The sequence below is a fragment of the Thermobia domestica genome, chromosome 2, assembly GCF_964235325.1.
Source record: "Thermobia domestica chromosome 2, izTheDome1.hap1.1, whole genome shotgun sequence".
Taxonomy (NCBI): Eukaryota; Metazoa; Arthropoda; class Insecta; order Zygentoma; family Lepismatidae; genus Thermobia; species Thermobia domestica.
In genome coordinates, this window is record NC_137455.1 from 68370228 (window position 1) to 68442316 (window position 72089).

Sequence of the window (72089 nt, forward strand, 5' to 3'; positions counted from 1 at the left end):
GATTAAAATGGTAATTTTCAATACATTATTGCTGACTAATAGAAAAATTGAACAAGTATTTAATACAGGGGCGTCATTTAGGGAGGGCAGGAGGGGGCAATTGCCCCCCCCCCAAGACTTTGAGGAATACATATACTTTAATAGATTGTCTATTAATATACTAGTATAAAATGTGAAAGTCTGATGTCGGTGGTGATCTTGCCCCCCTCAAGCGAAGTCTGAAATGACGCCCCTGATTTAATATCTTTACATAATCTTTTCCCAGACTCTTTACTGAAAAGAATCATGTTCAGGACTAACTAGAAATACGAAATTATGCATATTAGTGTAAATAGCATTTACATATCCAGTCAGTGGCGGATCCAAGACTGACTTCTGGGAGGTGACAGTTGGTTGTAATACTGCTAATTCGCCCCTGTTTCAGGTACCAATTCTTGAGGGGAAAGAGCGTCATTAACGTTTCAAAGTATCCCTTTAGTAAAGTTGAAATAGAGGGGAAAGGTACCATTAATTCCCACAAAAAATTCTATCTCAAAGTAAAGCAAATATTCTTACAATCAACTCATTAAAAACATACATAGATGAGCAGCTCGGACGAACATAATGATATGTCACGTTTTCTAACTATCGACTAAAATGGTAAAGAATGTTGACTATTCCTACGCAATTCAATGCAATGACACATACCGAAGAAGCTTTCTCTGCAATCTGCTGCTACATTTTCAAAACTAAAACTACCTACATATTGTTGCATGGTTCGGTCACAACCAATTCCGCCTAATAACTCAAATATATCGAAAGTGGAGCTTACCAGTTTGTTTGCCCGAGCCGCTCAAATATAGTCATGTGAAATATATTTTTCAACTGTCATCTTCAAGAAATGTCCCAAAATTTTAAATATATACAGGGTGTTTCGAAACAACACTGCCAACTTTTGGGAGGTGATTCCTGGTGGCAAGATAAGACAAAAAGTATATATCAACCTGGGTACACAAATGCTTCCTTTCGGAGTTATAGGCTGCCAAAAACATAAAAAAAGAACTTTAGAAGTCCATAGTTTCAATACTATGGGACCTGCAGTAGTCGGGTCAAGACCACTTAGGAACTAGGATGTGCGCTATCCAAAAATACAAGTTTCAGAATCTCGTGGTACTTCCGCAACAATTTGCATAGAGGTAGTAGGTCAGTATTTCAAATTATACGCCGGTAGTCAAACTCCCTCCATAAAAATTGTTGTGTGAGCACCTTAGGATTATCATTAAATTGTTTTCCAATGTCGTCACAGATAATTCTTTTGAACCGAGAAAATTATACTCAGAAAATTCCATGCAAATTGATAGACCTGTGTGGATGTTTAAATACATGCGTTCCCCAAATATATTTCTTTTGTAGGCGTAGTTTTTGGAAAGTCAAAACCTAGTAAATCACTTTTTCCTGCCAGAAATGTATATTTATCAAATTTCATTAAACCTATATCTTTGTTTGAAAGATGAAACTTAGAGACTTTGCTTTTAAAAGTATGTACTAGTCCAGGCGTCACTGAAGTTTTCGAGAAGCCGAAACGTACTCAAATTGCTTCCTCGTATTTAAAGATGCTATGGTGACCCCATCAGTATTGTTTCTTTGTACATACTTAACATATTTGTTTAAAGGCGGGAATCTTACCTAAATCGCATTCCCGTAATAAGAAATGGATATTTATAAAATTTCAAGGTATTCCTTAGGTGTGTTAAAGTTTTACAAATACCTTTAAAGATAAATGTAGAACTTTCCACTAAGAAGGAAAATATTTTTTTTTGTTTTAATTATAGGATATAATGTACAGTGTATACAAAAACTCTCTCTGTGATGGATTACCGAAGAAAACTGGCTACAAGTGGCAGGCGCCGTCCCTATTGTGTAGTATTTATATCTGTTGAGTTGAAGGTTAAAGTCCAGCCAAACACTGGATTATGTGAGGATAGGCGGCTGCAGAACCGCGCCTCTAGGTGGCCAGGGGATACCAGTCTCATCAAAATCTCAATAACTATCTAAAAAGAATCACAAAATACAATCATCATCATAATATAAAACGACCAAAAATATTAAACATATTCTCTTAACTTTGTAACGTTATATTTATATTTTAACTTGTTACATATATGCTCACAGTTCGAATCAATAAATTAATAAACACGATTAAACACCCTAATTGTTACCTGTAATTGCAATATTTATTAAACATTTTGAAAATCAAGCACATTAAATGTTTGAAACAACTAACTTTTATTCTTCTTATTTCATGAATGAATTATTCTGTTGCCATAGCAACAACAGACAAATACCTCTTTTTTTTAACAACTGACATTACATGATTATCTAAATATAAAAATCAACATATATTCTACATTTTTTCTTCTTATCAACAAATTGTGCACTTTTAAGCAATGTTGCCCAAAATAACTACAAGAAAATGGAAGTAATTTACCGAACATATATACAATCTCGTTGTACATATGGCTCCTGACTAGGACTTCTTGAATTGGTTATAATTTAAGAAAGAATCCTGGACCGTTACATATTCTTACATACATGATTACTTCACTTTCCGAATAGCCCTCCTATATATATAAATTACAATACATATGTTAATTTCATTTTATATCAACAATAATCTTACATTTATTTAATAATATATTATACTTAATTCTATAAATTATCGTCGAAGAGGATTTATTCAAAACGCGATTAATTTATTTAATTATTCAGGTCCTAAGGTTTATTCTTTAGTTCAATATCATTAGAGCTCATTGACGAATCAACTCAATATTATTAGTTGACATAGTATAGAAATTATTTCTTCCATTTGGACAAAAGCACAATACTGATAAGTAAAACGAATTACAAGGGAATCAACAATACTCAAAGTGAAACAAAATAATCAATATCGTAAGAAGGATTAATACAAATAAAGAAATTATCATATTAAGAATCAGCAAAGTTTATATGAGTTAGAACACAATATAATATGTTTTATTTATTCGGGGATAATTAGCACAACTTTGATAGGCACTATTCGCTTTCATTTACATTATGAACATTATTTATATTATCTGTATAGAATTCAAACTAAATACGAATGACAAATGAAATCATTACGGTATTTAAAGTGAAATAAAACAATAATCAATTGAATATGTTTTGACGGATGCCACAACTTTAGCTTAAGTTACATTGCCAGAGGGTTGTGTTAAGTTGCATTGTACGCCACAATCTTGTATATAGTTCTGTCTATTATTTGCTTCCACGGTACCTTGGTTTCTATTTTGAGAATTTCTGCCACCTACGAAGTTATTATGAAATCCATTTCGTGGAAAGAAACTTATTGTTCGCTTGATTCCTAAATGTATTATGATTATTGTTCCTGTTTCTCCTAAAATTAGATTCTGTTCTATTACCGGTAAAATTGGGTTCAGTTCTATTCTCGTTATAATGAAATCTATTATTATTTCTCGCAATAAGATCACTTTCTTCCCTGACACTAATGTTGCGAACAGGTACATAACTAACTTGATTACGATTAGTATTCGCTTGATTCCGATTACCATTAGCCTGCAACATAGATTGACTTTCAAAATTTTGCACTATCATAATAAGGTGATTGAGATTAACGCATTGTGCAGAAATCAAAATTTGTTGCAACTTAAAAGGTAACAAGATTCGGTTTGGGTACAAAACCTCGCGGCCAGAACCTCGCGGCGACAACCTCGCGGACCAAAACCTCGCCTGGCCAAAACCTCGCCTCCCAAAACCTCGCGGCCCAAAATCTCGCCGGGCCGAAACATCGCCTGGACAAAACCTCGCCGCCCAAAACCTCGCGGGACAAAATCTCGCCGGGCCAAAACCCCGCCTGGCCGAAACCTCGCCGCCCAAAACGTCGCGGGCCAAAACCTCGCGGGGCGAAAACCTCGCCTGGCCAAAACCTCGCCACCCAAAACCTCGTGGGCCAAAATCTCGCCGGGCCAAAACCTCGCCTTGCCAAAACCACGTCTTCCAAAACCTCGCGCCCCAAAATATCACCATACCCAAAATCTCGCCTGACCAAAATGTAAATGTTCCAACAGATGACAGACGACGGTATAAAAGACGCTGTTTCAGAAGAAGTATCACGGGTATTTGACCAAGTCCCGCGATACCATATGAAAATTCTATTTCTGTATTAGAGGATTTCAATGTGAAGGTAGGGCGTCAGGATGTTTTTAAACTGGTTATAGGGAAAGAAAGTCTGCATAAGGAAAGTAATAACAACTAACGGGGTTAGTTTCGTGAACTTTAGAACATCCAAAAACTTAAAATTTTATCAAAAATCTAATAATATTTATGAAAGTATGAAATAATATATGAGTTTTTACGACGTCCCTTGATTATGTCCTGTAGGTTAAAGGAGACGTAGATGACCAGGATGAAGGAAATGATCGAATAAAGAAAGTGGGAGGAAACGGGAATAACCCGAGAAAGCCCACGCACACGATGTTTTATATCATCATCATCATCATCATCTTCTTCTTCTTCTTCTTCTTCTTCTTCTTCTTATTATTATTATTATTATTATTATTATTATTATTATTATTATTATTATTATTTGTAATGTGGAATTGCATATTAAGAAACTCATTGGGTAGATTTTAAGGAAAAATTTCGTTCGCGGCGATGTTTTGGACACGCGATGTTTTGGGTGGCGAGGTTTTGGCAACGCGAGGTTTTGGCCCGGCGAGATTTTGTCCCGCGAGGTTTTGGGCGGCGAGGTTTTGGCCCGGCGAGATTTTGTCCCGCGAGGTTTTGGGCGGCGAGGTTTTGGCCACGCGAGGTTTTGGGCGGCGAGGTTTTGGCCACGCGAGGTTTTGGCCCGGCGAGATTTTGGCCCGCGAGGTTTTGGCCGGCGAGATTTTGGGTGGCGATGTTTCGGCCGCGAGATTTTGTCCGTATCCCCAAGATTCGGATTGATGCTATTTTGATTCCTGTTGGTATGAATTAATTAACTTCATTATATATGGATATCACAAAATCAGTGAGACTAATCCAATTTTGGGTTATAGGCCTAATGTCTATTTCGAACTAAGGCGTCTCTATTGGCCAACATGAAATCGTTTTCAAAATTAGAAAATAAGGCATTTTTAAAATCTAAATAATTAAATAATCTAAATAATTAAATAATAACTAAATAATCTAAAATTACTTCTGATCGCTTTGAACCATACGGAACACGGTAGTAGTAAAACATGCGGCAGAATTTTCAAGACTTTAGATTTGTCTACTGCAATTAAATCACATTCTTCCTCGAACTTTTCTAAGAATGTGCTGGACGAGATGTCTTCTGATCTTCCGCTAAATTGTGTTAGAGATCTAATTTCACTAAACCTAAAATGATTACTTTTACTGGTATGCTTACTATGTTTGGAATTTACGTGAATGTTTTTCCTGCGGTGAGATGAATGATTTCTTCTCTCATCTCTCACGATACTAGCTTCACTATCGTCCTTCTCTAAATATCCTCCGGATGAATCACTATCTTCCACTACTACTCTGGATTCATATGGTATATGTACAACGTTGACAGCCGGAACTCGGAACTCGATCGCCATTTGCAGTACTAAGCTTCTCTTTGATCGCATTTATTTCTTCTTGCAATTCCCTGATCTGACTAGTATGCTCATTAACTAAAGTTTCTAAAACTTCTACAGAGCTTTGTGCATCCGTAAATCGGTGTAAAATCTGTTCCATCTTATAATTTGTTTTTTTTTTCTAATTTAGAATTATTTGTTGGTTTACTTGCTCCAATTTACTATCCATTTTAGTGTCCATTTGATAAGTTATTTGCTCAAACTTGGCATCCATTTGCTGAAATTGAGTATGCATTTGCTGAAACTTTTGTTGAAATTTAGTATCTATTTGCTGAAAACTAGTGTTCATTTGCTGAAACTTTTATTCAAATTTAGTGTCCATTTGTTGCATTTGCTGTGACAAAGATTGACCTAACTGTTTTATAAGGTCAGTAACATTTGTTGATGTCTCCAAACCTGATGTTCCACCAGCTTCTTCATTATTACTTTCAACATCCATTTTAAGATTGCGATAGATTTTTCTTTTACTTCTGAACAAAGTGTACTCCGTTTTGACGTCTTTTCGAGATTATTTACTTTTCTTCATGCAACTCCCAACGTATGTCCTGGGCGAGATAACACCATCTAATAATTTAAGGTTATATTTATATTTTAACTTGTTACATATATGTCCACAGTTCGAATTAATAAATTGGTAAACACTATTAAACACCTTAAGTGTTACCTGTAATTGCAATATTTCTTAAATATCTTGAAAATCAAGCACATTAAATGTTTGAAACAACTAACTTTTATTCTTCTTATTTCATGAACGAATTATTCTGTTGCCATAGCAACAACAGACAAATACCTATCTTTTTTTTTTAACAACTGACATTACATGATTATCTAAATATAAAAATCAACATATATTCTACATTTTTCTTCTTCTTATCAACAAATTGTGCACTTTTAAGCACCGTTGCCCTAAATAACTACAAGAAAGTGGAAGTAAATTACCGAACATATATACAATCTCTTTGTAAGTTATTGTGGTTCGGATTCCACGTTAATCAGTAGGTCCACGTCTCATATAGCCTCGCTGCTGAAAGGGACGCTAAACTAAAATCAACTCAACTCTTTGTAAGTTACCTACTGTACTTTCACAGAAACTTATTAGGCGAAGTCAGCAGGTCCTACATATTTTCCTAACCCCGGGCCTCCAAAGGGTTAATCCGGCCCTGGAGATCTGTTTAGGTCTTTGTGTACCGCCGTGTATTCTCGACTACAGCCCTGCATATACATAACAACAGTAGTAATTCCCTACGTCCCCTTCGGGGATACTTCTTGAACATACGTTATTTCCTTTATTATTATACGATTTTATTTGCTTCATGTGGCTCAGTACAGAAGCAACATTATGTCGCTATGGATTATATATATATATGTGTGTGTGTGTGTGTGTCTCGGGTTGTCAGAAGTTTCTTCAAAGTTGTTAAAGTAATTAAAGTTACAGGTTTTCAACCTGATTGTTCAACTTAAGGTAATACTTGGCAGAATAATAATTTCATAACACATTCAATCTACTGTTAATTTTTCAACGACATTAATTTCAGCTTCTGCTTCTAGGAAAGCTTCCGTTCTACTTGGAGAAGTTTATCTTTTTACCTTTAAAAACTCCGTATTTAAGGACAACTCAAAATCCGATGTACGTGAGAAGAGAATACAATTATTACTCGTTCATTCTCTACCCTTCACCCCTTTGTATACTGCTCGTGGTTCCGAACTGAGAAGAAGCGGGAACTTGGGGATGGATGGAGTATGGGTTGAATTGTTGTGCCTGCAAGGAGTAGGTTTCAGAGCAGAAGGAGGCTTTGAAGAAGGGCGTACGGAAACGGAATGAAGAAGAATGGTGCACAAGAGATGTGGAAAAGGGAAGATTTCGATGGGCGAGTTATTGAATCCGCATCGATGCTTGTCACGTGCCATCTTCTTGAGGTGATGAAGTTTCTCAGCTGGAGAAGAAACCCAACAGTGCGTTTCCTATATATATATATATATATATATATATATATATATATATATATATACATCTACTACGGTAGATTCATAGCTTCATCCTCACATTTGCAGAAAAAAATTCCCAACGAATTGAGATGCCATGATGAGATTCCTTGTATGCAGAACTACATTACAGAATCTCCCTTCCCTCGCTTCCGTCTCCTACATAGAGAGGAGAAAACAAGAATATCTGAGCAGATATCATCAACAATCAATATCGTTCTGTCTCTTCGCTATCGCTATCATCTCTTTTGCCTTGCTTTCATCTTCTTTTCTCCTTCTCTTCTTTTTAGGTTTATTTTCCTTTCATTGCACTTGGAGCTGTGCTATTCATCGCTGCTCCGAGATTGGTGGTTTTGGTTGCTCATATTGGATTCGTAACACGGTGAAGGGTTTGTACGAGTCTCTTAAACCGTGAATACTTGTATTTCTTGAAGTTGTTATCTATTACTGTAATTGGTTTTTCGATCTGCGTTCCGTGGAACCTCCATTCAAGTGAGAACATTTTATGAGCATAATGTTATGTTTAGATACACTCTATCTCAAGTCCCATAGTTTAATAGTCCAAAAAGCAAAATAAATTTCAATTCTCGCCAACGAGGTAATCCGAATATACAATATAATGGGAATAATAAGCAAAACCAAGATTAACCTAATTATATTGAATCCATTTTATGTGCGAAGAAGGTAACGATTCCCTTGTATTAAACATCAATCAACGACACCATATTATATATATATATATATAAATATATAACATTTGAAGACCTAACTTTGCTCTCAGACTTCGTCTCGTTACCTACTATTCTATACTTAATTGAGAACTAATACTTTGGGCCTAGAACTAAATGTTATTGAGTTTTCAATTCAATAGTCGTTACAGAGGGGAAAAAAATACTATATACGTGTCTCTTGTCTTCTTTCTCAATACATTTATGACATAGGGGAAGTGAGTTTAATATGAGCAGTCCGAAAATATGAGCAGCACGAAGCTTAAACTCACACAGCACACACATATATTGCGCAAGAGGAAAACAACGAAGTTCGTAGCATTGTTTGGAGTATCATGAATTTGCAGAGAGTAGCCCAGGTTCGTTCGCTGCAGTTGTTGCGAAACAAAAAATAAGTTTGGAGGTACATAGAATTAAAAATTGTAGCTTTTTGGAGCTATAGTTAAATCAGGGTAATAGATAATAAGCTAAAACTTGATATCTATGCTTTGTATATAATTTGTCACTGGATTTATAGTCAGTTGTTTAGGAACTCAACGCCAGTCTTTCGTTCACTTCTTTTCTATAAACAGAGTGGCCAACTACAACACGTTAAAATATCATTAGCAGTCAGTGAAATATGAGCTTTTGAATTCAGTTCAATATGGGCACACATATTTTTTTGAAAGTAATGAGAGAAATGAACATGAGGAGATTTTGCATATGTTAAATAAGGTAGACATTCCATAATAATATAATTTATAATAGTATCTGGTGATCAAGTTCATAATCTTCAATCACATCTACAATCTTCAATTGAAGCCACAATCTTCAAGTTCAGAATCAACTTGGATACATTTCGTCCATTTCCAGTCTATCACCCCAGCTCTGTATAGGAGGGGGGTGTTGTCAAAGTCTATGTGTGTGGAGGTGAACAAGCAGACATCCATAAATAAATCTAAAGCACAAGTGGATAATAATAGTTTCATTGAAGAAAACGCCAGAAATGATACGGCAGAAAAGAAGACAGGCTCATCCACACAGTGTGAGGAGAATGATAGTATTTGCCATATTTGTGAAGGAAAATTTAGTGAAGACCCCAAAGGAAAAAAAATGGATCGAGTGCGATATGTGCCAATACTGGTATCATGCCCTTTGTGTGGCGTTCAGTGCCCTGAGTTCTTTATTGGTGATTATTGTAGCAGATTTAATGCCCAGTTATTTAATGCCACACCAATAGACAGGACTCTTGAAATAAACTGTGTTTTATGTGTATGTGCGACTATCTTTTGCTCGTTATTGTAATCACTTACGTTTTATTTCTTCTTTTGTACATTTTTATGTACCTGCCTTATATTTTACGCGAAAATATTAATAAAAGTAACGCTGCTCATATTTGCTCTATGAAGTGCTCATATTACCCTTGTACTACGGGAAATATGAGCACTGCAAACCTACCTTACTAACTTGTTTATTACTCACGAACAAAAATATGTATAACCTTGTACTTTTTATTGGTCAAATAAACAGTCAGAATGGTTCTCTGTTTTGTAATAATTTAAAACATCATTTCTATCTCCTTGTACGTTATTAGACTTACTGGAATTTGGATCTTTGAGCATGCAGGTGAAAAATCGTTATATACAATTGACTTGGTCAATAGGAAGCAACACTTTAATCATATTCATTACAGACAAAATAATTTCAGAAAATTTTTACGAGGGGACTTTCAACTTACAGGGTTGAGAAATTGTACTGATTATGCTGGTTAAGTCATATTGAGCGTAAACGGCGATATGGCTCGGCAATGAGATTTCGTAGCTCGGGAAGGGAGGATTTTCCCAGGGCCACTTCTGAAATAATCACTGATTACAAGTATTTAAAAATTTGAATCAGTTACAAAGAGAATCATTAGTGGTAAAGTATGAAAACTCTCAAAAGTTTGTAATATGACTGTGTCACTTCTGCATTAGAGAAACTTAATGGTTGATTCTTCATAGATCTTCCAAACAATCTTATTCAGTTTATCATTTAAAATATCTAGCCAAAAAAGTTTCATGTTTTCCTAATGTCACCTAAGCCATCTCCAGATCATTCAATAATCTTCCTTGCTTTTAAAACAATGTTGTAAGGCTGAAATCTCTTGAAAATCTACCGGAATGTATTTTTTATGCGTACTTGGAAGTACCACTCTAAACCTTCAAAGCCATTGATATACAGTAAAACCTCGTTAGTGCGGACTAATTTGGGAATACGTTGACCGAAATAACTAAACTAGAAATTACATGAAATAACTTTAAAAAACATTAGAAAGAGCACTAAAGTTATGTTTGTAGCAATAAAAGATGTTTATTGTGGTGTGTTTAAAGGATATTTACCTAAATACCAAGCAACCAAGAAAGTTCGTGCGGTTTCTACACGTGCCGCTATTTTTGTGGAATAGTAATCATTTCTGCCGCTAGGGGTCACCTGTATGTGACAGTTTCTGAAAGCCGAGTCATTGGCACGTCGGCTAATGTAGATAACAGGTTGCATTCGACAGTTCGAGATCAAGTATTCGCAGTAAACCATGTCTATGTCGAACGCAGTAATCAGAGCTTGTTTACTGTATGAGTTCAAGTTGGGCACAAAAGGTGCGGAAGCAGCAAGAAAAATATGTGCAGCGTTTGGAGAAGGTACAATTAGTGAACGGACAGCTCAAAAGTGGTTTCAGACCTTTTCGACTAGCGATGAGACACTTGAAGACAAACCTCGATCGAGGAGACCAAAACCTCTCGATATGGACCAACTCAAGGCAGCAACTGAAGAGGATTCAAGACAAACGTGTCAAGAACTCGCTCAACGATTTGGGGTAAGCGATGAAACCACTCGTGTGCACTTGCATGAGCTTGAAAAAATCGTGGAAACTGAATAAGTGGGTCCGTCACGTGCTGACTGCTGCGAACCGTCTCCAACTACCGAACATTTGCTCTTCCTTGCTGACTAGGAAAAACAACTGTCAAATTTTGGCGTGTGATGAAAAGTGGGTAATGTACGATAACAAAAACGCTCGTACCATTGGCTATCGTCAAATGACTCCATACCCTTAAGTGCAAAACCTGCTCTTCATCAGCGGAAGTGATGCTGTGTGTATGGTGGACTACTGCTTGGATTGTGCATTATGAGTTTTTGGAAAGTGGTAAAACCATAACCAATTGCAAAAAGTAGCCGAAGAACTTGAAAAAAAAACTACACTAGTGAATAGGAAGGGTGTTCTTGTCCACCAGGACAACGCTGGACCTCATACAGCAAAGATGACCCTGGAGGTGATTTCTTCTCTCGGCTGGCCACATCCAGCGTATTCACTAGACATTGCTCCATCAGACTACCATCTTTTTTGTCTTTGGACAACCATATGCGCAATCGACAATTCAAAACTCGAGAAGAGGTTGAAAACGTTGTGGTGCAGTTTTTTCAGTCGCAACACATAAGATTTCTTCAAAAACGGCATCTTCCATGCTTGTAAAATGATGGAAGAAGGTTGTAGAAGCGGATGGTGGATATTTTGCGGAATAAACTTAAGGTAAACGCATTTTTGGAACTTTTCTTTTTTGTACTGAAACCGGACGAACTTTCTTGGTTAACTGGTACATATATAATATTGTTGAGTGTTTCAATAATATCTACAACAATAGACAAATACAGTATAGTATTTTTAATCATTAAGAAGCTATGTGACAAATTCGATTAATGACTTCTAACCACCTTTAAAATCTTGCATTCTACCTGTTTTGTCCGTCGGAATTAAGCGAAATTCGGTTTATCCGGTCCTGGTTAACGATTCTTTACTGAACTTAATTTTGATTATCGTGTTTATCACCATATTTTGGCAAAGGTTTTCTTCGAATCTATATGGGTTACATTATCCAAAGCTTTGTACACAAACTCAATCGCTTATCATTGACGTAGTAGGATGAAATTCACATAATTTGTTGTACCTCATCCGCAAACAAGAGAAACAAATGCTGAAATCTGATTTTAAACAGGAGGAGTAGAATGTCACCCCTGCAATGCCATTGCGTTCTGTAATCATTTCCAAATAGTCAACGTGTGGTGTGGCATCGCAGTACGACTTAATGTACGATACAGAGAAACAGAAAGAGCTAAGAGTTGGGAAAGAGAGGTGTAGAGAATTGAAGCGCTTGGAGGATAAAGGCGTTACGTTACATTTTTCGAAATGTTGCACTCTGGCTGTTCATGCACGTGCTTATATGCTACTCATGCTACCTAACACATTATTTGGCGAATCCTCGTCCTAGTGCAGATAATTAGAAAAGATGAAGGTGGCATGTTAACGGACAAAGTTGTAAAAGTCAATTTTCCCATCATATTCAATTTGTTACATACCACCTTTATCCTCCAAGCGCTTCAATTATTGATAGTGTCACGCATCTAGAATCATTGTTTGTTTACTGCAAGAGCAACCATATTCTCTACTCTGTATACGCCTTCTAACCTGGACATCTAGCTATCCGGATTGGGTATTGGGGAACGGTTCCTTACCATCAGCTAACTCTTGCAACCACAGTCACCTTGCTAGGCCACAACCTTTACTGAGAACGAGATACCATACTCCAGACATATATTTAGAATCTGTAATACTGGCTACCTGCCCAAATAGGTTCTTGTATGCCAGCTCGGATTGTTATACGCGGTACAGTGAAACCTCTCTGAAGCGGACAGCCGCGGGGAATCAAAAATTGTCCGCTATAGAGAGGTGTCCGCCTTCAAGAGGTTTCAGTATTTTTTATGTAAATTAGTGAGCAAGATAATATACAATTAGAAAAAATATTTTTGCATAAATCACGTATTTACGAATATTACATGCATTATCCTCTGTCACCCAATACTCTATGTTCGAGGCACAACATGGAAATAACATGTTATAGTTCTCTGCACTTTATATTTATCAGTACTTCCTTCGTTTTCAGTATAGCGCTTTAATTTGTGGGGTAATTGCAGTCCTGAAGTGTCCTTTTTGAGACAATATGCATACCTGAGGGCAAAAAGTACTAAACTTGTCTTCTGGTTGGTTAGAGACTCCAACGGGACAGTAGCATAATGTGTCATCCCTAACTGTGGGCAACTGTTAACCACTTTTGTGTCTAAACAGCTTGGGTGGGAGTGGGATGCAAGCAAAGAACATAAGAGTGTTGTTAAACAGAGACGCTTCGCCTGGGTTGCTGAGCAGACAGTTGAGGGGACAAAATGTCACAATGCTTCCTTGGTGATACATGTATGAATTACTAAAAATGTATTTTTACTACACTTTTCAACTTAGTTCTAGAGAAAGTGTCCGTAATACGGAGGTAAATAATACCTATAAAAGACAGAAAAGACTGTCCGTGTCCGTACTAGAGAGTGTCCGCTTTAGAGAGATTTGTCAATATGCTTTTTCCTATTCCAATGTTTGGGGAATACAAAATATGTCCGTTAAGGGAGGTGTCCGCTTTATAGAGGTGTCCGTGAGTAGAGGTTTCACTGTATTAAGGTGAATGCTGTATGTTTTTGACCAGCAATATAATACGTTCAAGCTACCCTACAGGCATATGTGGCAGCACTTTAATCGTACTCTACTTTGTGCTAGATCTGTGAATTCCTAACTGGGTATCTTTTTTTAAATACAAATACATCAGTGTATTAAAACCAACACTCTAGACACAGTGAAATACTGTTCCCGTGAGATCAGCAAAGAAACAGTGCCACGTCTGATCAACGTCTGGTGATAGTTTGTATTTACGAGACAGCATTGCAACGTTAACTCCGCGTCGTGAGGACAATTAGAGTGTTATTTAAAGGAAAGAAGACGCGAACTTCAGTCTAGAAAGCCAGCATTAACAGTGAGGGGAGTTGATGTGCTAAGCATACATTACACAAAAGACATTAGTGTCACAAAACGCCTGATCTGTCCTGGCTCCTAAGGGTTGTTACACCAAAAGTTTAGTTTGTTTGGAACAGAACTGTAGTACTTTCACGTCGTAGTAAAATCGAGGCTCGCATTTTGTTTATTTGTATCATTAGAGGCTTTAACTGGGAGAAGATAATAAAATAAAAACAATGTGTTTATCACTGAGATGGTTGAAATGTTGTTTATCCAACGTTGAATAACACACCGATGAAGCTACGAGGGCTGCTATATATATTTCTGGCCTAATAATGAAAATACGAATATTTATCAACGAAAATGGTTTTATTGTTTTTCAAAATATTCTCCATCAAGATTTATACACTTTTGCATGCGCTCAAACCAATTTTCGAAGCACTTTTTCCACTCCGATTGAGACACCTCCAAAACATGGTTTTTGAATGCTTCAACAGCATTTTCTGGCGACGAAAATCGTTGACCACGCATTTTTTTCTTGATGTGTGGGAATAAAAAGAAGTCATTGGGTGCCAAGTCAGGGCTGTACGGCGGATGACCCATCACTTCGACGTTTTGGCCGGTCAAAAATGCGCTGGTTTGAGCCGATGTGTGAGAGCTCGCATTGTCATGGTGCACAATGATTCGTCTTCTCTTGTTCATTTTTCGAATTTCTCCGAAGACTTCAGGCAAACAAATGGTGGTGTACCACTCAGAATTGACCGTCCTACGTTGCTCAAGCGGAACAGTCGCCACATGACCAGTTATGCCGAAGAAACAGGCGACCATTTGCTTCGAAGTGCTTCTTCCACGAACAACTTTCGTTGGATTTGGCTCGTCTTGGAAGACCCACACGGTCGATTGCTGTTTTGTTTCGGGCTCATACGCATAGATCCATGATTCGTCACCTGTGACGATCTTATAAACGTCTTTTGAAGCACCGCGATCGTATTTTTTCAGCATTTCTTTACACCAATCCACACGAGCTTTCTTTTGAGCGATTGTCAAATTGTGCGGGATCCAACGAGAACAAACCTTTTTTACGGCCAGGTGTTCATGCAATATCGAATGTATGCTGGTGGAAGAAATGCCTAGGCATGCCTCTATCTCACGGTAAGTCACATGACGGTCTTGCATTATCAGTTCACGTACGGCATCGATGTTTTCTGGCACAACGGCTGTTTTTGGACGACCTTCACGGAATTCGTCTTTGAGCGAGCGTCGGCCACGATTGAATTCGTTGTACCAGTTTTTCACAGTGCTATAGGATGGTGCTTCGTCGCCATACAAAGATTTAAGTTCATCGATGCACTCTTGTCGTGATAATCCACGTCGAAAGTTGTGAAAAATGATCGCACGAAAATGTTCACGAGTTAATTCCATTTTTTTGCCAAGTTGATTTCTTCAAGTACCTGTAAAAGAAAAAAAAATTGTCGTAAGTCAAAAAGTTCTGAGTACATTTATGCTACAAAATGTCAAACTTTCCAATGGAAATGTCAGATTGCACCTGGCAACACTTAGTGTTGCCTAGGCCAGAAATATATATAGCAACCCTCGTACTTACCATGGTTCCCTCCCCTATTAAATTTCATTGTCCTATTGCATAAAGGATTGTGATACGTGGGCATATAGGAGCTAAAAATGTTTTTGTGTGCTGCTACAATCAATTGAAACCCTATTCAATAATTCTGAAGAGGGAAAATTAAATAATCTCGTTCCTTTCAGAGTGTGTGTGTGAGAGAGCAAGGATGATAGACATTTATTATAACTTTCACTTTTCTACATGTTACAACCAGCCTTTGAAACAGTCCAAACAAAAGTTATTAATTACCGTGTTTGTTTACCTTAATTGAGTCGCACTGATATTGTTCTCCTTTCTTTCTATTTTTATTTACGCGCTCTCTCTCTCTCATTCTCTTTGTTTTGAGAAAGAGGCAGTTTATGGGCTTCCAAACCATGCTACTCATAAGTATGAGAACTTCCTCGTGGCTGTGTAGTTAACGAAGGTGCCTTCGCCGCTAGAGACACGGGTTCGATTTCCAGTGTGAACTCATGTAATTTGGATACCACGTTAAGCTATAGATCCATGCAGTGGCGGCGGTTGGACGTTAAAAGTGGGGGGGCAAGACATGATCTGAATATTTGCATATAAATGTTAGTTTTCCTGCTTGTTTCTAATATTTTATTTGACAAAAGGTTGTATAACTAATAGGATACTATCTTGTTCAGTTAAAATACCGTATATAATATTACATATTTTATTAAGTAAATTGACAAGAGCAACGCCAGTAGGTAGTAGCCCTTTGTACTCTTAAACAACGAAAGTGTAAGAAGAGATTTGATTCCTTGCTCATGAACATCTTAAAATTCTGTCTGGAAAACTGAGATATCAGATTATTGAATAACAAATTTGCAAAACAAAAAAATGGAAAGGATAATATTAATCATGGTAATAAATAATGATTAGGGGCACGAGTTTTTCGCACTAAGAATTTGAAAATTTCGCGTTTCGTTTTTCTTATTTCGCGTTTTGTCGCATTTTCCAAATAACTTCTGCATTTTTTAGCTCTCGTGAAAAAGATATTCCCCGACATTTTTATAATTGTTCCTTCTATTCATAGATCACTACAGAAATAAACCATTAATAACATAAAAACAAAATACACCGAATATTGCACTTGACATTGTAAATTTCACTTATAGAAAATTATATTTAAAAAAAAAATCAAATGAAAGAAAATCAGTAATTAAACTTACTATGAGTAGGAAAGTTTTGCTGTCTTATGAAACATATAGGGACAAGTTACATTTAAGCATTAAACATAAGCATGTTACACATTTCCACATTTTCCTTCATTGTTGTACGTTTACCACCAGTCCATACTTGATGAAAGAAAACTCACAATTAGCATTGCTTGTTGGAAGCCACACATATGTAAGTGCGTTTACAACAAACTTCAAACAATCATCACTTCAGAACTTTTGTCCATTCAAAATACTCATTACACTGTACTTTCCAGACGAATCACTTGTCAAGAGTTCATAGGGTGCTTTGTAAAACTCCAAATGCGGTACTTTATAATCAGATGCTTTCATTTTTTTTTTTTTTTTTTTTTTAATGAAGGCCAAGCTTTAAAGAAAAGATCTTCCTTAACGTAACAATGTCTGGTTCACTGCCACATGCAATTACAGAAGGATCAAATAGCTTTCCCAAAGCATCATATACTTCTATAGTTTTGGAGTCTTCTCTTTGCGAAGAAAGCTTCAAGGATGATCTTTATGCACATTTTTAAAAAAGTCACATTCAACACTAGCCCCTTTTCACTTCGTAACAAACGTAAGTGTGCTTTAGTTTTTCCACCAAAGAGGCCCTGCAATATGTTCTCTATCTGAATTACCCAAAATGCACCGTTCATACCACGTTCTACCGTTCCAACAGCGGAAAACTGGCGTTTCCAAATTAATCAAAACGTACGTTTAAAATTTCGCGCAAAACTGCCAATTTCGCGTTTTATCACACAGCATAAAACAATGAAAATACACATAGAATATCACAAAACGTCAAGAAACTGAAAATTACTTAATTCTGATGCATTTCATTTTGTCGCGTAATGCGAAAAACTCGTGCCTCTAATAATGATGTTTGTTTTGCAAAAGTCATATTGAAACAGGGATTAATGAACAACTTAATTTTTAATTCCACACATGCTATTAAATGTATATTATTACTCTTAGAAAATGAAAGACAGTAAATACTACAAGCATATGCTACGACATTTAAAGAAATATTTCCTTTTGCAACTTCCCGAAACATGTTCGTTGCCATTAGGTCCAGTTTTAATTTTCTTGGAGCACATCAAAACAACACCAGTTATACAAAATAACACTAAAACCTAGAATTATGTTGAATTCACTAAATTTAATTGTATATACACTCGTACATCTCTAACACACCACTTCATTCATACATTACACTACAAAACAATGAAAAAGGTAGAAGTTATTTCTTATTACGCTTTTTCCCCCTCACTTTAAAAAGAAAAGACATTTTAGAAAATGTCAATTTTTGTGCAATTAAAAAATAACTTGTGAAAGACTTTTTTCTTCTGCGAAATGCTCTCTGAATTAGTTTCAAAGCGACTGACTAATATATCAAGCCCTTGTAAGAAGTGAAAGTATACTGAAATTGTTGTGATCCAACAGGTTAATTTTGGGATTATTTTCTGTGGCAATTAAAACGCAATTCCTGTAGTTTTCTTTACTCCACGGGAAGACAACCAGCATCTACTCACGGAACGGCAAATATATGGCACCATTTTTTCTATGAACCAGTAATACATACAAAAACTTTACATTTCTAAATGAAACTATATACATTAATGGGTTACTTCAAAAAAGTGGGGGGGCAACTGCCCCCCTTTGCCCCCCCTAATCGCCGCCCATGGATCCATGTCTTAAATAGCCTCTATGCTGAAAGGGACGCAAAATTTTCAATCAATCAACCAACCATCTTATCGATTATCGATGATTGAGGTTTATTGATTGAGATTCAGCAATGATACTATATGAGAGGTGGACCTACCACTTAACGTGAGTAGTGTAATAAATAGTGATGTGAGGTGGAAAATTTTCCGTTCAATTTTGTAATGTTCCGACTGTAATGTTCGATTTATGTCTTCTTTAACTTATGTCCAAGGAAGTATTTTACGCTTGCAGTTATTGAAGATTTCCAAATGGAATTTGATACATAATTGCTATATCCAACAGCATTTTTCTAAGTACATTGCAGTCATTTACTCTTACCGTGGGCCAATCCAGAGGGCGCAAAACTTCAAAAGACTAATTTTGTGGGGATTTTTTTCTAAATTCTCCCCAATTTCCTTTTATGTGTTCATCATGTACACACGTGCAAGTTACTACTTGAAAGTGTACTTCGTTCTGAAGAGAAGTGCGTGCGAACCATGATCTTAGGATAACTAGGGTGATCAGGGGCATATCCACGGGGGAGAGCGATTCATCAGGTCCAGAGTCCCCGAAAACTTTCCAACTCAATATACAATTATACACTTTCCCAATATAATTCTTTAACGGAGAAATGATTGAGAAATGATAGAGAAATGATAATATGAAAATTCGATCTTACACTTCATCTGTATACTTTCACTTATAAAACATTCTAGTTCTATAATTTTTTCTGAAAATGTAGCTGGAAGTATTTTACAGTTACGTATAGTCTTTTCGGGTGCAGAATAACAATATTACATAGACCTAGTGGCTTGTGATATTGGGGCCCTCCAACAAAAATTTCTATGTGCGCGCCTTGTGGTGATGCAGTAGCTACTTGAGTCAACGTCTAAAATTTCCTTTAAAAATTGCAAGATTTTAGAAGTTAAACTGCCTACAATTTCTTATCTTCGGTTGTGTTATTGTTAAAACAAGTCATTGTGGGGACACTTGTGGATCCAACAATTGAAAGATCTTGGTTGCAGCAACTTGACCCTCCTCTTTCGAGGGAAGTACGAAAAAGTAATACACATTGATAACTACACTAACAGGATCATACTTGAAATAGAAAGACTCTAGTAATAGTAAGATTCTTAACACAAATTTACGTGAATAGCAGGGGCGGATCCAGGGAAGGAGGCGATTGGGGCGATCGCCCCCGTCCCGGAAGAGGAAACTTTCTTATTTTATATATATAAATAAAACCCGACCCAAAGTTTGGAGCCCTTAAAAGTAGAAGTATGACAACCCATCACTCCCCCAGAAGTTGGTCCTGGATCCGCCCCTGGTGGATAGTATCTGCAACAATATGCAATTAAGAAATGCGAGCCGAGGTGATTAATATCGTATGACTCTTCTCCTATTTCATTTAGACTGAACGCAAGGAGTTTTGTATATCGAAAAGCCCCAATCCTCATATATATCAAGTTTCATTCCCATGCCCTGCAGTTGAAAGAATCAATATTGGTATTGGAATAAGTGGGCGTCCCTAAATAAATTTCCAGACTTCAATCTTTACTTCCGCGTAGGTCTTAGAATCAATATACCACAACTTCCTCGTACGAATGTTAAATTGACCTATCAATGATAAGATTAAGGTAAACAAAGATAAACAAACCTACAACCTACACTCTTTTGCGCAGCCACCTATCAGCTGTCTACGAACTTCTTTTACTGCTAATTTCTTTCCACCAAAGTTTTCCAGGTATTTCATATTTGATGTGATTTGATGATGGAAGGATCTTCAATATTCTAGCTAAAACTTTCGCGTTGACACTTTTTTTCTTTTTTTTTTTTAAAAAAAGGGTGTAATGGACCAGTTTGATCTTGTCTGTGTGCACTCTTTATTTTTTATATTAACCTATTTAAAATGTTATGAAGCATTGTTAATGTTGAATTCGAACAATCAATTATGCCAATCTATGTGCCATAATAGAACATTGTAATTTAATAATTTGTTCCTACGTTGAACTAGATGTGCATATGAAAGTATGAATGCTTTTAGACACGTTGCTGTAGGTTCGCTGCTAAAACTACTGATGGTATCGTCTCGTCTAAATTGGAATATATACAAGTTGTGTTATGAACTTTAATTGCCTGAAATATTAAAATCTTTGGCTGTTCATTTAATTAATAATTATTTTGCTTGATATTTGAAGTTCGAAACTGCTGAGATATCATATTAGTATAATCCGTTTACTTTATCTGCAGTAACTGTACAGGAATCTGGATACCTGATATGTGAGAGATGCGTTAGAAGAGTTCTGGTCCTATCTTACATGGTTGAAGGTTTATTTTGAGAACACAAACTACTAAAACAATTGTTGTTGTGAAGCAACATTGCGACACAAACAAATTTTATAATAATATTAAGAAAATATTTTCATACTCATGCTGATAAACAAACGTAACCCATGAAAAGAGGCGTTGCAAATTGTTGGGAAGATCTTCAATATTCTAGCTAAAAATTTCGCGTTGACACTTCTTTTTCTTAAAAAAAAAAAAAAAAGTGCGGCAGCGTTCACAGTAGGCTATTAAAAACACAGCATCAGGCTTTAACCGTAATTTATTTATTTATTACTTCTTATGTCAATTAATAGTTAAAGGTATGCCATTTACTAATGTGTAAGTCATTGTTCATTGCGTGGATTACTTTTTGAATATGACTCCTGTCAAATGGTGCCCCCTCTGCACAACACATTCATCTAGGCGGCGTTGGAAGCTTTCCATAACTCGGCGTAACGTATTCCCTGGGACATTGCCGATGGCAGTTCTCATGTGATCCTTCAACTCAGGAATGGTGGCACAACATGTTCGGAACACTTTTTGCTTCAGGTAGCTCCAAAGGAAAAAGTCTTCACATGAAAGATCAGGTGAGCGAGGCGGCCAGGAAATGTCATCAAAACGGGAAATTAATCTACCTGGAAATGTTTATCGCAAGAAATCCATGCTAATTCTGGCTGCATGCGAGGTCGCTCTGTCTTGTTGAAACCATAATTGTTCCACATCCACATCGATCATACCTAACTGGGGAAGAACAAAGTCTTGTAGTATCTTTAGGTAGCGTTCACTGGTCACAGTTACAGCCACACCGCTGTCATCCTCAAAGAAGTAAGGGCCAATAATCAAACAGGAAGCAATTCCATACCACACTGTGACACGAGAACTGTGCAAGGGCTTCATGTGCAGTTCATGCGGGTTTACATCACTCCAATAACGCATATTCTGTTTATTCACTGAATCACATAACTCGAAATGAGCTTCATCTGACATCAGGATGGTGTGCAACATTTGTGAATTTTGGCGAAGGAGATCACGCATGGTTAAGCAGAATGTTTCTCGTGAAACCCAATCGCAAGGCCTAATTTCCTGAACAATCTGCAGCTTATATGGGTGAAAATGGTGATCTTCGTGCAATATTCTCCTGAATGAGCGATCGGACATATGCAGTTTCCGAATGATGACGAGTAGATCTTTTTGGGCTACGCAATATTGCAGCACGAACATTTTCCACGGCTTCTGGTGTCCGCACAGTTCTTTCACTTCTTCCCGGTTTGCCATTGCAAACAGAACCTGTTGTTCGAAATGCACATACCCACCTCACAATGGCCCGTCCAGCTGGAACTTTCCCATGACGTCCCAAGTTGAAATGTTGCTGAAATAGACGCTGGGTGCAATAACAGAGTCGTTATTCTTGAAATAACTTTCAACAGCAAAGGCAAGATGTTGTGCACTCCACCGCTCCATATCACTGTCACACTCGAAATGGCAGTTCATTAGTACACGAATGCGGCACGAGCTGGCACGCATTCATGCAGTACGTCATTGTACTACGCAAACCAAATTACGCTATGAACGCTGCCGCACCCTGTGCAAATGTATAACTATATCAAGAATACATTATAGAATTTATTAGTAATTAGAGAACTCAGTTTTTGCTATAAATAGGAGACTGCTATAAATTTAATAGAATTATGTTATAATTAGTATTGAGTAAATATTACTAGTTGAATCTGCGCCCTGTACACAATATATCATTCTAATAACCCCACGAATCCCCTTTCCACTTTCTTACTTTGTCTGTGCATATCCCTTTACAGACACACGTAAAGGACGGGAGAACTCACAAAGGGAGTGAATTGGTGAAGACAAACATATAAACCTAGTATTTTAATATATAGATGTTGAGGGTAGTTCGTGGTAAACTTGGAGAAGTGATTGATGATGTCAAATGAAGTGATTGATATATTTTTTTCCTTATAAATCCATAACCGCTGCTCTACAGGTGTTTGAAGCTGTCAGCATACAATAGGTTTTGCTATTCAGACTAAAGCAAAGCGCCTGAAAGTCCGTCGACCCGTTATACGTAGTTTGTCCACTGGCTGACTAACACAAGGATATCAATTTTAGCAAGTGCCTAGGAATAATGTTAATCTTATGAGCTCGAAACGACCCTTAAAACGTTGATTAGAAAAATAACGGCACGTTATTTTTTAAAACTTTAAAGGAGAACTGGCAAATCTATGCAAAATTTGAAATCGACTAGTGAAAACTTATGGGTTCCGAAGTTTCACTCTGCAATAGAATTGGCTACAAATACACTAAAATGGCATTTAAATATATAGACAGTAGATTCTCTGGATGACGTTACTTCGGCCAGTTCTTATGGTCACAACTGCTCTTACGTCCTTATTACAAGACTTTCAGAAGGATTCCACAAACATGGAAAGACTGGAATTCCTGCCAGGATAGAAAACTCAAGCAACAAACTTTTCATCCTTTACTTTCCAGTATCCTATATTTCCGTGCTCTACTGTTTAGTTCAGGAATATTTTTCGTTGTAGTGTATTCACAAAGGGAAACGCAACATTAGTTTAAATATTTGCCAAGAAATCGACATTGGGAGGAGGAACGCAAAGGGATATATAAGCCTTATGTATATTTGGAGAAAGTTTAACTCTTCCGTCTAGTCGAGTGTTTGCAAAATGCATTTTAACGTTTGAAGCAGAGAACTACCACCGCCATCTGTGAATTCAAATGAGAACCTCAAGCTTCTTACGGTCAATGCGCTTCGAGAAAGGTTAGAAGACTATTTTTTCTCTCTCATAAAGGTTGAATATGTGTGCTGAATACCTAACACTAGGATTTTTTTCTTCTTCTTGAACCTTCTTTCTCGTTCGAGACGCTTTATCGAAATGCTATGTAGCCGGGATTTCGAAGAGATGTGGTGATACGGTTAGACCTTACTTTTTCGTTTTTCCTTTATCTTTTTTGGGGAGGTTCTTTTCTGTATGGCATGAACTTCGTGTCCTCCCACATGGCTTGGACCACTGGTGTTCGTGAGATGAATTATGGTGGACGAAAGAAATGCCGTAATAGTCTTCTTGAAACATAGATGGATTGGTGGTGACAGCAGCTGAAAACCGGCTATTCATGACGGTTAATCGAACAAGAGATGAATATTTAATTAATTACATACTAAAAGACAATTGCCTAAAAAGAACTCTCATATTCTGTATTCCAGAGACGTACTTCCTAATTTCTTATCAGAGAAACTTTTGGAGTAGAGTGCCAGGAAGAGCAAAGTCTACCTTGAAAAAATATTCCAAGTTTTTGCTACAAAATGTAATATTATTATTATTATTATTATTATTATTATTATTATTATTATTATTATTATTATTATTATTATTATTATTATTATTATTTATTTATTTATTTATTTATTTATTTATTTATTTATTTATTTTGGTAAGAGTACAGGAAATTTTCTTTGTTGCAATGCAGTGAAACTAGCCAGCGTTGATAACTTTTTAATTCCATAGAAAATGTCCGTGCCATATTAAGGAATAACAAACATACAAAATTTTACCCTGTTATCAGGGGTGGACTGGCCATAATCAAGTACCGGCCCGATGGCCGCTGCGCCCTCCTCACATCAGTGCCTTTGCGCCCTCCTCGGGAGGGGCTAAGACCCGTCTTAGCCTCGGGAAGGCGCACAGTTTTTTCTCTGAACACAATTTTAAAAAGACAAAACTACATATTTATTTTATAAATTCGCTAGCCTTTGGCCAGCTAGGGCTCCACCCCAGACCCCGGTATTTGCTCGGCCTGCGGCCTCGCTCTTTCTGTTTTTGGCTTTGGGAATCATTACAATGACCTTAGGGACCCTGAAATTTATAGATTTGACTCTAATATTGATCATTTTGGATGATTTTCATATATCAACCCTACCACCGCTCCGCCCCCAGATCCAGTCTTTACTCGGCCTACGGCCTTGCCCTTTGGTCGAGTTTGGGTGTTTATATATCTTTCTTTGGGCTTCTCCAGGAAATTGAGATATTTTTGAAAGAATCCCAGAAACGACTTGAGGTGTACTTGGAACAAAACCCAAGCGTCCGTCTTGAGGCTATTGGGATAACTCGATGGAGAAGTAAAAGCAACGCTGCTGTAAAAAATATTTGGACACTTTCATTACTGGGCACCCGACTCAAAGGATGCCAGACCAAGAAAATCAAAACCAGTATATGTGAAACTCGTAGCAGCTTGCAAGTGTGATTGGCAACTTGCAAGAATTCAATTCCAAAGTCAGACATGATGCAATGTCTCTCATTCAAAAGTTGTGCTCCTTTGAGACTATCATTGTGGCTATGATGTTTTTATTGATTTCTCAGCACACCTTTATCAGACTACTTGCAAACAGAAAACTTAGACTATGTCCAAGCATGGCGCCTGATATCCTCAACTCAAAATAAGTTGAAAGAAGCTAGGGACCAGTTTGACAAAGTCTACAAAGCAGCAGAACACTTTGCAACAGAAATGTCAAATAGTATTGAAGGACTCATTACAGATGTTTCTAGTCTAGAACAAGTTATTATAGAAACAAAATTGCCTGAGGTAAGATGTAGAAAAAGAAAGAAAATGACAGGGGAATCAGCTTCTGATGAAGTAATTGAAGACAGTAAATACGGATTTGAAGTAACAGTTTTCAACTGTGTTCTAGACCAAATTTCTAACAGCATGCAGGAACGATTTGCTGAAAATCAAAGCTTATACTTAGATTTAGAGTGTTTTGATCCTAAAAAAAGTTCAAGAGTTTAAGTCTGGCTTCGTTGTCACTGAAAAGAATCACTGAATTAATTCCTGATTGTGAAGAGGGAAAACTTAAAGAAGAGCGTCTTTCGTTTTCATCAATGAGGGAAGAGTTTTCAAAATCCCCTTATGAGAACCAAGAAAAGAATCAAGAAGCTGTTGAGGTTAGTACAATTGAAGATTTGATTGAAGAGGGCAAGTTTTCTGAATATTTCATGGAGGATGAGGAGGAATATTTGGGGCCAACTGACGATATTTTGGATTTAAGGTCTATAAAATGTGATGGAGTGAAGTGCAATTCTTGCTTTAAGTGCGCCTTCGATGTGATTCTGCAGTACAATATGTATTCAAGACTCTACACAGAATTATTCAAAGTTTATAAGTATCTCCTTACATTACCGGCAATACAAGTGTCCTGTGAGCGAGCATTTTCAAAGCTCAGATACCTAAAAACAAGACTCCGTTCAAGACTTATAGATGAACATCTGGAATCATTGTTCTTGATGAACTCAGAAAGAGACCTTCTGACCAAAATAGACAACAATCTTAGTATTGACAAAATGTGTGAGAAAAGCAAGGAGATGCGAAGGCTCCTTCAAGCATAAAGCAGTGACTTTACTTTCATTTTCCAGTTTTGTTTTTGAATTTCTTTTTTCACTAGGTAGGTATATAATTCTAAATCTACTTTTGTTAATTTGTAGTAAATGTTTCATGTATACTTTTAATCAACGGTTTTAAAAATAGATGAAAAATAAGTTAATGTCATGATGAACATAGCTTTAAAAGGACGGAAGTATGAAAAATAGCATAATCCCCAAACTTAACTCAAATCTTCAGTTATAATTAGGCTGTTAACAAATGTAGCCGAAGAATTTAAACAACTGGTGTGATTTTTGTAGTCTCAGTTAAAGTGTGCAGATTTATATAGGCCTAATATATGTAGTACTCAAAGTCTCTTTGTTTGTTTATGAAAATATTGAATTTGTATAATTCTATCGTGATTAACTGCAATAGATAATCTTTTGTTGTTTTTTATGTACTAATTTTCCGGGGGAAGCCCCCCGGGACTTCCTTTTATTAGGAGGGGGTATTCCATACAAGCGAAAGCCTCGGATGGACGGCGCCCTCTCAGAGTATGTGACCGCGCCCTTTTTACATAGCCAGTCCACCTCTGCCTGTTATTAGCGTATATATACAGGATGTTTCAAAATAACACAAATAATACAAAATAACACAAAACAACACATTCCTGACATCAAGATAAGACCAAATGTTTAGACCAACCTATGTGCACAAATACTTTCACAAGGCTGCCGAAAACATGAGAAAATGAACTATATAGAGACATAGCTCCAAAACTATAGGACCTATCGTAGTCGGGTCAAGACTTCACTTAGGAACTCATATATGCACTATCCAAAGATACATGATTCAGAATCCTGCGGTACTCACGCAACAATTTTTATAGGGGCAGTTTAGCTAAAGGCATATAATTTGAAGTACTCACCAACTCTATACTGTATAAAAATTGTACACGGAAGTACAGCAGGATTCTGAAACATGGATATTTTTATTGGTTTTATACCAGTTCCTAAGTAAAGACTTGATCCGACTACGGTACGTCCCATGATGGAGCTATGGACCTTCAAAGTTCATTGTTTTTTTCACGTCTTCGACAGCCTATAACTCCGAAAGGAAGGATTTCTGCGTCCAGGTTGGTCTATACTTTTAGTCTTGTCTTGGTGTCAGGAATCACCTCCCAAACTTTGTCGGTATTATTTTGAAACACCTTTTATATATGTAATGTCCAAAGATGAGAGATTTACTAATCGGTGTATCTCAATGAACAAAATTTAATAATATTGATGAATCCAGATCCTCAGGCTTAGTTTTCGAGAAAACCAAGGAAAACTTGTAAAGCTAAAACTAAATACTGCGCAATAACCAAGCCATTTATTAAGACAAAACTGGTACATAAATATGCTCTGAGTGCTAACAAGACGACAGTACGCAATGTACTTGAAGAGACAAATGTGATTCAAAGTTATGATTCAATTTTAAACTTTGATTTCTATTTAACTATGATGTCCAAACATGAAACATACCGGTACATCATGTTTTATAGACTATATTTTACACATAACTGAGCAAAATGGCATGCTTTCAGACCACATTCTACTTCGTAGTTTTTTTTTAAAAGATAAATCAGAGAAGAAATACATTCTTATGGCACTAAAAAGTATGCCGTTCGTTGCCATTAATAATCGATTATATTTATTCTGTTAGAACAATTGTTTACTTATTTACGTATTGTATATGTAAAACATCTACTGTTCGGTATCAGATCATACCCATTGTTGCTAATCTTCTTCTAATTGCCACTAACATACTACTAAAAGTTACGAACATACTTCTAATAATAATGCACTTACTTTTAAAAGTAACACACATACCCCAAAAGTGACGCACCCACTCCTAACAGTAACACATACTTCTGTAAGTGACACATACACTCCTAACACTAGCACATTCACGTAGCAGAAAGACATTCACTTCTAACAGACATATATTTTCCTATCAGTGACACACTCAATCCTAACAGTGACACATATATTCGTAGCATTCAAACTTTTCCATCAAATATTGTATCAAACTTTTCTTTCACGATAATTTGGTCAAATGAGATGGGTAAAACTTTCGCACCCATTATAAACGATCAAATATAAAGGTGAATACCATTGCTCAGTTGTTTATATTTCTTGATTCAGTTGTTAGGTCACATGAACGTATATGTGAGTTTTATGGTGGCACCTGCTGGTGTAACTATAATGAATAAGGTTGTAGAAATGAATGGAATGACTATTCACAGTTACTTCTGTCTCATTTCCCTCCTTTATTGCTATTCCCAAATAAATCTTATTTTCATGGTTCCTTTCTTGTTCAGTAAATACGTATGAATCTACATTCTATTTATTAGTCCGATGCTTAAATTTCTTCTAATTCAGTTAATTTTTGAGTAAATTTTGTAACTTTGGGGCATTGATTAAGAATAAATAGTCCGTCATAAAATGTTTGGCTATTGTTTAGCTTTGGGGGACCAGGTTTTTAATTGACTTTTTTGCGATTTTCTATTAACATTCGGTTAGATTAGCTTAATAACATTTAATTCACACAGTATTGCCGAGCGAGTAAAGGCGGGTTAGAGTCTCGCAGGGCACATTGTTTTCAGTCTTCGTTAGTGTTGGCCCCCCATTACTAAACAGTTACCAAATGTTAGGTTTTACAGTTAAAATGAGAGAGTGCATATTAACGAGGGTTCTGTAGGATATTAAATTTCCGAGGAATTTTTCAGTGTAGGAAACTTCTAATTTATATTTAGAAATGCGAAAATATTACGCACTCTAACCTATTTTGATTTTATGCAACATCAAGTGTTTTTCGCTACCCTCATTTTGGCTCTCACCTTCAGCTATTGATGCCTCTGCCTCTTGCGAACAAAACCCTGTGCTAACTTGTGGGTCCCATGCTGTGCTCCTGCTCTGAATCGGTTAAATATCATCCTCGCTTTTAATGGCCACCTATCGTAAGATGCTTTTCCTGCAGTCTCTTTTTAAATGATATTCGTTCGATGCGTAGTTACACCTTAAAGGCCTTCACTACTGCGTAATTAAACTACCGCTAATTTTAGAGTTTTTCTGTAATATCCTCAAAATATATAAAAAATATCCGAAAAGTAGAAACGTAGTAAACTAAACAATACGATTTTGTGTGTGATACCGTTATCACAACTCATCTATCTGCTTTCGATTGCAACTGTAGATAGATTTAACAGTTTTTGTGGGTTATGTAAATAGCGGCATACCAAAAACAGATAGGGAATTGTAGTAAAAGTATCACATGCACAATTGTATTGTCTAGTTCACTACGTTAGTGCTTTTCGAATATTTTTTATTAGTTTTGAAGATATTATAGAAAAACTAAAATTAGCGGTAGTTTGATTTCGCTGAAGTGAAGACACTTAAAGAAAGTCCTCGTAAAATGAATCTGCACTCATGAATGCAACTTCTACCCTGAGAAACAATTTTTAAGGCATTACGAATTAATATCGTGAAGAAATAACTACATATAACAAGATAGCACATGATCGTTCCATACAGATCATATACAGGCATATTGTCAATCTGTACGCAATAATCTGAGCATGCGCCAAAGTAATAACATGTCAGAACGTCTTAAGAAATCTTTTAAATCAAGAAAGGCGAAAAAAATGTTTGCTTTTTTTTTTAAAAAAAAAGTCACGGAATATTCTCAATCTACGCCAATTTTGTGAAGTCGCTTGCGGTACTTAGCCCTAATATTCTTTAATTTTAGTTATACAAAACAGATTACTGCTAGTATGCATCAAAATAACGTCAATTGCTTTCCGTGTTCACATACTCAATTTTAATGCCACCACATAGCGATTTTCGTTTGTTTTCTTTGATATAATGTTGGATAGAAATAGAACAAGTTCTAATTTAGAGCAGTTGTGTCAAATGTTGTAACCAACCCAAAAGTTGCATACAACTTGGTATCATAAATGTTCAAATTCCACTTTGATGAAATATTTGATACAATATATGATGGAATATTTGTTCGTCTATAGTGTATTCAAAAAAGTTGAGAATGTCTCCATTTCCCGTTTCTAGCCTATTTTAAAGAAAAATCCCCGCATTCCCGCCAGTGCTCAGAATTTCGCATTTTACGTCACACGTGTTCGGCATAGTTCGTAATCTCAGTTTGCGGCGCCCCCCTGATTTCAGGTTCTGTTTCAAAGAATAGATAAGTAATGTGCTTATGGATAAGGAAATTGATTATGATTTTTAATTATAATGATATCGGATGTTTAATGCTAACTTTGGAAACAGCTTCTAATGATAATTAGTTAATATTTTGTAATATGAATGATTTTAATGTAATGAAAAGTATTTTACGATTAGGGGTGTATGATGAATATTGAAAGATAATAATAATAATACTTAATGGATATATTCGAATGTAAAATATCGAACAGGATGAAAAGTCAAATAAACATTCATATGTTGTTCTGTATGCATTTGTCTGCATAATTTGATTGACAATTCATGTGATTTTTATGCACAGCTTGATTATTTAATTACCAATTATCCATATGTATGTCGAGAACGGTATAATCTTGTATTTCACTGTGATAGTTTCTCATCAGTACACCGAACCTCCAATCTTTTATAATGGAATACGTACCAGTGTGAGTATGTGCATTACAATGTAGACAGAATGAAAGAAAGGATAAACGCTTTCAAAGTTTTAACTGGAAATCTAATCGGAAAACGTGTATTTGGAAGACCTACGCGCAGAAGGAAAAACAATATTAAGATGAATCTAGCAGAAATAGGAATGCAAAGTAGAAACTGGATCTAGTTGGTTAAAGATAGAAGTCAATGGAGATCTTTTGTCAACGTGACATTAAACCTCCGGGTTCCATAAGTCACAGAGTTAGTTAATTTATAATGCCTGATGCCTACCACCTGAGTGTAGCCATGGCCGTGGACAAATGCTCCAGATCAGGGATCCGCCCCACTATTTTGAACATCATGTAGGAGAGCGGTGATTCACAAGAGTTAGAAAGGAAATCCATTCAATGTTTGACTGCTTTGATGAGATCGAGCTTTACATACATAAATCCATTCTCTACTTCACCACTTTCAGGATCTGACAGTTAATCGACATTTTAACAAACACACGCTCAACGTGTAATGTGATTGGAAAGACAGATTACATCTTGTCTAATCAAGATAGACTTAGAAGTCTCAAGAATATGCTGTGGGTGACATAGACCTTTCCTTGTGCCGGAGATACTTAAAACAAGTTCAACTGGAGAAAACAATATTGCTAGTATTGAGGCATTCTTTTGTATATCTATGTTTTGGATTTACTAGTAACAATTAACCATAGAGACACGCTATTAGTCGATTAGTACACACAGTATATGAAAACAACATAAATGACAAATTAATACACTAATACATCACCCTAATAGGCAAGTAGATGTGAATGTAAGATAACAAGATAGAACTTAGAAATACAGAGCAAGAATCATGCAACGTCGGTTAACGTAAACAAACAGACAACGCAGAGGACAGACAGATAACGTTGTATGGCAATAAGAACAGGTACTAAAATCATATCAAGGTAAGTGTAGATAGCGCATGCTTCATTATTCTTCACATCAGCTTTTATGCATTATTTTACATATTTGCAGGAAATCATTTAATCATTTTATATAAACATTGTTTCAATAATTTAATGCATTCTTTTACTTATTCGTAGTTTTGAGATATGTTTAGCAAACGCATGTTCTGCGCAGGAGAAACGGATTCGATTCCCAGTTTGAGTTCATGTGATTAGGATTTCACTTTAATCTGTAGGTCCACGTCACAGCTGCTGAACGGGCCACTAAAACCCAAAACTCTATTCAACTTATTTGTAACTTCATTTACTTTCAGAACTCATCGTTTTATGTATTTTATTCTTCACACTAAATCTGCCTTTTCTGACGCGTGGGATTCCTGGTTCCATCCCAGGTCACACCAAATGGGCACAGTGGTGGACAAAAACATCTGTGTTTTTTTTAGTGTTTCCCGTTTTCACCCACTTTTTTTTTATTTTACTATTTCGTTCATTATCATAATCACAGTTTACTTAAGCCTCAGAGCATGAGTCGTTAAAGTTAAAATAAATCTGTCTTTCTGATACTCTTTCTACAATGCTTCCTGTCGTACCTTATTTTAGAGTGTACTTTAGAAATTCTCTGCCCTCACCTTTGGTGCGTCGGGTCCCTGGTTCGATCTCCGGCGAAGTAAGTTTGTGGTGGACAACATCGTGCTCGTGGATTTTCTCGGGGGTATTTCCGTTTTCTCCCTTTTTCTCATTCCACTAATTCTTCCATAATCATTCACTTGCTTTAATCATTGGCTCCCTTAACCCAACAGGCATAATCGTGAGATGTTAAACCCAATGATTTCATTTCATTTTTTCGAAATTTTCTGGTTAATCAAGAGTTTAACCTTATTACAAGAATTTTAATATCAATAAATAGAACCATATAAGCTGACGTATATATTCTGCTTTAAGCAAACATAATTCAGATCTTGTATAGACTCATTACGTGTAAAGCAGATCGTGGGTTGAAGAGAGCCATATTAAGGTTACGTCGAGGTGGATATAAGGTAAAACAATGTCGTGTAGAAATCAGCAACGTTGTTGAAGCAGATACTCCAGAGCTACCAAATGAAGAATTAACATGAACACTGAACTAACTAGAAAGCCACCAAACTCCTTTTTTGTTTAAAGGTGAGTAATTCCTACTTCATTTTTGTTATTTCTCTAACTTTCGAGCCTGTGAAGCTAAGTATATACTGTATTTTTTTACGGAGCTTTGGTATTGAATTTTTTACCATATGGAAAGACAGAATATCAGTGTATGTGTATCAGGTATATAGTTTGCAGTACTTTACAATTGAATTATTTTATTAACAGAAAACAATATGTACACAGTATAAAGTGAAGCAGTTCACGTAATGTGGGGTTATGTGGGCATAATTCCACTTTATGTTGGAGGCAGTTTATGATATGCGTAAATTATAAAGTGCTTACCTAACTTCATTATTTCCTCACATGTTTTTGTGTATTTTCTAGAATCAAATACATATTCAATGAAAATTATGTAAAAGTTAGAGAAAGGTAGGGGACGATTTTTTGAATTTATTTATTGCAATTGATGATGATGTCTCGTAATTCATACAGCTTACGACAGTTCTGAAACTTGTACACAACATAGTTTGTCATTATTTCCCTATTATGCCAAAAGGTCTGGACGTCTTACTTCACTAAAGAAGCAAGGGTATGTTAGTCAATGCTTGAAACCAAAGTTCAAATTCTCAACTGACCAAATCTAGTTATAAGTTGAACCAATTAAACAAAAATAATGCATTGTATATTTAACGAAAACATTTTTACCTTTATTTCAGATGCCAAGGACAAACGAAAGTAATAATTCTCAATGATGAACTGGACACCAGAAAATATACAGCCAACAGTTGATGCTGTACGATCTAGATTGGCAGTTAATAGTGTCAGTACAATGTTTAAAGTTCTATAAGACATATCACACAGACATGTAAGCACGAACAAATATAGTAAAGGTGGACATTGGTGGTCAGCTTGTATTTAGTGATGAACACAGAAATGCCTTAAAATATTGACTTCAAACTTTTGCCAAGAAATGTTTTCTTCAGGCACTACAAGATATTTGTCGGGCAGCGTTTTGTTATGCAGAATTCCTGAGAGTGGTGCTTCCGCTTAACGGAGAGATCTGTAAAGCAAGATTTTTTTCTCAAGTTTCCTGCCTTTCTATCTAGAATTTTCTATTCAGACATCTGTTGATAATTCATGAGCTATTATTATATCTGGTTTAGCACGCGATTGTTGCAAGAACTTTATGAAATTTTGGAAAATTCATAAAAAGAATAATTTACCGAATATAAAGGTGAAAGAATCTTTAACGTTGATGAAACCGATTTCTGTGTTAATAACGAATCTGATGGAGCTGTCTTAGACACTAGAGAATAACGTGACATAGTCTCCATTTTGTGCAAAGGAATGGGTGAGAAGTTGACACTAATTGTATCCTGCAATGCAATTAGAACGTTTCATTCCGCCCTTGGCTATTTTAGAAGGAAGCAAGACTTAAATTCTTAGATGGCTTCCTACCAAATTCTCAAATGTTCATAACTGATACTGGATATGTGAACGAAGCTGCATTGTTTGAGTGGGTAAATCAACGTAAATCTAAAATCAACGAAACTGCCGCAGTAAGTGTGACATCGTTGGAAATGATTGAATACCACAGTGACCTGACATAACAACAATCTGCTTACCGAGTCACATGACTCATGCATTACAGCTTGTAGATAAGTCCTTGTTGGGACCTCAAAGTGTGGCCTTCAAGCAAGCCTGGAATCAGTGGAACTTCGCGCATCTGGTCACAACAATAACAAAGCACAATTTGGCTACTTACTCAGTCAAGTATTGGGAGAAACTACTACAGTGACAAATGGTGCGCTGGCTTCACAGCCAGTGGAATTCATCCACTGAAAGTACCATAGAGACAAATTTGTTGACAGTCAATTTGTCTATGGAGCTGAACATGAAATGATGCCTAATACCAAGCAGAAATTCATGAACCAGAGATTGATGGTATTCGGCAGGTACTACCCTCACTTCACCAGAAGACACTTTTAGAGGGTAAAGTGAAGCAGTTTAAGAATAGGTCAGACATATTAACTTCTCCCGATTATGTTGCGAGATTGAGAACATGAAAAGGTAAGAGTTTCCAGCTGAAATTAAGTGTCGAAGATACTTTAAAGATGTGCGGGTTTTGAGAAACGTCATTTGCAAGTACTACAACAAGCAAATTTCTCAACTGGATATGCTATCAGTTGTTGCGCTTGGTATCACTATGAAGATGCTATTAATACGTTGGAGTTTGTGGGTGGAAAACGTTAAGTTATCGAAAGTTGCAGTTTGTGTGTTTAAGATTTCAGTTAATCAAGAGTTGCATATTTGGTGTGGAAAATGTTACAATACGAATCTGTATCCACAATTCGCGTTTATTGTAACGTTATTGCAATATGTTTTCATTCATTCTATTCACAGTTATTCAAACTGTATTGCTAGTGAATCATATAAAACGTGTGTGAGAGAAAAAAAAAAGAGTTCTTTTTCGACCTTTCCACTTTATTCCATATACCTACTCAATTCACCTCTACATTTGTGGTGAAGCGGGTCATATACTATGCCTCAGATCTTTTGTTTTATTATTTAGTGTAGACCAATGGTTCCTCAATTCTTCCTGAAAGGCGAAAAAGACCATTAAGACCTGTTGAAATAAAATAAATCGTGGAATTATTTAAATTGAAAAGCAAAATTAAAAAAAAATATTTTAGCACGGTTTCCTAAACTTTATATTGAACAAAGTTCCTAAAATTAAGATTTTGTTTGTGAATTTCAAACGTATTTAGTAATATTGGTCAAAATAAGGAGACAGAAAATTAATAAAATAATAATGATGACAGTCAAAGCTGTAGAATATTTTAGGATAATTTGAGTGGAAAAAGAAAATGATTTAACTGGCTTGTAATCTATGAAAAACGTTTTACATTTTGAAAAATATAAATTAATAACATCAAACACCAAGTTCTTTAAAGAAATAAATATACAAAATTACACTCACATTTTCATTATCATAGTAATATTATATCGCTTGATCTTCGATATGTCATAAGCCTGAAGAGTCTAAAACAGGTATTGACAAATTAACATATGTATGCATTACTATCTAAAATTTAACCTGGGATCACATTCACTATAATTTATTTTTATTATTTAACGCACGAAAGTGTAATTTCGAAGTTAATTCGAACACAAAAATTCAATGGGTGTCCATCATTCATTAAATATCTACAATGGGTGTGTAACGTAATAGTCCCAATAAATGTATTTTTGTATGCATTTTGTATAAGAACATTTGTAAGAGCGCAAAGATAAAAATGACATAGAGGGAGAGATAGTCTAGCATTGATAGGCCTATGTCTGAAGTGAGCTACCATCTGGTGGGCAATTTCGGTACCAGGTCGAGAACTAAGCCGGGCCGTTACGAATTTTGCCTCACTTTGGATCTAGCAGGTAAGACGTAGAGATGTAGTTTAGCTCGCGTCTATAATAGGTTATAATTTATATAATGTAAGAACTCATATCCTTTTAAATTCGATGTAAATGGGAAAGGAAGTCTTATGGTATCATCCTGGCATAAAAAGGCTTCATTTAAATATATTTTTGGAGAATAAACCTACTAAATTGTGAACCTGCAACGAGGTCATTTGCATACCAATCGTTTGTGCTCACTTCTATCCTTTTTACAAAGTTGTTACTAGTATTGAGTATTCAAGGACTTTATGGTAAAGAAATATTTGAAGAAACCTATATTTAAATTATTATTTCGGTATTGCACAAAATATATATATTACTTGTTGTTACTCGTTACGAATTCACTATTTGTTACTCAACGTGTAAAAAAAAAAAAAAACAAAATTTTTCTTGTTAATAAATTTGTTAATTTTCAAATCGTATATACTTCACACGATATTAACTATATAACCTGTGCTGGCTTCCGTCAATTTTACGAAATTACTAGAAGCCAAGCATGTTACATAATATATAAAGCTGCTAGATCCAAAGTCCGTCAAGTGGGCAAGCATAAAAATTACAGCTGTCTTCTTGATGAGATATCGTGTGGAAAAAAAAAATCATTGAAAGTTGTGAGCACCTTAGAGATTATATTAAGTGTAAAACATGAGTGAACATAACCTAATTTCTTTCTCAGATAATGAAGAGGTAACTGAGAGTAATGAAAGTGATAAAGGTGAATTTAATCAAACTAATGAAACTGAAAGTGAAGTTGGTGTGGGTTACCCAAACGCCCAGGTTTTTAGAGAGCCACTTAATGTTGAGTTGAATGCACGAGGTTCACGGGAGCCATTTCGTGCTGAACAAACTGCACACACAGCCAGTGGGTTATATGGTGCAGAATTCAATGCACACTCATTTAGAGAACAATACTGTTCTGAACAAAATGTACAAGCTCCGTGTGAGCCCTTTAATAGTGAACATTTTTCACAGACAATTAGGTACCCATGTCCACGTTGTGGCAATATTAGTGGTGCAGGTAAACCTTATGTAGGCCAATCAAAGGTATCTTGGACTAAGGTTCCGATGCGACGCGGTGTGAATGTACAATCTGTAGGTCAAAATAATCTTGGACAAGGCACAGATGTACATCAGCGTAACATTTATTTTTCAAAACACAATACTAAAGGTACTCCCAATGTACAGGGTAGGCAGGATCAGTTCATGAAAAATGAACGAACTGTGTCTTATAGGAATGAAAATGAAACGCAGTGTAAACAGTATATTAATAATGAAAGTAGAATGCCGTCTTCATTGGCACAGATGAATATAATGCAGCCAAATATGGCACGTCCTGCTATTCAATGCAATTTTGATAAATTGCTAGGACAAAGTGTTTTCCGTTCATTGGAACAGCAAATTAAGTCATTACCGATAGTTGATGGCACAGATAGCCATTCTTGCTTCATCTTTATGGTTAGGTTAGATGAGCTTATAAGGAGGTATGACTTAGAATTAGAAGCTATTTTGGTAGCAAGTTTAACCCAAACTAGGGGTGAATTTAACAGAACCTTTCATTCTTTCCTAACACGTTGTAATGATTGGGAGGAAATTTGTACTAATTTGTTATGTAAATATATATCCACAGTAGGTCGCACACAATATGTACGAAAATTCTTCTACCGATTAATGAATGATGGGGAAGAACTTGGAACATTTTTCCAAGAGAAAATCAGTGTTGCCAATGTTCTTGGTATGACATACACTGAACAAATATTTTGTAATATTGTAACCAGTCTGGTTTTACCAGAAATATATCAAAATTGTTTTGGGGAAGCCATACCATCTTCAGTTTCTGAATTGTTGACCATAGCGCAAACTTACGATCATTTTGTTAAATATCAAAGAGATTATATGTCACTTAAAACAATGCCACCTGCTATAAATATACCGAACATTTTTGAAGAATCACTAAATCATTCTAAAAATCAAAAACAAGTTTCTGGCTTGCAAACGGAAAAACGTAATCTAATTAGATGTTATAAATGTGCTGGCTATGGACATACTCAGCGGTTCTGTGTTAGTGGAAAAACTATGCGTACATCAGTGCCACCTTCAAAAACACTAATTAATATGCAGCGTGATAAACAAATATTATATATCATTGTGCAAATTGCGGGCATCACAAACTCTTGTTTATTGGACACAGCTTCTAGTATCAATTTGATAAGCAGAAAATATTTACGACAAATTATGTGTCGTGTTCCTATAAAACCTACTTCAGCAGAATTAGTGACTACCACTGTTGATGGTCATTTGGTTGAACTTCATGAAAACACAGAAATTAAATTTTCAATTCAAGATTGTGAATTTAGTGAAACATTTTACATCATAAACTCTCCACATTTTGATTTGTTGTTAGGAAATAACTTTCTTTTAAAATGGAAAGCTGATATCAAATTGAGTGCCAAACAATTTATAATAGAACAGAAGAATCTTACTGTTCCTCTATTTTGGAGGGATTATTTGTCTCCAATGGAAACTACTCGTCCTATATCTCATTCCAGCGTCTCCGATGCGGTCCGGAGTCACTCTAGAGAGAGGCGCAATGGACAAAGGATCGTTCGGGAAGGACACTGGAAACCAAACACAAATAAACAAGGTGCCCAGCAGAAGCAGCACTGTTCCTTTCTGGCAGCAGATTCCGGTGGACCGGAGGACCAGGCCACAACAAAGAAACCAGGTAGTGAATACCTCGTTTATTATCATAATAAATCAAATAGCTTTAATGACATATATGATGAATGTGATTCTGACAATTGTAATTTTGATAATACTTCCTCTCTTTCAGTTAAACTTGTAGAACAATACCCAGATTTACCATGTTATGTTGAAAATCTTTGTGAGAGATTCAGTGACGTCATCACTGAACAACTAGGGACAATAAAGGGGTTCACTTATGAAATAGAAATGGAGGATGAAACTCCAGTACGTCTCCCCCCATATCAAATTACAGGCCCTAAACTTAAAGCTCTAGATAATTATATAAATCAGCTTATCGACAAGGGAGTGGTTCGTGAGGTCGATTTCTCTCCTTATTCGTCTCCGTGCTTTTTAGTTCACAATAAGGACGGTACTCCTAGACTTGTTATAGCATACTCTGAAATTAACAAGAAAGTAAGGGTTAACAGTTATCCATCCCCGCATGTAGAGGCTACTATAGCGAATTTAGGAAAGGATACCATCTTCGGAAGATTAGATATAAAGCAAAGTTTCTATCAGTTCTCTATCTCTGAGAGTAGTAGAAAATACACTACATTTTGTACACCTAACCGTTTATTAGAACATTTAGTTCTCCCAATGGGATTTCGTTTGAGCCCATATGTTCTTACCAGTTTCATGTACAAAATCTTTGGGGACTTAGTAGGTAAAAATCTTGAAATTTTTCAAGATGATTTCCTTATTCATGCCTCCGATATTGAAACATATAAAAGGGTATTAGAGGAAATTCTTGAACGTTTTCGAAAATGGGGAATTACAGTTTCAAAAAGGAAAACACAACTTTTCCAAACTAAAATCAAATTCCTAGGTTATGAATTTGAAGCGGGAGAAACTAGAATTGATCCGGATAGGATTGACACAATTCTTAAATTACCTAAACCCAAAAACAAAAAGGGAGTAAATCGTATTTGTGGTTTTTTAAATTATTTCCGAAAATATGTGAAAGATTATGCGGAAATCATGGAACCTCTTCACCGTTTAAGATCCAATAAAATTAAATTTCACTGGGGTGAGAGGGAAGATGAAGCCTATAATAATATTAAGCAAGCATTTGTTGAACATGCTGTATTACAATTACCAGACATGAATAAATCCTTTGTCATTCATGTGGATAGTACTTACAAGAAACATTCAGCTATACTTTCTCAATATGATGATGATGGCCTTCTTAGACCCGTATCATTTTTCTCTAAGAATATTTCATCAGTAGATTGGTCAAAAAGCATATACGAACTTGAACTACGTTCTCTTCTTCTAGCTATCGAAAAATTTGAAATGTATCTTATAAAACCCTTTACTGTTTTTTGTGATAATTCATCAGTCACGTGGTTGTTACGGAATCATAAGCGTCAACGTAAGTATGGTACACTAATTGAAAAACTATCTAAATATTCCTTCAAGGTTGTTTATCTCCGCAGTAAGCAGAACTTTTTATCTGATTTTATTTCGCGCACGAACAATGGTGTGGAATTCTATACTAACGATCCTTCAATTAATGAAATTGAAGAATTTCAAGGGAAACCAGTTAACCTTAGTTTCGCCAATTTTTGGAGTTTACCCTTGTTTAGCAAACCGTTAAAAGAACATCAAATGGAAGATCCTGAAGTACGGAATATTATCCAAGAAGTGCGGCGAGGTGAAAGGGCGGATGAATTCTGTCTTAGGGACGGAATCTTAATGAAGAAGACCCGAGGCAGAAGAGACCATGGTTGGAGGATAGTCATCCCTAAGGAAATGGTGTATCCTATCATGAAATATTTTCACTGTGATGAGATGGGCGGATTTCACGCCGGATATTCCAAGACGATAGCGAAAATAGCCTCTAGATGTACCTGGAAGACCTTATACCGTGACGTCAGAGAATACGTGAAAGGATGTCAGCGATGTCAACTCTGCAAGGACACCAACAGAAAAAAACAAGGAGTTTATTATAGTAGGAAAGTTACTACGCCAAACAACAGTTGGTATTTAGACACTGTTGGCCAGCTTCCGAATTCTGGACCTTATCGTCATATCCTCGTCATTACGGACGCAGCATCACGGTTCGTCATGCTTCAACCTTTGCGTTCCTTGAATTCCAAGGTTATATGCAAACATTTAATGAAGTTGTTCATGTTAGTTGGACAGCCTCAGAAAATCATTCATGATCGTGCTCAAGTGTTCTGTAGTCATCACATGAAACAATTTCTTTTTAGTTTAGGTATCCAGGATGTGAGTACAGCTCCGTACAATCCTAGCAGTAACCTTTGTGAAAGAGTGAACAGAGTGCTTAAGAACATGCTCCGTGTTTATTGTAATGAACACCAAAATAATTGGGCTGAACTGTTGGATAGAATCCAATTCACCTTAAACAGCAGTAAGAGTGAGAGTACGGGATACGAACCATCTGAATTGTTTCTTGGCAGAAAACTTTATACACCTTTGGACGTGTTGTGGGAAATAGACTTCGACGAGTTAACTAAGGCGCCGGATAAAGAAGAAAGGTTGAGGAGAGTCATCATCAACATTGATAAAGCCTGGCGTAGGAAGGAGAAATGTTATAATAAAAATAGAGAACCTAGTAATTATTCGGAAGGTCAGAAAGTATTGGTTAGGAAGTTTCAAAAGGCTTCTTTAATTAAACATTATACACCTAAATTATCCCCCTTATTTTATGGGCCATTTGAGATCATTAATAAACCTACGTTAAACACTCTATGGTTAAGAAAATGTGATCAACCTAGTGTTGTCATTAAGAGACACGTAAATCACATTAAACCTTATGTTGATAACAATAATGAATCTTAATAAGTATTTGTACCTTGTAATCATTGTTAGATATTTTCTGTGGGTTTATTATTTGTTTCTTTGCAGAGAGAAGTATACCATATCTACCTAATACTTTGTAAAGCAGGTGTGGCAATAAGATGTAATATGTAAGAGAGTAGTTTATTATAAGATTCTGGAAAACTGTAAGTAAAGAATTTATTTCTTGGTCAACAATTCATATTCCATTTATTGTGGACTATTCCTTTTGTAATAAGGTTAGTATCCTATATAGAGAGAGGGGTAGGATATATTATGTAACGTAATAGTCCCAATAAATGTATTTTTGTATGCATTTTGTATAAGAACATTTGTAAGAGCGCAAAGATAAAAATGACATAGAGGGAGAGATAGTCTAGCATTGATAGGCCTATGTCTGAAGTGAGCTACCATCTGGTGGGCAATTTCGGTACCAGGTCGAGAACTAAGCCGGGCCGTTACGAATTTTGCCTCACTTTGGATCTAGCAGGTAAGACGTAGAGATGTAGTTTAGCTCGCGTCTATAATAGGTTATAATTTATATAATGTAAGAACTCATATCCTTTTAAATTCGATGTAAATGGGAAAGGAAGTCTTATGGTATCATCCTGGCATAAAAAGGCTTCATTTAAATATATTTTTGGAGAATAAACCTACTAAATTGTGAACCTGCAACGAGGTCATTTGCATACCAATCGTTTGTGCTCACTTCTATCCTTTTTACAAAGTTGTTACTAGTATTGAGTATTCAAGGACTTTATGGTAAAGAAATATTTGAAGAAACCTATATTTAAATTATTATTTCGGTATTGCACAAAATATATATATTACTTGTTGTTACTCGTTACGAATTCACTATTTGTTACTCAACGTGTAAAAAAAAAAAAAAAAACAAAATTTTTCTTGTTAATAAATTTGTTAATTTTCAAATCGTATATACTTCACACGATATTAACTATATAACCTGTGCTGGCTTCCGTCAATTTTACGAAATTACTAGAAGCCAAGCATGTTACAGGTGCTTGAGACCCGGAGTACGCACGTAGTAGGCGTCTATGCATACATACATCAGAACTCGACTGCAAATTTCTTGAAACCGACCCACTTGACAGCCAATAAATCTAATCGTATTAAATTATAAATATCACTATTTCATAATTTGAAATAGAAACAAGAATATGGTTATAAATTATAAATTATAAATATTTATTATAAATTTTTTCTCATTTATAGATAAGTTAAAAGAATTTTCAGATCGTACAAATTCGTTAATATTTATGTTACTTCTAAAGCTACGGCGTGGTAAATTTTAAGTGACGAAATATTGGAATCCCATCAATTTTCCAGATACTCCAGATTATTCTTGAACAATGATCAACAAACAGCTCGGGGTCATATGGGACCTCATGGAGATGAATAAGGATATTTTTTCTTCAAATAATAACGGAACCTGTGTGCAAGTTTCGTACTCCATTCCATAAGAGAGAAACAAAAACTAGAAAGAGTACATCGTTGCGTCAACACACAATGCAGTGAGTGTCCGTGAATACTTGATCCAAAATGAGTTTGTGTTTATCACACCCGCTATGACTACTTTCTTTTTCCAAATTAAAAGCACCATTGAGAAATTTTCTTTCTACAAGATGTTTGCTTCCGCCTCCTAAAGAGCAGTGATGAGGATCTTGAACACCACTGCACTCCAGAACTTTCATATAAGTCATTCAATAAGTCACTGAAAAGATCTATGTAAACAAAGGAGATTTTCCGTACTTCAAGTAAATCGAGATATGTTGATAAGACTTATTTTGATAAGATTTTTTAATATATAGATCCAGTTTCATTCTCTAATTGTCGCACAGTGTATCGCGTGATACGAAGTACCACAGTAGCACACAAAGTTTTGAATTTGTGTCACTTAAGCATCTTATGATACGAAATGTTTAAAATGAAGGTAATGGTGATGATATAGAATGACATCTCATGACACTTAAACAAAAATACTGTAGTAGTCCATAATTTTATTTTTCAGACAACAACAATATTTAAGAACATAGAGTTACATTACTAGTTTTCCTTCGTAATATATCGATTTATTGCTATGTAAAGAAAGAAAATCAAGTAAAATTCGAAATTAACTGACTTTACGAAATAAGCATTATCAGCTTATTACTGTGCGTGTCATATTCATCAACTGATTTATCCTAGTGACAGATGCAACAATATTAGATCAAAGTGCGTTCGATATTGAAATACACAGTTATCTTCCTCAAATTTGGAAACGTTAAATACTAAATATATTCAAGTTATGTTGAATATGTAATTAACTTTTAAGCCAATCAAGTCTCGGTTTATCATACTGTTTGTTATAATGATTATTTGCTTCCGCCATCAATTTGAATTCAACATGCATAATGAGTTTCACTCTGAAAATCGACTCTATTGCAATGCATATGTAAATTAGAAAGACCAATAGGTAGCTGTAATGAAACTCATGATATAATGAATTCCAAATAGATCCAATCATTTTGGATTTCCATGTTCTATAAATGTTGCCAGAACGCTAAAGAAAATTCTAGAGAGAAATTAAACTGAGTTAGTTCTTGTGTTTACATATTGACACTGTCATTCATATATGATTGGAAATATAGCAGCCCAAAACACGGTTTACACTGCTCGGTCATTCATTAATGTATACAACAGATTACAAACAGTTATTCTTTATATATATATATATATATATATATATATATATATATATATATATATATATATATATATATATATATATATATATATATATATATATATATATATTGTAAAGTTTGTTTATGGTGGTATAGGTAGAGTAAACGTAGGCAACATTATATATGGGAATGTTTATTTTATTATTGAATTTTATTATAAATGGTGTAATATAAAATTATTTTAAAATAAATAGTTTACTAATATTGGTGAAGAAAGGTATTCTAAGACTTGAGCAGCGTAGCAGTCACTAAGAGCTCAGAGCAAGCTAGGTGGAGTGGATTTATTTATTTATTTATTTATTTATTTTACGCTTTACGCAAGCCGAGTGGGGTTTGAAAGCTATAAATCTCAACGGAAGCTGAGTGGCTGAGGTTAGGTGTGCCCCAGGGTTCCGAGCAAATTCTCTGTCCGACCTATGCCACTAGACGAAAAGTAAGTGGTAGAAAGCTTAACTCTATTGGTGCCACATGGCATCGGCGTGCGCTATTCACTAATGTACACATTTTAAGAATATCATTATTGTTGTTATCGTTATTGTTTTACTATGATGTCAATTGGCATCGAAATGCGTTTTAGGATTAAGTAAGATCCCATAGAGAATCAAATCCAGGTTTCTAGCAGAGAAGACGATTTAGTTTCAGTGATGACGCAAGCTTAATCTTCTTGGGGGCAATCAGAGGGACAACATTCTTTGGGAGACAGCTAATTTTTGGTACTCAGGATAAGGATTAAGAATTAGATTTCTGCGCTTTCGGCAACTATGGCTATGTTAGCAACTATGGCCATGTTAGCCATCCTCTCATATGAGGGATGGGGTCCCTCGGCGATCACATTATCCTATGAAAGGAAAGGAAAGAAGCGGCCTGTGACCTATAGGTGAGGCACCATCCTGGCATTTGGTTAGTGTGAACGAGGGAAGCCCAAGGAACACCTCACTCAGAATAGCTGGCCTGGCTTTTACACTTTTTCGATTGAGTATCTTTTTGTTATACAGAAGATAATACTTGATTACATTACAATAAATGTCAGGGGGGCAAACGGGTTGCGAATGATGCCACTGGGGGTAGTCTGCCCCTTGTCCTCTCTATTATCGTCACTGTTTGGTTCGTTAGTTGGAGTTTTATCGTCCATTTTTATAAACTATTCTATATGGGACGTGCACTTACAGTGGAATTCGAAGCATCACAATGCATTCAAATTTCAAAGGTCTCTCATCGGGAATTACACCAGGCCTCATAGGGGAGGGTGGTAGCCATCAAACAAGTGGGAGGCCTTACACGGAGGGCAAGAATTAATCAATTTCTTTAGTTTTTCATTACATCAAGAAACATATTCCAAGAACAAGCAACCAATGACTTCTCAGTGCAATTTAGCAAGAAAACCAATGGGTTAATAGTCTGTCTAAAATGCTTGGATCATGTAGAGATCTAAATAACAAATCGTATGAGTATGTGTGTGTTTGGAAAATGGGGTAACGTAGAGGGGATACTGAAGGGAAGAGGATATGAAACATAATACCCTTGTAAAATCACCTGCGTGTATGTGAACGAGTGAGCAGAAATGAGTAACATGTTGTAGTTACCATGGGAATTGCACTAATGATGCTCGCAATTCTTTGATCTCTGTCTCGCTGGAAAACCTATTACAGCAAGTGGCCAGCAGAATTAAACAGCTGTGGTGAAGTTTTCCCTCCGTGTTTAAAAACAAAAAGCAGACAAAAACTGTGTGAAAATATTGCAAAAATATGTATAACTAATGTTAACAGTATATGTGTGAGCACACGTATCATACATATATGGTTCGGATGAGAAAATGTAAGTATTTTGTCTAGTTAATAGATAGGTATTTTGTCAATTGAAAATTCGAATTAAAAAACTCAATAGCTACATAGTGTTTTATTTAGTCCATTTTTCTTCGTATTTCCTCTTTTTAATCCACAAAGGTTAAATCGGACGCAGTTAAATGAATAAAAAACACGTTGATTTATAAATAAGTAAGTGGAATGATTTTGTTGTGGAGTGCACATAGGTGGAAATATACCGACGCGACATGTGGTTCTTGAGATCTATGGCAAATACTCTGTCTGTTCTATTTATTCTTTTTCCAATTCTGTTACACTATTACTTTTAAGATCATTTCGCGCTTTTCATCGGTTTATTTAAAGCTTCTACAGAACTCTGAGGGACTCAAATACTCGTTTCACTCAGTAACTTCGAAAATATTTCAATTAGTTGACCCCATTAAAATAATTGTCTTATGATACACCAACAGTAAAAACAAGCTTGATTTCCCTTCAGGAAATAAGGTTTATTATTATTATTATTATTATTATTATTATTATTATTATTATTATTATTATTATTATTATTATTATTATTATTATTATTATTATTATTATTACAACCATTGTACAACCACTGATACGTGACATATGAACTACGAACCTCGTTAATCTCTTCTCTTGAACATCTTTCTTTTTCTCTTTTAGTTTCCTAACATACCTTATTATGTCACAATATTGTATTTTTTCTTTTGCCTTTGCCAAAATGGTCATTTTTTCCCCTATGTCTTCATTAATTTCTAAAGCATCAGCTACTTCTGAAGAGATAGTATACTGCATTCATAGGTATTAAATGAGTACGTATCGTCGTGGTTAGGCGAGTAGCGTATGTGCCTTTGACGTGAGGGTCCCGAGTTCGAGTCTCGACCCGATCTCCCGTGACTCGGATTCTACATTATGCTGTAGGGACGCTAAACTTAAAATCAAATCATTTTTTCAAGTACTGTAATAAAAGAAATAATGTGAGCACAGACCAGAGGATGGAAAATTTCTTGACTTTATAATTCATTACACATAACAACTTAACAACATTCATTCCTTACTAGATTATTGCTAAAGCCACACACACACGTATACCATTACTTTAAATAAAGAAAAAAACAATTATCCTGTAACTTAACTTTCACAGAAAATAAGCAAGTATTGGTAGCAGTGCTGCTATCTCTAGAAGCTAGCAGCTTATGGAAATTCTGTTACCCTATCACAAATTACAAATAGCATGTAAGTAAAGGGTATCCATGTCATCGCTAGGAAAATATAATAAATAATCTGCTAGTAAACTTAATTCTAGTTGATTTACAGTTTAGCGATACCCTTTCAGCAGCGAAGCTATATGAGACGTGAATCACAGCTTAACGAACTACATGACCACCAGCCGGAAATCGAATCCGGGTCTCCCATGCCAAAGACTACTTAGCCACAAGGGAACTCAACCTGCTCGTTAGCAGCATATTTTGTTACATATACAGAACTTGGATAAATAATAGTTTCTTTCAGCAAAATAAATAAATAAATAAAAATATGAATTATTATTGGCAACAAACAGTATACCTTTTAGCACCACATAAGTTCGATTTTCTCGAAAACTACACATCAGAATTTGCCATCAAGCATGTTATATTGTTTAGCTCGATATGATCTATGGACTAATGTAGTATGTTTTATATTTGGATAATATTTGAGTTAAACAGAAATTGAAATGTAAGAGGTAGTAACAAGGGCGCGGGTTCACCTGGTCTTCTGGACACTATGCTAAACTGAGAAGGAAAGACCTTCGAAGTTTGGGCGTATCAAAAAAATACATAGAAATGTAAGTGTGTCGATGGGAAAATAAATGAGGAAGCACTGGAAATATTAGGAGCCGAGATCGCATCCACGAGGGGCGAAGGTGGGGGAAAAGGGGTCAGCAGGCCCCGAACAATCCCAAAACTTCCTAACTCAACATATATTTCTCAATAAAACTATACTTACTTAACAGAGAAATGATTGATGTAACATGAAAGTTTGATCTTACACTTCATCTGTATTCTTTCTTTTATAAAAATAATATATATTTTTTCTGAAAATATAAGAAAAGTATTTTACAAGTACTTATCGTCTTTTCGGGTGCAGAACAGGAGTAAAAGTGCGGGGAACGCAAGAGGTCGCCATCCCCCTACCTCCAAACATATGTACTACGTCGCCCCAGTTCAAAGAAATTACAATGGACACAGATAGGTAGGGGACGGCGAGACGTCATGCCGCTACCTACCGTTCCCCTACCTTTTCAGATTCACTTTTACCCCTGGAGCAGAATAATACCAGTTCAATACTACAAAGCTATAGTAGCTTCTAGTATTGCCCCCCCTCGCAAGCTTGGACCCCTCCCAATAAAAATTTCTTGGTGAGTACCTGGTTAATAACAATTTTAGTCTACATCTCATTAACAATATTATGAATTACCATCTTACTAGAGCCATAATGAGGAGTTTAATGAAGGTATATTTCAGTATCAGTTTCACTTCAACAAAAGTCATACTTCTTGTACACCATCAATTTTTAAAGTTTACAAATTAATTGGATTTTCTCCATTTTGTCGAATGCTACGTATTGGCTTTTACATTCTTTTGATAAAAGCCAATAATATTGAGGCTCAGACTCAGAAGTTCTTGAACTTTCCTCGTATATATGAAAGGAAAAGTGAAAACGAAATCTTTCAGTTTAGTGTTCCACGATTATGCTCTCTGGGCTAAGGAAAATGATGATTAAAGCAAGTGAATGATCATGCAAGAATTGATGGAATGATAAAATGGAAGGAAATGGAGGGAAGCGCGGTGGCTCAGTGGTAGAGCGTTCACCTCCGGTGCTTGAGGTCCCTGGTTCGATGCCAGCTCGCGCCGTGTGGACTTTGTGTTTGGACAAACACGATGCTCGTGGGTATTCTAGGGTTTCTCCCGTTTCCTCCCACCTTCTTCCTTCCACCATTTCACTCATCATCACCGTCTCCTTTAGCCTAACCGGCATAACCGCGGGACGTAAACCTCAAAGATTTCATTTCATTTTTTATGGAAGGAAATGGGACTACCCCCGAAAAAATGCACGGTCACGATGTTGTTTACCGAAACTTACTTGGCTAGGGATCGAGTCTGGGACTTCACGCATCAAAGGTAAGAGTTCTACCACTGAGCCATTGTGTATATGTATCCCTATATATGTGTAAAGTGAGCAAGTTTATGTGTATGAATGCTCTTGTGTATTATAGTTAGCTCACTGACAGTAGAACAAAAGTCAAAATATCAACTGAAATATATATATTTCCCAAATCAACTCACCGACCTCAATTCCTACTAGTTTTTTTTTTATAAAGTATTTTATTGGTGAAAATCAGTCCAGCTTGTCTCCCCCGTACCTGGCTGTAACTTTGGAGTGAGTGACGGATACAAAATGAGGTGGTAGGTTTCTCTGGAGTCTTCGTTCGCGGAGTCGCCGCGAGAACGGATCGAAACTAACCTAACCAAATTCTCGGAGGAAAAAAAAAAAAAGAAGTAAAGGGGTCTACTAACCCCCGCCCACGACCTGTGTCACCGCAGCGGCATGTGGCAAGATCTATAATGCATGGGGGATCTGCAGACGACAGTCAACTGTCATGTTGTGGTGCTGACCTCTGTCAGACAGATGAGAAGACAACCAGAAATTAGTGAACAAACTACATTTTGGTCTTGTATACAGTATATGTATGAAAATGTTGCCCAGATCCCAGAAACTGAAGTTCCCTGGTTTTTAAATATGCATTTACCATCGAACGTGAGAAACAGAATTTAGTGTTTGTTCCGATTAAAAAATATAAAAAAAGACAGTCATTACAGAAACATTCTAATTCAGATAGTTCTCATAGTTAGGTCATATGTAATGTCAATAAATCTGTATCGTATCTACAGGGTATTACAAAAAAAGTAATAATATTTTGTGTATTGATTCCTCACATCAAACAAGAAAGAAGTTCATGTGGACCTGTGGTCGAAAGTGCATAGTTTCGTAGTTATGGGTTAAGAAAACGTGTAAAAATGAATACAACACTATAGGACCAATTGTAGTCGGGTCAAGACATCACTGAGGAACTAATTTGGAACTATCCAAATATCCATCTTTCAGTAACCTCCGGTACTTGCAGTCATTTTTAGAGAGATTTTTGTGAGTACTTGATCACTCTCCACCTATCTCTCTAAAAATTGGTGTGCAAGTATTGAGGCATTCTTAAACATTAGGGATGCGCACGAGTCGAGACACACTTTGTAAAATTCGAGACGAGTCGAGTCGAGACAGCTCATAAAAATCTCGACTCGACTCGAATGTCTCGAAAATTTTTCTATAACTTTTAATATTATTATGAAGAAATTATTCACTCAGGAACAGCCTTGAAACCAATTCCAGCATTTATTACTTTAGAAAGGTACAGAACGCATAAATTTAATAGTTAATCTTTCGAGATCAAGATTTAATTTTCAGCTCAATTCAGTTAATTAAAACTAATAATTAATGTCGTGATATTTGATTGTACTTCAAATATAATAATAATAATAATAATAATAATAATAATAATAATAATAATAATAATAATAATAATAATAATAATAATAATAATAATAATAATTGATTATCTAGTTTATATAAAACTATTATCCTTAGCCTATATCTAGTTTCTATAAGAACATTGCAATAAACTGAACATCATAAATTCTCTGAATGAGCAATTGGCAGTCTATAGTAATTAGCATAGTTATAACTACAGCTCACAGATGACGAGAAGAACCCTAGCAGAAGTAGTGTATGGGCTCGTCCACTTTTCGTACGGGGGTTTCAAATGACACCACGGAATAGCACACAGATAACTACCCGGAGTAGCAGACGACATCTAAGTATAGACCACACCTTACAAACCGAAAATGGACTTGACCGTATCGTTGACCTTTCCCCTCTTCCCCTGTTTTAGGGTTCTTCTCGTCATCTGTGAGCTGTATTGTGTTTTTATTTCCATGAACGCAATAGGGCTACATAACTTCTGGACGGGGCCGGATTTAGGGGGTGAAAAGGTGCACGCTACCCGCCCCTCCTTTGTTGTAAATATACCTATCTAAAATGAGAAGCTAGCAGCGAAAATACAGCGGCACTGGTGTGTCGTGAATGGGCCACTGGTGTGCCGCGAGGATATTAAAACAAAATTATTAATTCTATAGCAATCAAATTGCAAAACGTAGGGGAAAATGTATATTTGTATTGCACATTACTATGAACCTTTACTATGTATATTAGGGTGGAGCGAAAAATTTTTTTTTCGAAATTCGAATTTGGATAGAGGGCAAAAGTTGCATCATATCGTAGTACTTTACCATAGAAAATTTCAATTCTCTAAAATAATTTTTAACCGGGGCGCAAGGGGCTTTAAGTTTGAGATTTTGCAAATCAATTTCCGTTTACTATGTAACTATGTAGCAAATCTTCGCTGAATGTAGATTTTAATTTGTATTGTGGATAGAGGGCAAAAGATGCATCCTTTGTCAATAGATAACAACATGAATTTTTAATTCTCTAAAATTATTTTTAGCTGGGGTTCAATGGTCCTGAAACTTGGGAATAATAAGACGAAAAGTGATCAACTATAAGCATTTTGCGAGTTTGTCATAAAAAAAGCTTTTTGCTATTTAATAAGTCTTCTGATGTCCTACAATGAACTTTTGGCAGTATTGTTAATAGCATAATAGTTTGGTTGGTGGTGACAGTGCGTAACTAGGGGGAAACGGGGCTTGTGCCCCGGGCGCCGAATAGGGGGGCGCAAAACTGGGCAAATAATTATTTTCACTATAAAGCAAGGAAAGGAGTTTAGCAAACTAAAGATCATAAAAAAAAATACCTCAGAAACTTAAGAGGGCAACAACGACTCACCAACCTTAGGATCATATCCATAGATCATAAGTTAGCTTCAAAGCTATGTTTTGAGGACATTATAAAAACCTCTGCATCCAAAAGAGGCCGCAAGGTTAAATTTTAGTTCCAGCTTTTTGTGTTTTCATTTAACTTACATCGATTTAAGATATTTGTAAAAATGTTCGAGTATACTCAAAACAACAGCTTGATTGTTTTTCATAATTAAATATTCTATTTTAAAGCAAAAGACTGTTGATTCCAGTTATTTCGTTAAGGCTTCAGGAATGTGTCAAGCATGCTACTCTCAGATTATTTGTCAATCAGTTACAAAGTAGTTTAGTGTTTTATTTTGTACTAAAAATTAAAATACGTAAATTTTGAAATCAAGCTTTACCACTTGAAGAAAGAATGGAATGGGAGAACTACTGTCTGATGCCAATATCAGGTATAATTGGGGAGACTTTTGGTTTGGTTGGCCGGGAGGTGGTAAGGCGAGTTCTTGCCCCGGGCGATAGCTAGCCTAGTTGTGTTGCTCGGTGGTGAGTAAAAAATTATATACAGTGTTATTGATATTACTTGAATAAAGAAATTCAAGAAAAGAGAAGGAAGGAAAGCCAAAAGCGATCTTACGGTGAAGTTTTCAACCAAAGAGTATTATACTCTACTATAGTTACCTTATCGAATCTTCAGACTACTTGTCATCTTCGGAAACAAGATAGGAAGGCAATAAAGAACACACTGAAGCTGGAGGAGATCATATTTTAGTTGGAAATATCCTTTGAAGAAGAGCAGAGAGCAAGCACAGATTGAATGCACGCAAATGAGAAAATTCGTCCCAACATTAGCAAAAGTGAAGGAGAAAACCGGCATGTCTAGAAGAAAAATTGCAGCAATTGCTACTGCGGTTTTGGAAGATATTTAATATGTGAGTCTAGAGCAGTCGCAAAACATAATTGACAGAAGTAAAATTCAAAGGGAGGTTGTTAAAAATGGTATAAGTGTAAGAACTAAAGAGACTGTTAATAAAGTGAACCCTCGTGCCATCTATTTTGATTGGAAGAAAGACCAAACGGGCACAATGTCCGGATGTCAGAGATATGAAGATAGAAGAACATTATTCTATCCATGTAGAAACGGGTAATAAATTTCTCGGCTATGCCGGAATGCTTTGACCAGATCAGCAAAGAATATTGCTAGTTTCATCTGCTGCGAATTACAAGAAAATAATGTGGACCTATCAGATGTGGTAGCTATCGGTTGCGATGGCACTAATATTAATGTTGGGTCAAAAGGAGTAGTGATTAGTGTGCTCAAAAACCATTAAGGCAGGCCCTTGCAGTGGTGCATATGCTTAATGCATTTCATTCAACTACCACTTCGTCATTTATTAAAAGAAATTGGTGGTGTAAGTATTGACCCTTACACTTTCTTTGGCTCTATTGGTAGATCGTTTGTGAATTGTGAAACAAATTCAGTGTAGGGCTTCGAAAAGATTTCTTCAGAACCTGCTACACTCCTAAATGTGCCTGATCTCAGTTATGATCAGAGGTACTTGTGTGAAATACTCCAATCTGTAATAAGATGAGACTGATAAAAGCCTAGCAGATTAAGAAACCTGGGAAACTTGGGCATGTTCGCTGGTTAACAGTGGCTTACAGACTTTTGCGTCTATAGGTGTATAGAGCAATGCCAAATCCTTCAGAGGAGCTCAAAACTCTATCAAAGTTCGTAGTAAAAGTATATGCACCAGTGTGGTTCAACATCAAACTGAAACCTCTTGTCAAATACGGAGCTAAACATTTGTTCCTGACCATAAAACTTTCTCGATGTTTGCAAGAACTATACAAGACTCTAGTCAATAAAGTAATTTCCAGAAATGCATTCTATGCGAATCCTCAAAACATTCTCATTGCTATGATTGATGTCGACAGATCAACTACACGAATCCTTGCTGCTGATAAAATATTCCAATCCAGAAAGCAGTGTAAACCTTCTGAAATTTGTTCCTTCGAAGTGCCAGTATTAAACTTCGAGACTAATAATTACACAGAAATGATAAACTTTAATGAGTGTAACGTAACAGAACGCTAATACTGACTCATGAGACAGATGAAAAATTGCAAGAAATTTGCGCTTCAGAAAATACATGTATTGATATCCCTGAGTTGAAATATCATACGCAAGTAGTGGAAAGAGTAGTGGAAATAATTAGTGAAGCTTCTTTCAGTATGTGGGGCACGAGAGAGCGATTTCTTTATTCGTTCCAAAATTGACTCGAGAAAATACATGCCTACTTTTGAGACAAAGTCGCAGTAGTTTGCAGGAAGACGTGAAGGAAACTTATGAAATATTCAATCTAATGTTGGCGGGTGTGTGGGATTGAACTCGACGGCAGCCACCTCTTAGTGGTGAATTCTAGCTTGATGTAGCCTGTTACATAGAATATGAACTTCGGTAGCTTTAGAAATTCAACTCGTCACGACAATGAACCTTAACACCCTCAAATTACAGTCTACTTCAAGCGAAGAGCTGTCTAATAATTACACAAATACAGAACAAACGTGTATTTGTTTACAAAATCTAAAATCTTAAGGCCCATTGACCCCCGGCTAAGAATATTTTAGAAAATTAGAATTTTCCATGGCAAAGTACTACGATATGTTGCAACTTTTGCCCCATATCCAAATTCGAATTCAGATTTTTTAAAAAATGGCCTCTTTTCATTTATTTGCATAACCTGTCAAACTTAAGGCCCATTGCGCCCCGGCTAAAAATTATTTTAGAGAATTCAAATTTTCCATGGTAAAGTACTATAATATGATGCAACTTTTGCCCCCTATCCAAAATCGAATTTCGAAAAAAAAATTTTTTTGGCCTCTTTTCACTCCACCCTAATGTATATACAATTTTAAGTTTCATGCCGTGTTACTTTTCTGTACATTTCTAATGTTGAAAAAAGTATTTGTTATTGTTATGACCATTATTGCTTTTTTATCGATACAGACTATTTCATAACTTGAAAATTTAAAATATCTTTCAATCCTTTCGATAAATTATTTACATTTGTGTTTTAAAAGTAAAAAAGATTTATTTGTTCGTTCGTTATTTAATGATCTTCATTCTTAGTAAAAGGTTGAATACAGTTTTCGAAAAAGGAAGCGTATTTTTAATAACCTGAGTCCAACATTTCATTGCAGTTGTTTTCTCCTTTTAAATTACAATGAAAAATAAGCATAGTGATTTACCACGAGGAAAACCCAGTGATCGAGCTTTCTTCTCTGTGCGAAGGAGATCAGTAATCAAAGAAAAAAATACCAGTGTGTTTCATATTTACAAATAATAATATCTATAAGTGTGCCGCGAGAATCCATGTTACACTCGTAGTGTGCTGCAAGTTGAAAAAGATTGGGAAACGCTGGTTTAGAGGAAAGAATAATTGGTACACTCCCTCCTTCCTACTCTCTCTCTCTCTGCCTAGTATATTTTCTTTATTTTATTGTCTCCGAAACACCATTGCAGACAAATGCTTTTCGGTAGAAAAGTTAGAAACAATCAATCCCACTCTTGGACAAAGTGGGCAACATGCGGTACTCAGGTCAATGAACCTGCTTTGGAAATTTTCGTGCAATTTAGGTTACTGAGAAGGTGTAGTTTCTTCAACTATGCCGTAGAGACCTGCACGGGCCGAATTTTTCGGCCCGAGCCCAATCCAGCCCGAACGTACCTGGGCCCGGCCCAGCACGGGGCCCGCCCCGATAAGTTTCTAAAATTTTTGGCCCAAGCCCGGCCCGGGCCCGATAAATTTTAAAAGCTTTTGGCCCGACCCCGGTCCGATAATTTAAAAAAAAAAATAGCTCGAGCCCAAATCTTTCTCAAAATTAAGTGCCAAATTTGACCTAACCCTCAGAAACATTTTCTAAACTCTGGTTCACAACTTGACGCTTGCCTTCCGAATGGTACCATTGCCTCCTAGAACTTTGCCTGTCATTGAGAGAACAGAAACTCCATTCCCTGTAACAAGAATCTAACTTAATTCATGTTTAGCATAAAGTGAAGATGGCAATATTGTTTAGCGACAGGCAAAACATTCCCACCCATTCTTATTATATTTTGAGTTCAGTGAAGGTCAAGGTCAGAGCTTAATTTACCGCATAATGCCTGGAATCCTCTATAGTGAAACTGGAGCTGCTAAGCAACACAAACTAAATAGCTGTTGCATTCTTTGTAACACTTTTCACGGACACACTTCTTCAACGTTTGGCTTTATTCCAATTATCGTTTAACGAAAGTCAATAATTATTAAAGAATTGCAATTGATCGGCCCCAGCCCGGCCCGACCTGAAGAGAAATCAGTGTCGGCTAGCCCAAGCCCGGCCCGGCCCAAAGAAATAACAGTGTCGGCCCGCCCAAGCCCGGCCCGGTCCAAAGAAATAGCAGAGTCCAATGGCAACTGGCCGCCGATGGCCCGGCCCGTGCAGGTCTCTACTATGCCGCCTTCTACTATGGCTCGTGCCATAAATAAGTCATCGTCTGATCATATGGGAAACATCGTTAGTTGTCCTTGCCTGACATCTGTTTCATATTCATATTAGCCAGTGACGGCGATAAAGGGCGCGTAGACCCCGCGGTGCGGGAGAGCATACTTGGGGGGGCCTCTACAAGGTACGCTCAGCAAGGCACCTTTTACTTGTCATTTATAATTTTAATGCGTTTTGAAAGCGTTTCTACACAGCTTATAATTAATTCTAACAGTTTCACAGAATTAAACCAGTTGAGAATGCTCAATGAGCATTGCCAGAACGAACTTAAAAAGAATGGAGAGATGGAGCGGGAAGGAAAACTGTCATTGTTCCTAGATGTAAAATAAATCATTTCATCCGCACCGCCTTCTCTCTCGCAAAAATTAGTAAAATATTACCTCTCTATGACTTACAGTTTTCGAGATATGGCTCCTTAAATATCTAGAAATTTGAACATTTTGGCCAATATCTGGGGAACGGAGGCCAGTTGGCCAGTAGACAGTTAATCAGTGGACACTGGTTATTATTTGGTATTAAAATGTGCACCACCCTCTTAGGTATTGATCAACACCAATATGATCGCTCTACAACTTACGGCTCCCAATGTTGAGTTGAGTTGATTTTGAGTTTAACGTCCCGTTCAGCAGCGAGGCTATATGAGACGTGGACCTACTGATTAACGTGCAATCCGAACCACATAAGCTCCCGCCGGGAATCGAACCCGGGCCTCCCACGCCAAAGGCGCGTACGCTAACCGCTTAGCCACGGAGGAGCTCTTATGGTTCCCGAGCTATGGCTCCTTAAATATCTAGAAATTGGCCATTTTTGGCCAATATCACAGGAATGGTAAGTCATAGAGAGACGATATTGGTGTTAATCAATCCCTAATAGAATGTTATACATTTTCGTATCAATATTAATTGATGACCAATATACAACTGGCCACTGAACAAACCACTGGTCAGTTGGACACTGGCCACCGGTTACTATTTGCTACCAAAAAGTTCACCATCTTCTTAGGTATTGATCAACATCAATGTCATCTATCTACAACTTATGGTCCCTGAGCTATGGCTCCTTAAATAGCTAGAAATTGGCCATTTTTGGCCAATATCACGGGAACGGTAAGTCATAGAGAGTTGATATTGGTGTTAGTCAATACCTAAGAGGATGGTATTCATTTTAGTACCAACATTAATTGGTGGCCACTATACAACTGGACATTGGCCAAACCAGTGGCCAATTGGCCAGTGTTAATCGGTTACTATTTGGCACCAAAATGTTCACCATCCTCTTAGGTAATGAACAACATCAATGTGTTCTCTCTATGACTTATGGTTCCCGAGATATAGCTCCTTAAATCTCTGGAAGTCCAATTTTTTGGCCAATATCTTGGGAACGGTAAGAGTGACGCGAAAAATTTAATTACTTTTTCTGATAGTTTTTGAAGCTCTTTCAAATACACGGTTCAAAATTTAAAAATCGCAAATAGCAGACAGACGGACAGACAGACAGGCAGACACACAGACATAGAGAATTCAGTAACGAACTTTTTAAGTTCTTTCACAGTAACTATTCACAGCACTTTCACAGCACAGTAATTTCACAGTAACTATCAAGCTCAAGCTCGAATTAGTGAGAATCTTGACTAGTGTGATCCTCATTGAGATTAGCGAACGCGAGCTCCAATGAGGATAGAGAGCATGTGCCCGAGTGAGTCACGGTTGCAAAATTACCAATTTTACTTCTTTCTTTCATTTCTTTTCTTTTCTTTTTTTTCCTACTCCAATGCGTAAGGTTTGTGAACAGCAGAAGTGCTTGCTAGAAAGCCCTTAATTAGCATGTGCTTGAATTATCCATAGGAACTGCTTAGATATCTAATGCAGCTTACGTTCGCATTTTAACAATTCAGTTTGTAATTAAAACCTTGAATACTGAGCAGATGAGCACGCAGAATGTTTTGTTGGGGTGTATTTCTAATACGCAATTAATTCTTCGTAAACAAATTCAACTCTATAGTATCTGAAGCGGCTTGAGTTGGATTGAATGAAAACGTGAACATGTATTCGAACTGAGCAATGTATTGTTAATTATCATGAACTGGAACAATTAGAAAAAAATGGAAGCGCGACTGATGAGCACCAAACATCAAAATTTCACCAGGCATGGTCAAAGCTCACACCTCAAAGACCAGAAAAAAGATTGCCCCATCAATTAACCGTTGTCTTGTCCAAGTCAGTTGCTTCTTTTCATTGTGAAATTTCCTGCAAGTTAATCAGAATGTTGAAAATTTCCTACATTTTATATTTATTTAGTATGTACTGATCAGTCAGAACATTATGACTACCAACCTACTATCGATATAATTTCCGTCCAGGCGATATCTGTGTCACCTGCCGACGAATGCCTGCTAGTCAGTCACACGTACGGTGCATGTAGTATCAGCGAGAGTGCTGGCCGTGTGTACAATGGGGAAGGCGCGCGATCTGAGTTTGACCGAGGGCAGGTTGTAATGGCCCGCAGACTCGGTAGGTGAATTTCAGAAACTGCAGGACTTGTCGGGTATTCGAGGAGTGCTGTGGTGAGTGTCTTCAACAAGTCGCGAAACCAAGAGAAAACGACGTCCAAACGTCGAGGGGTTGGGCGCCCCCACTTCATTACAGATGTCGAACGTCATAGGCTGGGCAGACTGGTAAAACAGAACAGGCAGCGAACTGTGGCAGAACTAACATCATACTTTATTACTGGGCAAAGTACAAGTGCGTCTGAACACACAGTGCACCGAACACCCCTAACGATGGGTCTCCGAAGCCCATGTTCCATCTATGTGCGAATGTTAACACCACGACATCGGCAACTACGACTGAAATGAACACATGACCATCGTCATTAAACCTTGGCACAGTGGCAGAGCGTTGCATTGCCTGACGAATCCCGATACCTTCTTCATCATGACAATGGGAGGGTGCGAATCCGTCGTGTTCCAAGAGAACAGTTCTTTGACACCTGTACTGCGGAACGGAGACAAGCTGGCGGCGGCTTAATTATGCTCCGGAAAACATTCACGTGAGCATTCATGTGTCTAGTGGAGCTCGAGCAAGGCATCATGACGGCCAAGGCATATCACACACTGCTTGCAGACTACGTACACCCTTTCATGACGACCATGTTTCCCAACGGTAGTGGCATTTTTCGAAAAGATAATGCACCATATCACAAGGCCAGGATTGTGATGGAGTGGTTCGAGGAACAAAGGGGCAAGTTCCAAGTGATGTGCTGGCCGCCCAACTCGCCTGATCTGAACCTAATCGAACACAAATGGGATGTGATTGAACATGACTTCAGAGCGCATCGCCCCCCTCCCCGGAATGTACGGAAATTAGGTGACCTGTGTGCAAGGGCGCCGATCCTGGAGGGTCGAGGGGGCCCGGGCACCCCCAAAGCTCATGTGGGCCCCCGCATTGTATTTATGAATATACAATATTTGGCATAATTTGAATACAATTTGTCTTAAAATCCTCATGCCTTCTGCATCTGAATGCCCCCCCAATTTTACAGAAAAATCGGCGCCCTTGCCTATGTGTACCAATCAACTCTCTCCAGTGACCTTTCAAGGATCATTGCGTCCATTCCAAGACGCGTCGCCATTGTTATCCGTGCCAAAGTTGGACACACTGACAATAAGGTAGGTAGTCATAATATTCTGGCTGATGTGTGCGTATATTTTAACTCGTACATTTTGTCTCGACTCGAATTTCGAGACGTCTCGACTCGGATTCGAGTCGAGTCGAGACAGAAACATATTTTCGAGTCGAGACAACATTTTCTCGAGAATAGTCGAGACAGGCTAAAATCTGGACTCGACTCGACTCGTGCGCATCCCTATTAAACATGGATATTTGGATAGTTTACATACCAGTTTCTCAGTGATGTCTTGACCCAACTACGATAGGTTCCATAGCAGTGGAGCTATGAACTTTTACAGTCACTTATTTCATGTTTCCTGTGCCCTATAACTCCGAAACAATTCACTTTGAGCATAGGTCCATATAAACTTTTTTTTTTATTTTGATGTGAGGAATCTGTTCCCAAAATATTGTGAAACATTTTTGTTACACCCTGTATAATTTTGGAACTCATCTATTTTAGAATAAATATAGTCTTCATGTTCAAGTTAAGAATATTCATAAGCTTGAGATAAGAGTCTTCATCCCGGCGAAATTAAAATACCGCTAATCTTACAGTGATTATGTTCTATCTTCAAATAGATAAAAGATAATTGAAATATGGAACAAGAGCGCCCTAGACAATATTATTTTGCGTGAGGTACCGTTATCACAAGTCACCTAGTGGCTTTATGTTTTCAGCTGTTTAGACGCGCAAATAAATGCCGATTTTCAAAATGGCTCGAAATCGGAAGCAGATAAGTGAGTCGTGTTAACGGTTTCTCATGTAAAATGATATTGTCTAGGGCGCTCTTGTTCCACATTTCGATTATCTTTTATCTATTTGAAGATATCACATACAGTAGAGCGTCGATTATCCGAAGTAATTGAGGGACATGGGTGTTCGGAAAACTGGTTTGTTCGGATAATCGAACTGTACATGTTTATTTGCCATGCGCGGAGCGGCACGCCTCAACTCTAAGCTGGCGCAGCTGTTGCTGTGAACATTTTTGATACTGCCGCTACTTCTACAGCCAGTGCCAAACCGACAGAAGTGTGCTGATTATTGAAACACAGCGACTGGCGGCTTGGTCGGTCAGCAGCGCCTTATGAAGGCCCCATTAGAAGCAATGTTACACCAGCGGTGGCTCAGTGCGGCGACTACTGTGGGAAACTTGGTTTATGAGTGAGGGGGATGATGGACGGTAGGGTGGGAGAGTAACAGGTGCGAGCGAGTACACAGTTCGGTTAAGCCAGCGTTTCCCAACCGGTGTGCCGCGGCACACTGGTGTGCCGCGAATGGACCGCTGGTGTGCCGCGAGAAAATCGAAACAAAATTATTAATTCTAGAGCAACCAAATTGCAAGACATAGGAAGAAAATGTATATTTTTGTATTTCACATTACTATGAATTTCTACCATGGAAAACTTACTGTAATTGTAATATATTATTCTAAATATCTACTGTGTAGCACACAATATTTCGGCTCGTACACATTTCCACGGTTAGCTGCTATGTTATGCTTCAATTGAGAGTCATACTAACACCGAGAAACGGAAGCACTTATACAGTACGCGTCAAGTGAACATTCATAGAACACTCATTCGCATGTGAATGACAGAACACTACTTTGTTGTTCAACAGGTGTGTTTTGAATTCGACGCATCGCAAGCTGTGTGATTGCAGTAATATGCACCGGTTTTGGTTAAAACAGTAAAGTTAAAAGTACAAGACATTTGTTTGTTCGTTCGTTATTTAGTAATCTTCGTTCTTAGTGAAAGGTTGGATACAGTTTTCGAAAAAGAAAGCCTATTTTTAAAAATCTGAGTCCTATATTTCATTGCAATTGTTTTCTAATTTAAAATTAGAATAAAAAATAAGCATAATGGATTAACATATTGGAAAACCAGTGATCGAGCTTTCATCTCTGTGAGAAGATCAATAATCACAGAATAAAATTATCATGGTATTTTATATTTGCAAATAATAATAATAATAATAATAATAATAATAATAATAATAATAATAATAATAATAATAATAATAATAATAATAATAATATATGAGTGTGCCGCGAGAATTCAAGTTACACTCGTAGTGTGCCGCGAGTTGAGAAAGGTTGGGAAACGCTGGGTTAAGCGGTCGTTCGGTTGACCGACGTTCGGATATTCGACGCTCTACTGTAATTAATGTAAAATTACCGGTATTTTAATTTCTCCGGGATGAAGACTCTTAATTATCTTCAAACATTTTTCTTATGGAAGTGACATTTCTTCATCGGTAGTGTTGTTGGCTCTAGTGTAAATGATACTTTGTTCGATTCAGGGTAAATATACTCATCAAAATGTTCTATTCAATTATCAAATTTCTAATCATCTTCAGCTTTTACCCACAAAAAAGTATGCACAACGTGATTTTATAAGATTTTAACATTAAAATTTAGTATGTTGAATCTTTAAATTGAAATATTCTCTCGGATAAAATGAATTTTTATTCGAAATCTTTTACAGCAGGCACAATACAGACTGATACAGTTGAAAGCTCGCCAACTAGGCTACTTTGCTTAAAAGCAAAAGAAGTTAATGAGAGAAGTCTTAATTTGAGTTACTAATTAAGGGAAGAAAAGTTACCTGATATGTACTAATTGTTGTAAACAAGAATTACTAGGTAAGTTTTCCTCTCCCATTTTGGAGGGCTAGAACTTTCTTTTTATACGATGTGACTTCCCTCACGAGCCGCCTCTGTATTAGAAGAAGATTTAACAATTTTCTTGTATCAGATTATCACTAATCAGTATCACCTACTTACTTCGTCGCTTCATTTTCTTCTCTATTTTAAAGTTTTATCTGTTATGTTTTCTTGTTTCCTTTGCTTTCTTTTATACTTATACTATTTTTTCTACGTATGTTGTATATTTTTCCTTGTATCTGCTATTGTCACATAAATATATTAAGTGGTTAATTGTAAGACTAGACAAGATGCCTTAACTACGTCATTTAAAATATGAGCTAATGAATAAATAAATTTAGTAACCCAAGTTTAATTCCACTGAGTGCTCACTGAATTGCGACCACCCCTCCACACAGGAAAGTGTGGCCAGCAACCGAGGTGGATAAATGACCATCCCGACTGGTAGTATTTCAGAGGAAGAACACACTCGAGGATTCATGTTGGCAGACAGCACACTGTTATAATCGGAGTTTGGGCAGGACATTTTAATAAGGCATGATTGTGGGAGCCCGAGTAATAAATGTGTCAATAATCTAGACAGCGACATTGCCGGAAGCGCCCGTTTCTTTGTAGTGAATGTCTACAAGGAGGGGAAAGAAAATTGGGTAACGGACTTCAAGAGACGGAACTGCAGTGACGTACCGAAGTTGAAAATGTGGGACGAGCATTGCGTCAAACAGTTCGTGACAGCCAAGCGAACCATCAGTGCCCGGGAAATTCGTGACCACTACAATGGTAGATGCACAGCACCCATATCCCACGCACTATACGGCGTAGACATGCACGCATTAAGTTCCATAACAGACGACCCACTCCTTACGACTCATCATCGCCGACTTCGTCGCGCTTGGGCACAGGAACACGCGAATGATCGGAAAAGAATGTGTTGGTCCGATAAATTACGATTTGTGTTACTCCCCTCGAGTAGGCGTGTGCATGTGTGGCGCCAACAGCACAAACCTATGCCCGTGAATTGTGCGTACTGTACAGGCAGGTTAGGGCTAGTGTATGGTTTGGAGATGCATCCGTTGTCGTGGACTGGGAGTGTTGGTATGCATGGGCCACAATCGATATCCATTGTGTACCTGTAGGTGTTACAGGATCACGTACACCCTACAATGTAAAACTTCTACTCACATGAAGACGGCATTTTCCAGGACGACAATGCACGATGCACCACCAAGCCTAGACTGTATTTGCTTGTCTTAAGGAACATTTCACGGAGTTGCAGCATCTAAATTGGCCCCCTAACTCACCGAATCTTAATCCTATAGAACCTTTTTGGGAATTTGTGGAACGAGCTCTTCGCACCACGTGGGCTTGTTGTGGGATACCATCAGGAATATATCGTGTCAGATCCCCGTGAAAACATATCAGCAGCTACTAAAATCCATGCCACGCCATGCCCAGGCTGTCCTCTGAGCAAAAAGTGGACTAACAAAACAGGGTGCGAATTACCGGGGGATGAGGGGGATTTTCCCCTCAATTACATTTTGACCCCCCCAGAAAATATAATCTGAAGTATCTCTGAATTATCTATAATCTATTTTTTATTATATTTCATTTTCCAGTGTATTCTTTGGTAGTGCATGGTCCTCATTCCCTAGTTTGCATCTACGCAACTCAAAAGTTGCATTTAATTTGTGGTAATTGGTATAGTAATTATAATTGCTATCTGCATTTTTTGCATTGCAATAGCCAAATTTTACGGACATCCATATGGAATGTGCCCGTGCCCGTATATCACAATCATCTTATTCATTCACTTCGAAGTGATATGGCTATGACAATGTTTTTCTTTGTTTAAAGAACTCAGTGAATAGCTATTTCTAGAAGCACATTCCGATCCATATCTCCACAAACTTGGCGTACAGCAAAACAAGACAAAAAAAATTCAAATATATATACTGGAACGGTTAGGGAAATAAACGGACCGAATTATTAAGGAAATAAACCTTACAAAATTGTGGGCATCCGAGTGAGTACAACATATAAACAGGTTCAGAAAGGTTAGGTATTGTGTGTGCATGTCAGACAATATGTACATAGTTATTGTCGGTACATTTATTTGAATTAACAAATCTTTTATTTATTACAGCTATGTCATGTCATATTTAAGTACGTGTGTGTTGGGGGGGGGGGGTTAGACATTATTGTCTCATTTTTAATTATTGCACCTTCAAACGCTACGTCCTGTTGGCTTAATTTTATCCCTTCCCTCAATATAAATTATCTAATTCGCACACTAAAACAAAATATTAGGTATGTTGTCACAATGCAGAAAGCACTCAGTGTAATTTCAACTGAACACTTTGCACGTAGTTTGCCCGTTTAGTATTTACTACCCTCATCAACAGGCAATATTAGAGCCAAGTATTTTACTAGTTATTCGGTATTTCATTTTTTCATTTTTAGTGTTTCTTAACATTTTCGGGACCGAGATCCAGTATTTCTCAAGCATCTAGCTCCGTGAAACAATGAGAATTAGAACCACTACATTATTTACTTCGGTAATTTGTTTTATTTATAGTTTAAACAACTCTATTGGCCACCTGGGCTTATAAAATGCGTGTACTTGTGAAGCACGTAGTATACTGAGTTGCACTCACCAGTGATGGAACGGATCATGAACTTCGAGACTCCAGATAGACTAGGGGAGACCCCAAGAACTCCATATTACGTCATAAATACAGATAATCCCAAACTTGCTAATATAATTGTAACTAGAATGATTCTGACCGTCTCTCTTTCGTGTCACTACATGCATCATATTGTGCCGGTGCTGTGTCATCAGTTGTAGCTCAACATACGTAATAAATAAATGCAACAAAATGGGATGGAACTGATGCACAACACGGTACTTAACTGTAAAATTGTGGTTGAATTTAAATAAAATTCAAATGCTTCTAATTTAGAAAATGACTAGTTGGGGGAAAGGGTGAGAGAAAGAGAAAGGTTGTAGTTAAAGAATAGGAGTGAGCACTAGCCTGATATATCCAATGAAGCTGGCGTCGTCCTAGTCATCTGGAACGATGAATGTTCTGGAGAAGTCTGGATTAGCTGGAGACAGTCAACATCTGGATCTTAATCCTGTTGAACTGCAAGGGGCGTCGATAATGCCTCTTGATGATAATGTCCTATATCTTCATTCTACTAGACTGGAGCTTCATGAGTCTGCGGTGATAAACCAACAGAATGGTACTCTCTGACTTCTGGAGTCGGTGGTCCTCCAACGGTGGGATCCGCTTCTCTCGTCGATCCTGCACCTGTCCCAATCGTGTGTTGAATACCCCTTGTTGTTCTGTTCCTCGTGGTTTTGATCAATTCAAGAATGATGACCTAATCGGGAAGTATCAGGCTGTGCTTCAAAGTATGCGGAAAGGAAAGAAGGAAGCTAGTCGAGTTTATTTAACAAATATGCATTTACAACAGGTGTCTGAGAATGTACACTTCTAGTCAAAGTTTTCTTTCAAAGTTTTCAAAAGTTCATGTTTCTTTATATCCAATACATAGTTACTTCACAATATTCTTTCTTATTTTATTCGTGTGTGTCTCAAAGAGCTGCTGTTGACTCATCATCAGAAAGGTTAGTGGTGGCTCAGCGTAGAACACTCCATTCTGGTGTCTGGGGTCAAGATTTGGTCTCAGCTCTCGCCAATTGAACTTTGTGATAGACAACTATTATTGCTAGGGTATGTTCATGTTCTCCCGTTTTTTAGTTTCTTGCCATTTTCTTCATTCCATCATTTCGTTCATTATCATCATCTTCTTTCTTACCCTTCAAGCCATAATCTCGTAGGTCGTAAAACTTTATAGATTTTAGAGGTAGTGAGGTGAGTTCTTCTTTCTATCTGCTAACTAATTTCATCAGCATTTCAAACCCGTATGACTATATAGAGAACTAAAAGGAATGACACTTATTTGTCATCTGTCTCGCCTGCAATTCGGCTCACCTCTGTGTACTGAAATACAATATTAACCTGATGTCCCAAAAGTACGTGAAAGTCTATTCGGTCATGCGACGCACATTTCAGTTGGTGACGTGTGATTAAAGCATAGCCTTATCTATATCTATCTATCTATCTATATGCTTGTCTGCGCTTGTTCAACATGGTAGTTTAACTCCATGATGATTTTCTGACTCTGCCACTGTTGTAGATGTATTAAATTAACAAAAAAAATACAATTTAATATTCTTTAAGTTCTATTTGCATAAGAGAAAATTAAGTTTGCAGCCGTCTACACGCTTTACTGTTTCATCCTATGTTAAATAGTTTTAAGTGCTCAACGCATATCGACTTAAAGTACCTATATACACCGTTGCTTCAATTATATTTGATTCGGTTCAGCTTATTCTTTTATTTTCTTTAATAAAACTGCATATGCAAGAAATCTAAGGTAAAATTAATACCTCTGGCAACTCTGTCATTTGACTGACGTCACTTGTAAGCAAGGAACTTAATTTGCCACATGTACAGATAAACGAAACGAAACGAAATGAAATATTTCAGTTTAACGGCCCACGATTATGAGGGTATGGGACACGATGATTAAAGCAAGTGCTTGATAATGGAAGAATTGGTGAAATGAGAGAGTGGGAGGAAACGGGAGTAGCCTTAAAAAAGCACACGATGTTGTTCACCACACACTCACTTGATCGGGAATCGAACCAAGGGACTCCATGAACCAGAGGTAAGCGCTCGAGAACAGATAAACGATTTATACATTTGCCTTATATTGTATACTGTAAATACGTTAAGAACTTGAGGACAGTTGGGGCACAATTTAATATTATGCAATTAAGCCAACTTTTCTCCTGGATTACTTTGGTCTAATAGGAGCTATTTTAGGAGGCAAGACTCAAAACTGGGAAGTTAAAAAATAAGAACTAACATACCAAGTGACTCATACCACCACATATACTCATACTGAAAACAGCATTCTTATTTTCTTGGCAAAAACTCATTTTTTTCTTCTAGGAAGGTTTTCACTACAGACAGCAAGCCGGAAAAGAACTGTCAGCTTGAAGACTTCCAAGTAACTGAATTTCCTAATCACATGAAGCTCTGGATTCTATTAACTTTGTACAAAACAACTAGAAATAAACTCTGTTGAAGTCAGTAATGACGATCACCCAAAAAGCACATTTATAAATAAACCTTATTTTATTTGTAATTGGCATAAGATCTAAATATTTCCACCTAAAATATGTATGCAACCCCTTAATTGAAATATTTTGAGGATTACCTATCAGCGAACGTGAAACGTACATTTATGAATGAATGGGATATGAATAGCCACCGTTAAATGTCATCGCTACTGTGAACATGTTTATTGATTGACTCCATTAACGAACTAGACTGACGAGGGAAGGGCGTGATGTCACACAGAAATAATTCCACCAAATTTGGTGGAGAAGTAGGTATTGTATATACAAAAGAACGTGTGGAAGCATTCGTTTTGCAGGCGTTCGGAATCAGAAATAATGGGCCCTACTGTTCTGGAGAAGTATGGCCTGACAATCAGATATTGATGAAACGGAGCCTTTGCTTGCTGTTGGTGCCAATGCAGAAGCTAAATGAAATAGAATGAAAACAGTAAAGATGAGATGAACAGAAAATGCGCCAATGTTCGCTCGCAATCCCACCAGGCGAATGAAGGGATAGTAAATCTATCAACTGCCCTTGCCATTACCCACTGGCCATGCATCACTAGTTAGTTTAATGATTATATTAAAAAAGTAAAGAAAATATACACAGAAATTAATCATGAGCATCGCCAGAAGTTTTCCAGGAAAGGGGTCGAGATGAAGTTGCTGTATTTCTTCACACTATAAGATCCTGTCAGTATGCAAGTATTAAATGTTTGAACCCACTAATATTAACGTTCATTTGTACGCGTTTTTGATATCTACGACATAGCACCCACCAAACTTAAAGTATGGTGTGTTTGTGAAGCGAATTTAAGTATATTTCGGGATTAGTGATGTTTAAAATGGGAACGACTGTGGATGGCCATGACAAAAATAATCGTTTAAATACACGTTAAAGCAAAGAATAAAGGAAATATTTGAATTTGGTCTGCTCACCAGTAGAAAACAGCAAAATGTATTGAACAGAAACACCCTCGTAACAACAACACAAACTGTGCACAAGTCTGTTCTTTCAGATGTGATTATGCCTCCTTATCACAAATCAATTAGCACCTTGATGGTTGAGTAAGCCTCAACACTTCATTGCACAGTTCAGAAAGTACAAGTCGGAGATTCGAACTTCGTCTTCGACATTGATTTACACCTGTGTATAAATTTTCTTTATTTTCTTAAGAGTCTTCATTCCGGCGAAATTAAAATACCGCTAATTTTACAGTAATTATGTGATATCTCCAAATAGATAAAAGATAATTGAAATATGGAACAACAGCGTCCTAGACAATATTATTTTCCGTGAGGTACCGTTATCACAAGTCACCTAGTGGCTTTCCTTTTTTTTTTTTTTTTTTTAGCTGTTTAGAAAATAAATGACGATTTTCAAAATGGCTCGAAATGGAAAGCAGATAAGTGAGTCGTGATAACGGTTTCTCATGTAAAATAATATTGTCTAGGGCGCTCTTGTTCCACATTTCGATTATCTTTTATCTATTTGGAGATACCATAATTACTGTAAAATTAGCGCTATTGTAATTTAGCCGGGATGAAGAATCTTAATATACTTTCATTAAGCCTACTAGGGATGCATACCCAATAGGTAATGGCAAAGGCAGTTGACAGATTTAGCATCCCAGCATTTACCTGGTGAATTTGAGAGCGACCATTGGTGCATTTTGTGTTCATCTCATCTTTTCTATTTTCATTCTACGTTTTTTAACTTCTTCTGCATTGGCAGCAACAGCTAGCCAAGTCTCTGTTTCATCAATATGTGATTGATAGACCATATTTTTCCAGAACTGTAGGGCGCATTATTTCTGATTTCGAACGCCTGCGAAACGAAGGCTTCCACAGATTCTTTTCTATTCCCATTACCTAATCCTCCATCGAATCTGACATCGCGCCCTTTCATCGTGAGATAGTTGCTCTAGTTGTCTATTGAAAATCCAAAAATTCGGTTTCGTTTGATGAGTTATCGTGTGAATCATGAGGATCAAAGGCTCACCTACGCAAGGGTTCCGTCGTGACTGGAATAGCCCTTAAAACTTCGTAACTCCACAAACGTTTATATACACTTTTTTTTTTTAAATAAAACTATACTTGTTGGGCACAGAAATGATTGATGCAGCCTAAAGATTTGATCTTACAATTCGTCTTTCTTTTCTTATGAAAACAATCTAGGTTTTATAATTTTTTCTGTACTTAACAATATCTTACTGTCTTTCCGGGTGTATACTAACATCAATTCAATACTATGTAGACTCAATGCCTTATATTGTTGGACCATCTCCCCCAGACTTCGGACAACTCTCAACAAAAATTTCTGGGTTCGCATCTTGTGAGGACCAGGCGAAGAATTTTTTGTTGCGAGGGGTAAAAGCTTTGGAAGGCGATCCAATACCACAAGCCACTACGTCTATGTAGTATTGAATGGCTATTATTCTGCACCCGAAAAGACTATAAGTATTTGTAAAATACTGGCACCTATATGTTCAGAAGGAAAATGATAGAACCAGATTGTTTTTATTAAAGAAGAAGTATTGATGAAGTGTAAGGGTAATTTTTATGCTCATCAATTATTTTCCCATTAAGCAAGTACAGTAAACTCTCGAGTATCCGGCCTGATGTGGCGGAAGGACAGGCTGGTAATGCCGGAGTTCTATGAACTCATTTCTTTATGAACATTAAACATACTTTTGTTTATCTAATATTTTCTTTTTTCTTATTTGTTGATTGCAATTTTTTTAAGCAACATATCGGTTTTAATAGTTCACTTTAGTGTTGTAGCTAAACAAGATAGAATCTTTCGCAACATATAAATTCCGAACCCTGGTATTCACTTGTCATTTTCAAAACATTTACCCTAGGTTATCGGTCTTTTCTTTCATCATTGATATACAATATATGATAGAAAAATGTATGTTCATAAGGTAGGTAGGTAGGTAGAGAGAGAGAGAGAGAGAATTGGTAACATTTAGCTTTGCTGTTGATATCCCCATTTACATATAATAATCAATCTAACAATTGGTTTAATGTTTTATTGTTGTACTATCTATCATGTTATACATAGAACTATCAAAAATATTGAGTATCAAGACTTTTTGCGTTCTCGTGGCCCATGTTGTCGGTCATTTACCCAACCCTTTGGTAAAGCCCACTTTCGGTGCGTATTTGTGGAAAATGTTTCTCAAATTGAAATGTCACAGCATTTGTTTAAAAAAAGCATTATTATTATCACTTCGTTCAGTCCAAAATATTCAGAGATTGAAACACAATTGAATTATAGATATACAAATCCTTATCAATTTAGTGGAAACACATGGAGTCAGAAAAACTTGTGATATCTGCGTTGTCTGCGCAGAGCTGCT

At 36.7% G+C, this 72089-nt stretch overlaps 1 pseudogene; it reads left to right on the forward strand.

Annotated features, from left to right (window-relative positions):
- The first annotated feature begins 10919 nt into the window (after positions 1 to 10919).
- LOC145679061 (histone-lysine N-methyltransferase SETMAR pseudogene) lies at positions 10920 to 11264 on the forward strand (annotated as a pseudogene).
- Positions 11265 to 72089: the final 60825 nt, after the last annotated feature.